The sequence below is a fragment of the Musa acuminata genome, chromosome BXJ3-3, assembly GCF_036884655.1.
Source record: "Musa acuminata AAA Group cultivar baxijiao chromosome BXJ3-3, Cavendish_Baxijiao_AAA, whole genome shotgun sequence".
In the NCBI taxonomy this organism is placed as follows: domain Eukaryota; kingdom Viridiplantae; phylum Streptophyta; class Magnoliopsida; order Zingiberales; family Musaceae; genus Musa; species Musa acuminata.
Genome location: NC_088351.1, coordinates 23,517,576 through 23,588,811, shown reverse-complemented (window position 1 = coordinate 23,588,811; position 71,236 = coordinate 23,517,576). Strand labels below are relative to the sequence as shown.

Genomic DNA, 71,236 nt, shown 5'->3' with positions numbered 1-71,236 from the left:
TTTCAGTTATCAAGAAGTAGCATTGGCAGATGTACTTCTAGACTTCTACCATCCACTAGAATGATTTTGTTGAAGCTAATGACAATATTCTGGGATAATCGGTGCATAATCATACACAGTACAGGCTATACAAATCAAAGAATTGGCTGCACCAGTAGTTATTCTAGAAAAGAGACAGAAACATGTTAAGGCCACTGCTGTCATTCAACAAAAAACAAATAATATGCTATGGCTACCAATGTCATATAAACTGAGATTCTCAGTGCTACAACTGCACTGGGATGATAAAGTGGATTACTAATCGCTATAGTATATACTTAACTGGGATTTACCATTATTTCAAATATAGATTAGAGCATATCTATAACTACAGAGATCTGGTCTGTTACCATCCATTCTCTTTTATGTACATCAATAATCTTTTTTATCCGCAGAATGATGCACTCCCAACCCTGTCATCATACTGAATGGTGCATTGTTGAAGGGAAATTGACTCTACTCCGAATAGTGATACAGCCCTCGACAGGGCTCAGTTGCAGGAAAAAACCATGTAACTGAAACCCCCTGTAGACAGATCAACCATCTGTTGTTTAATAGAATAAACCAAGGACTAGCAGTGAAATTGTATGTTCCAGCCAGTATTTACTGATCTAACAAGGATCAGTATTGGGCCATATATGTTGCTACTGATATTTACTTATTTATTTTTTATGATACTGACAGTAGAGGTCAGTATATTGATACTGTATATATCCAACCGATTTAAATTCTTGGAATAAGCAGTGCATGAGCACCTAAGGAGAACATCTTTCCTTTAGTCTTGAGCAATTAATTAAAGTATATGTCCACAAAAAGGATTCACAACTAGAAGTTTCCATCCATCAATGATATTTATGTGTACCATTTTCTCCCCACCATACACTACAGTCAATCTTATACACACCATGGTTTCCTCCAGTTCACTTCTATGGTTAACAAAAAATGCAAACAAAGGAACAATTGGACAGAAACTAGACTAATTTTTCTGATACAGATCTATTCTTGAAGGTTACTAAGACTAATACTCACACCAGATGTTCTCTTGATATTTTATCCTATCAATATTTCAATGTTCTAGAAAGCATGATTGTTGTACATGAAAAATAAAGAAATAATCAAAATTTTACTAAACAAAACAGCCAAAAGTTTCTCCAGTAAATCAAAAAACAAAACAAAAGCACAACAGGAAACAACTAACAATAATACACCTTCTCAATCAAATCCAGAACATCTTGGTTATCGACAAACTCTATGTAGCTCCAGTTAATCTCCTCCTTGGTATACTCCTCTTGCTCCATTTTGAAGACATGCTGCACATGGCATCATGTGTTAAATTATAATCAAGAAATATCCAGAATAATGTCAAAAGTTTTGGGAAAACCTGGTTGAAATGTTGTTGCAGCTTTTCATTTGTGAAGTTGATACAGAGTTGTTCAAAACTGTTTTTGAGTGCACGACACAATTAGAATCAAGGTTCGCCGTACCGTACCGTACCGGCGTTTCGACCCGGGCTCGGTACGGTATGGTACTAGTGTACCGAGTGGTACATCAGGGCGTACCGAGCGGTACACCCTGGTGTACCGAATAATTTTATACTTTTTCATACTGTAGCAGTGCTATAGCACTGTAGCAGTACCGAGCGGTCCGCATACCGGTATGCCGTCGAACCAGTACGTACAGCCCATACCAGGCGGTACCATTCGGTACTGCATACCATGCATCAGAAGTCCTGCCAAACCAATCAAAAGAAAAGTTTTGAATATCAACTATAAAATACAACCGTACACCACCTGTTGGCATGTAAAATTAGCAACATACCAACAACAAAGAAGCCTTAACTCGTAAAAGGAAAAAATTACCCATAAATAAGCTAACAAAAAATTACATAAATTATTTGTTTAATACGTTGATAAAGAGGTCATATTATGTAAACCATCTCATTCCATCTCTTTGACCATACAATTTATTTTAAGAAAAAAGGCTTAAATCAGAATACTAAGTCTAAATATTTAAAACGATATATGTATCAAGGTATGCAATTTCAAATAATACCATCCAGTACGGGTGGTACGTATCGGTCCATCAGTTTACCGGTACACGGATCGCCCATTACCGGACGGAACGAAATATATATATATATATATATATTATAAAAGGCGACATCGCATCGCCTTTTATAAGAATATTTATATATAAATATTTATAATCTTATATATATATATATACATAAACGAGGCGATGCGACGTCGCTTTTTATAAAAATATTTTATATATAAATTATATATATATATATATATATATATATATGAGGTGACGTCGCCTTGCATGAGAGAAGGAAAAGGCAACGTCGCCTTTTATAAAAATATATATATATAATCTTTTTATATATAAATATATATTTATTAATTTATATTTATATATATATATATATAAACGAGGCGACGTCACCCCCGCCTAGGAGAAAAGAGAGGCAACGTCACCGAATTTTATATATATGTATATATATATATATATATATATGTATATATTTATATATGTATATATGTATATATATATATACCGAACGATATACTGAATGGTATACCGCTCAATATACAGTTTCGCATCAAACCGAGCGAACGTCAAAACTCTAGTACGGTACGAAATTGCATACCTTGATATGTATATAGTTTCAAATTGACCATGTTATGTTCTCTACAGTCTAAAATATGCAAAGAGTAAGATTAAATGACTGTTTGGTTTTAATGACAAAAATTTTGGGAATTCAACCAAAATTCAGTTGAAATTTTTGAAATTTTATTCTTTACGCAACATATATTTCATATTTACTTTGGTTAATGAACCTTCTTGTTGATAAAATATTTAATTGATAGAATTCCTTCTTTCAAGATTCTTCAATAAAAAGAACTATACTGTAGGGATGAAATCTTCAATCAAATCCAAGACTTATCGCCTTCCTTTTTCCTAAAAATCTTTAATCAAACCTAAGATTTAACTCCTTCCTTTCTTTATTTGGCTTTCTTTTTTGTTCTTCTAGCTACAAGCAGTGTAATAGAATTTATCATATGACAACTTATGACATCTGCAAAAGACAACTTCAACTAATAAAGTTTATTCAAGAAAATTCAAAATGATCCTGCTTCAATATGGATGCTGTTTGTCCAATATCTGATCCATTTTTATCCCTCTCAATTCATCTCAGCTGTTCCCAACAGATATTTCAGCAGATACAAACAAATCCCTGTATATCCATTTGAATTATCTGAGTTGGTTGGCTAAGCCAAATTGACCTAATTATGATTCCAAATTCTCCTGTCAATCCCTGCTCTCCCAGTTATCTATCAATCTAAAACTCAAAGTACCTGAATATAAGATGGTATTACTGCCATTTTCTTTACCCTCTCCTATTCCCCTAGAGATTACCATTGTCCATCCAACACCACCCTATACCCACCCAGAACAAGTAATTGTGATGTGTCAAATCCAAGGAATTACTCAGAAACCTACGTCTGCATAGGCCTTGAAACCATAACTCCCCCCACAACAACACACACACACAAAAATCTAAAATTAAAAATAAAACCAAAAATTACACAAAAATGGAAAAAATCATTTATGAAACTATCAGCGTAGATATAAATCATGTTTAACTGTTGAAGAAAGACAAATTTCTAAAATGGATTAGTTAGGTAACAAAAGTCAATAGTTGGACTTCCATGGAAAAAAATCACAGCTTCTTTATCATTTAATAAGACTTTCAAAATAAGTGACAAGCATTATATATGCACCGGCAAGTATAAAAGACTAACCAAAATGTACATCAAGATGAACAATGGCAAGATTACCAACAAGGATTTTGTTAAGTGAATGAAATTAAACGGTAAATACTTTGAATACATACTGTTTTCCCATTAGTTGTATGTGCATGGACCTCATTACCATTGATCTTAAAAACCTCGCCATCAACCCAAGCCAGAACTGGATCTTCAACCCAGACATGAGAACCTACAATGATGTTATCTAGGCTAGCCTGCAATTGTATTATGGGTCAGACATGTCAATAAGAGCATATACAAATTCAATAAGAGCATCATATGGCATTCAATAACCAGAAAACACAGAATGAGCTGTTTAATTAGTCAAATTGTAACATAACAACCTCTTCAGATTCTAAATGTGAATTACGTAAAACATCAAATGAAAATTTTGCGGTGTTCTCAATAACTGAAGTATCTATCTCAGCAATTTTGTAAACGATTGCTAAAAATTAGTGAAGATCTTGAAAAATAATTGCTTCCTTTGCTCATGTCTGATAGATGGTCCCTGCAACCATATCAGAGCCAATGGCCTCCATCAAGCAGAGGATTGTGCTACACATGTGGAGCTTTTACCCATTAGCAGCTTCCAGCCTACATAGATTATATGAGAATGCAACCTCAGCAAGAGGCAATATGGGCAGGACCGTGTCATTAGGCAGAATATTGTGTGTTAATGTAGCTGAAGTTGGAAAAGCAATCATCTGAAGTTTGGCATGTTGGTGGCATATTAGGCCACAAAGACACAAATCAAATAGAGTAGTTTGAGAGAAAGAAACAGAAAATGCAAAGGCTGAAAAGAATGACTACAGCTAGTGGATGATGAGTCCTAGAGACAGAAAGGCCAGCGGTGGAAATCTAGGAGCAGAAGATGAGAATTCGATCAAGTTTTCAGTATCTAGTTGCATAAGACAGCAACCTAAGCATGCATCAATTTGAACACCTTGGGAATAAAAGAACTACAGAGAATGTCTGCAGCTAGTGGATGATGAATCCTATGAACAGATAGGTCAATAGTCAAGTTCTAGAAGCAGAAGGCAGCAACTCAAAATTCTTGTTCCAGTTTTCTTAACTTATTACTTCCTTAACTCACCACTTGGTCTGACTTACACTGCATATATTAGGAATCATTCTAAATCATGAAAGTTCTCTGGTTTTTTTTATATTTTATTTTACCTAATATATTAGCATCAATAAATAGCAGCAATGCAGGACATCATTTGAATTCACTACCTAATGCAATCTTTGCCAGATGCATATAAATTTATACAATAGCAACAAGCTCCATTGTGATTTATATGCTCAAACGGTCGACTAGTGTCTTTTGCTTCAGAACTCAAATGTTCATTATGGGTGTATCTATGCCCATAAGAGACTAATTGGTTCCAACCTGTATGGAAATCAAATCATGTTTATCTACATCGTTTTTGGCATCTTGAGGTCAACATAAATAGAATTAACTCAGCCAAATACTGCACAAGCAATGTGCGGTCCACATAATATGATTCTTGATATTAAATACATTCATAACAGCAGTATCAAAGAGGGAGGTGTTTAGACATTAGCTCCGTTGTGCAAATCTATTGCTAAGTGACTGGGAGTTAAAGCATACTTGGCATGGACATGGCAGTGAATGACGGCAGTTACTAATAGAGCATGCAACGTCCGTATCTCATGATATGTTGATTCAGATTTTGACAAAAAACACAAAATCAAAACAATTTCAATCATATTGTGGTTGTTAAGACAGATAAGTTTGAACAATTATAAGGTTCGTTGGTACTTGAGGTTCTAAACAGACACCAAGTTTGAAAATAGTCCTAACTTATGACATTCGCTGATAGAGTTTGTGAAAAAACTTTCAAATGTTATGTATGAACAGGTTTTGACACATTTGAATTTTACATTCATTTTCCAAGAGAAGTTAAAGGAGAGAAAGGGCATCATGTTTCTCGATGCACACCATCAACCAGTTAAGCCCATAAATTCAGGGGCACAATATGAAGCAACAAAGTGGATCAAAAGTCATTTTAAGCAAACGCTCTCTCTCCATTTGTCCTTTTATCAAGAATTCACAAATTTCCATCAGGGCATATCGAAGCCTGTAAAAAAAAATTGCAATTGATGAACGGTTTCCTACATGACCAGCCACGTGTCTGAATCATCGAGCTGGTAGAAACATAGAGCATCTAATGACAAAAAAAGAATTACTCTATCCTTTATAACTAATTTTAGCCGCAAATCCCCACAATTTCAAATTCCAGACCGCCTCCACAGATTTCTATGGCAATTACAGGTTTGCGCGATAATTGTAGCCTTAGGATCTTAGAGACGAACACGACAGAAAAAACGACATCCTGGCGTGGAAAAACCCAAAATCTTGATCCAAATAAGAACATAATCTAAGGTCTTTGCACCGAACGGATATAAGAAGTCGGTTCGACGACAGAACACGTATTCCAATCCGCTTGTATTCGGTAAGAAATGACAGTCCGAACTGATGGCCGTCCCACTGCAAAACAGAAGCCCTAGAATCACGGATGCCCTCTAATTGCGGGAGGAGTACACAAGAAACCGAACCCGAAACTGAAAACGAAGAAGAAGACGACCTTATGGGGATACCGTGACCGAACACAAAAGAAAAAGGATGTCCTATCTAGTGTTGACCAATCCATGAACAGATACCAAAACATGGAAGAGTAAAAGAGAAACTATTAATTCAAGAAAGCATCAAGAACGGACGGGGATACCGTACCATGGGTCATCCGCCCGGAGTCGGGCGATTCAGATGGAAATATCCTTGAGATACGATCGATTAGATCGGACGCGAGTAATGACGGGGAAGGAGGAGGTTCTGTGGGTCCTCGATGGAAATGAAGGCGATCGCTTCTCTCTTACCCCTCCTCTTCTTCTTCTTCTTCTTCTACTTCTTCTCTCTGTTTCTCTATCGATGTTGTTCGTTCGTGGGAAGAGGCCCAGGAGGCGTCGTGGTATGCACGCCAACAAAACAACAGCGCCGTTAAGTTGGGTGATGCGACGACTACCAAAACAAATACCCGCCATCTTGATTCCAATCTCCGACTCTGAGCATTTTCTTTTTTTCTTTTTCTTTTTTCCTTTTTCTTTTTTGTCTTGGTTGCCTTGCGTTTACGTCGCTTGAAAACGAGAGACGGCGGAGACGCGCTGGTGTTAGTCGCGCCCGGACAACAGTTTGTATTTTTTTTTCTTCTTCTTCTTCTTGTGTGAGAAGTCGCAAGTCGGAAGAAATTGTTGGGGGGGCCCATTGGTGTGGCAAGTCGCTTCCGCCAATCAAGAGGCAGGTAGGTGAACGAGCTTAGTCCAAGGGATGGGGGCACCGATCATGATAACTGTTAAAAAAATATAAATAAAAATATTACACGGTATTTTGAGAAAAGGAAAATTTTTGACGAAAAAATATTTAAATTTAGATGAAAATAAAAAACATGATAACTTTTGAAGGGTATTTTTGGAATTTTAAAATAAAAATCACCGATTAAAAAAATTATAAAAAGAGGTATCGTTAAAAAAAATAAAAAATAATAACAACCGCAATCGCTCTTTAATTTACTCATAACAAAATATCTTGTCTGTTGAATCTCGTATTTTGATGATGAAACTACTTGATATATGTTTATGATTTAATCTGCGTTTTGAGTGACGCAGGATGCTTCGATCAGGATGAGACAATTAAAGCAGGATAATCATGTTGTGCCGAAGGAACATGTCAGAAGATTGGACGTCGGGCCGGTGGATCGGTCGACGTATCGACAGAAGGCTTCGGGCCGTGAACTCGGGCATCGGGCCAAGAAGAGCGGGTATTGTGCCAAGGATATCGGAGTTGCGGAGTCAACTGGCCGATTGGGCAATAGGCTGCACGAGAGGACGATGCGCCGAAGAATCGGACGAAGCGTCGAGGGACCAATGACATGTCGGACAACTTGGTTAATTGCTTAGGATTAATTGTCTCGATCGAAGTTTTGATTTGTTGTGCAGGATTAACTACGATAAGAGTAAGACAAGCAGCAGGTGTTGCGCCGGAGTCAAGATCATGATCACGTTGGGAGTTCGAGAGTTCGACGGAAGTTCGGACGGTCGTCGGAGGTTCAGCGAGAACAGATCCGAGAAGTCCAGAAGCTTGCCAAGCGAAGCTCGTCGGAACTCGCCAAGTGGATCGTCGCAAAGTCCAGGAGTATGCCGGATGTCCGCAGAAGGATCACCGAGGGTTTATCGGATGATCGACGGAAGTTCGCCGGAAACTCGCCGGAAGAAGCGATTGACGCATCGGAGCATAGCTGCAGAAGTTGTCTTAGAGTTAATCGTAGTTAGCACGATGATTAAGCTTGAAAATGGGAGGTGATCCCATTAGCTTAATCTTGGGGCAATTGGGCCCCTGAAAAGATTCAAATTGGGCCGAATGGAGCGAACCATTCGGACCCTGATTGCACCAGGCGGTGCAACCGCCTAGGACAGGAGGTGCAACCGCCTGGGCTGCGGGACTGGGCGGTGCAACCGCCCCAGCCAGGCGGTGCAACCGCCCAGGCCATGTCTTCCAGCGGGACTGGGCGGTGCAACCGCCCCAGCCAAGAGGTGCAACCGCCCAGGGCTCAGTCTCCAAGCGAGACTGGGCGGTGCAACCTCCTCTGTCAAGAGGTAGCACCGCCAGAGCTCAAGTTTCGAGCTCTGCCAAGAGATGCATCGCCTGAGCTCGGTCTTCGAGCTCTAGCAGAGAGGTGCAACCTCTTTGGACAGGAGATGCATCGCCTGAGCTCGGTCTTCGAGCTCTGGCAGAGAGGTGTATCAGCCTGAGCTCAGTTTCGAGCTTTGCCAGGTGATGCAACCACCGAGCTCAGACTTCGAGCTCTGCCAGGCGATGCAACCACTGAGCTCAGTCTTCGAGCTCTGCCAGGCGGTGCCACCTCTCCAGTCAAGAGGTGCAACCGCCTGATCCCGGAATTCCGGGATTTGATCGTTTTGAGCTCCAAATTTGAATTGGGTTGGGGCCTATAAATACCCCACCCATTCAACACTGAATTGACAATAGATTCACACCGAATTCTTGATCTTTTCAGTGATTCTAAGAGCTCAAATTTGTGTAAAGTCCTAAAGTTCTCCTCCTTCTGTTCTTCAAGTCTTGAGTTGTAAAGAGAGGAGAGATAGGATCTGTAAAGGTTGTCTCCTGAGCCTGTCAAAAGGAGAGAAACTGTAAAAGGGCAGTTAGCCTTCGCCCATTGAAGGAAGGCAGCTAGTTGACGTCCTCGTCGAAGGAGGAAGCCAAAAGTGGAGTAGGTCAAGACTGACCGAACCACTCTAAATCTCTGGTTTGCTTTTACCTTGAGCACTTTATCATTACTGCAAACCTCCTACATTGCTACTGCCCTCTGCGCCTTTACGAACGAGTTTCTAAGCTCTGATCTTTCATAATCTGCATTCAAACGTAAATCGTGTTTTCGTACGATCTTCACACTGCAGTTTACGCTTACATTCGGATTCCATTTATAACTGCAAACTGCTTTCTACGTAAAACGCTTTTCAAGGTTCAAAACTGCTTTTAGACGCAAAATTACATTTAGACGTAAAATTACGTTTAGACGTAAAACTGCGTTTAGACGCAAAACTGCGTTTAGACGTAAAACTGCGTTTAGACGTAAAACTGCGTTTAGACGCAAAACTGCGTTTAGACGTAAAACTGCGTTTAGACGTAAAACTGCGTTTAGACGTAAAACTGCGTTTGGACGTAAAACTGAGTTTGGACGCAAACTGCGCTTAGACGCAAACTGTGTTTAGACGCAAACTGCGCTTAGACGCAAAACTGCGCTTAGACGCAAACTGCACTGTGATTCTGCTTTTATATCGAAATAGTTTTTTTATCGGACGAACGCAGCTTTCGTTTTTAAATTGCTGTAAGATATCCGCTGCACTAATTCACCCCCCCCCCTCTTAGTGCTCTCGATCCTAACAATTGGTATCAGAGCGGGGTATTTCTCATTTCGGATTTACACCCGAGAGAAATGACTTTTCAAGAGGGCTGTTCGGTCTTTCGTCCACCGTTCTTTAACGGATTGGACTACACTTATTGGAAAACTCGAATGAGAGTTTTCTTAATTTCTCTAAATCTGGATTTATGGAATATCATTGAAAACGGTTTTCAACTTCCCTCCAAACCGATGAACGAATGGTCGGTTTTGGAGAAGAAGAATTTTTCTTTAAACGCAAAGGCTATGAATGCCTTATTTTGCGCATTGGACAAAAATGAGTTCAATCGGATTTCTACGTGCGAAACGGCTTTCGATATTTGGCGCACTCTTGAAATCACGCACGAGGGAACTAGTAGAGTCAAAGACTCGAAAGTTAATATTTTACTGCTTGATTTCGAGCTTTTTCATATGAAACCAAGCGAAACCGTTGTTGACATGTACACCCGTTTTACGGATGTCGTCAATGGTTTAAAATCACTTGGTAAAAGCTTTTCGGATTTTGAACTCGTTAACAAAGTTTTGCGCTCACTTTCTAAAACTTGGGATTCAAAAGTAACTGCTATTCAAGAATCGAAAAACTTGAACCATTTTCCACTTGAAGAACTAATTGGTTCATTGATCACATATGAAATGACGTGCAATGCACGTGAAGAACTTGAGAACCACCTTCCAAAGAACAGGAAGGATTTGGAACTCTGGACAAATGAATGCCACTTGAGCGATGACTCAAGTGATGAGGACAATGATGAACAAACCAACCTTCCAAAGAACAGGAAGGATTTGGGACATAGAACATTTGAAGACCACTCGAGCATAAGCTCAAGTGATGGTGAACTTAAAATGAAACGAAAATTAAAAAGCAAAAAGAATGGAACTACTTGCTTTAAACGCAAGAAGAAGAACAAAAATTGGGATGAATCGAGCTCATCTGAAGACGAGAAAGTCAACAAAAGCGAGGCGACAAAATACGCCTTACCAGCCTACGATGTTGAGGTAATTAAAATGCCTTTGGTTTATTTTGAAATTACTTGATGCTTTCATGATATATTTTCTTTTTTAGTTTAGAATTAATTTTCTTGAAAATTACATGTTTAAAAATAAAAATACAGAAATTATGATCATGCTGATAATTTCGAAAATAATATTATGATAAACAAACAAAATGATTTTGATCATGGTTAAGAAGTAATAATGTGTATCATGTTTGATTAACATTGTTGAATGAAATCACGTTTGATTTAAAGTAATGCATAAAGATGTAATATGAAATGGTTATTAACAATTTTATGCATGTGATTTTAAGTTATCCATGATCATGAGCTTGTTTGATCCTCTTGACTTAATTTCAAGATCTATAGCAAAAATCATGTTTGAATATATGAAAGTGTTAATTTCATTTTCGGATTCAGTTAACAATTGGTATCCTAACAATCGGATTTTCTCATACACTTATGAAAAATATTTTTCTAAAATGGATTTGATGAAATGATTCATGCTTATAAACTCCATCTTGAAATATGAATGATAGTGTTTTTGCTTGCAAAGATTTGTTTCACATTCATATCTCCTATGATTCGTGTGCAGAAAAAGAATTTATAAATCATAACACAATGTGATTTCTTATGCAAAAATAAAGTGCTTTTGTGATTCTTTGCTAAAGAGAATAATTATTAAAATCATGATCTTGATAACATGAAGCTCTTTATAAATCAAGATCGTTCATTATGCTCCCTACATTTATCAAAAAGGAGTTCTTCAAATGAAATGCAATTCAATGAAGTGTCATATTGATATCTTGAAACTTGGAATATTTTAAAATGTGATCTTGATAAGAATGTTTCAAGTTGCTCTTTGTACTATATCTTTTCGAATGAATCATGAGCCTTGATATCATATATTTCATAATATAAGATTTCTTTGCCTTATGTCTTGAACTTTCATGCTTATCTTAATTTGGCATATAAAGATTAAGGCATGCTTAGGTGAAAAAGAATCTCTTAAAAAATGCTTTTCCCATCTGATCGAGATTAATGATTTCATGATATTTTGTGAATCTCGAAATTAATTTTAATGACTTGATTATGAATTTCAAGTTAATGATTTGATTTGAATAAGTTTTATCTAAATCATAATCTTCATCTTGCAAAATTGAAGTCACAAATAATATCTTGTGGTATTCATGAATTGATACTCACAATATGAAAGCATTGATATTCATGACTTGAATTGGATTGAAACATTGTATGCTTAAATTAATCATTCTCCTATGTTTCAAAAATTCCTTAAATGCCTTATGTGATGATTGAAAACTAACTTGCTTTATGATGAATCACGAATCATGACTTGATCTATGATGTAAATGCCTTGAAATGATTGAAATATTTAACACTTTTATGCTCTTCCCCCTACTTTCTTCTTGTTTTCAATGATAAAATGGGGAGAAGTTTTGATCATGCATGGTAGGATATAATTTGACAAAATTGATACCATCATGATATGAAACATTAATGTAATTATGAATGGTGATATGATATCATGCATGTAATACTTCAACTTATGGTAATGATGCATGCAATGATAAAATATTCATGATGAAAAATTGTCTTGACATTCATAACTTGATTATTCATCATTTGTCATGATTTTGAAATCGTTGTAAAAGGAAAAGAGAACTACAAAACTGTATTCTCTCTTTCTTTTTTACAATGACAAAGGGGGAGATAGCTAGCTTGTACAAGTCAAGAAGATGCAAAAACTTGATTGCTAGCTTGCCTATTTTAAGAAGCAAAGATTGCTAACTTGCTTATTTCAAGAAGAAAAATTGTCTTCTTGAACATCACTATCTTGAATATCTCAAGAAGCAAAACTTGCAATTTGCACATTGCAATAGGAAGCAAGAATCATGAGCTTACACAAGAAATTTATCTTGCATTTGCTTTCGAAATTTTTGCTAGCTTATATATTGTGAAACTTGTATATCATAAAAATTGCTAGCTTGTTGGTCTAAAGAGAAGCAAAAAGTTGCTATCTCAAAAGAAGCAAATGTGCTATCTTGCCTATCTCAAGAGGCAAAAATGCTAACTTGCGCATCTAGCAAAGTGAGCAAAATTTTCAAGAAGCAAGAGTTGCCTTCTTGAACATCTCTAATTTGCTAGCTTGCATGATATAGAACTTGCTATCTTGAACATTACCAAAAGTGCTATCTTATATGTTATAAAACTTGAATATCTAAAACTTGATAGCATGAATGTTCTAAGCATTATATAACACTTGCTAAATCTTCTAGCTCCAAGATTGCATGATGATAAAACTTGATATTATGATTTTCATGCAAAGAGTTGAACCAATATCACACACAAACACTTGATTGTGATACTTCTCCTTTTTGTTGATGACAAAGGGGGAGAAGTATGTTGATGAAAGTATGTTGATGACATGACATGTGATGCATAAGTTTATGCATATGTTCATGTTGACGTGTTGCAAGTATTCATGATGAATATTGCAATGACTTGAATTCAGTTTGAATTCAAGGTTCTATCAATATGGCATATTGATAGGGGGAGTTTGTTTAAACTCCGGGAGTTAAGTTTAACTCCGTCATCAAGTGGTTGTCATCATCAAAAATGGGGAGATTGTTGAATCTCGTATTTTGATGATGAAACTACTTGATATATGTTTATGATTTAATCTGCGTTTTGAGTGACACAGGATGCTTCGATCAGGATGAGACAATTAAAGCAGGATAATCATGTTGTGCCGAAGGAACATGTCAGAAGATTGGACGTCGGGCCGGTGGATCGGTCGACGTATCGACAGAAGGCTTCGGGCCGTGAACTCGGGCATCGGGCCAAGAAGAGCGGGTATTGTGCCAAGGATATCGGAGTTGCGGAGTCAACTGGCCGATTGGGCAATAGGCTGCACGAGAGGACGATGCGCCGAAGAATCGGACGAAGCGTCGAGGGACCAATGACATGTCGGACAACTTGGTTAATTGCTTAGGATTAATTGTCTCGATCGAAGTTTTGATTTGTTGTGCAGGATTAACTACGATAAGAGTAAGACAAGCAGCAGGTGTTGCGCCGGAGTCAAGATCATGATCACGTTGGGAGTTCGAGAGTTCGACGGAAGTTCGGACGGTCGTCGGAGGTTCAGCGAGAACAGATCCGAGAAGTCCAGAAGCTTGCCAAGCAAAGCTCGTCGGAACTCGCCAAGTGGATCGTCGCAAAGTCCAGGAGTATGCCGGATGTCCGCAGAAGGATCACCGAGGGTTTATCGGATGATCGACGGAAGTTCGCCGGAAACTCGCCGGAAGAAGCGATTGACGCATCGGAGCATAGCTGCAGAAGTTGTCTTAGAGTTAATCGTAGTTAGCACGATGATTAAGCTTGAAAATGGGAGGTGATCCCATTAGCTTAATCTTGGGGCAATTGGGCCCCTGAAAAGATTCAAATTGGGCCGAATGGAGCGAACCATTCGGACCCTGATTGCACCAGGCGGTGCAACCGCCTAGGACAGGAGGTGCAACCGCCTGGGCTGCGGGACTGGGCGGTGCAACCGCCCCAGCCAGGCGGTGCAACCGCCCAGGCCATGTCTTCCAGCGGGACTGGGCGGTGCAACTGCCCCAGCCAAGAGGTGCAACCGCCCAGGGCTCAGTCTCCAAGCGAGACTGGGCGGTGCAACCTCCTCTGTCAAGAGGTAGCACCGCCAGAGCTCAAGTTTCGAGCTCTGCCAAGAGATGCATCGCCTGAGCTCGGTCTTCGAGCTCTGGCAGAGAGGTGCAACCTCTTTGGACAGGAGATGCATCGCCTGAGCTCGGTCTTCGAGCTCTGGCAGAGAGGTGCAACCACCTCTGGCAGAGAGGTGCATCAGCCTGAGCTCAGTTTCGAGCTCTGCCAGGTGATGCAACCACCGAGCTCAGACTTCGAGCTCTGCCAGGCGATGCAACCACTGAGCTCAGTCTTCGAGCTCTGGCAGAGAGGTGCAATCGCCTGAGCTCAGTCTTCGAGCTCTGCCAGGCGGTGCCACCTCTCTAGTCAAGAGGTGCAACCGCCTGATCCCGGAATTCCGGGATTTGATCGTTTTAAGCTCCAAATTTGAATTGGGTTGGGGCCTATAAATACCCCACCCATTCAACACTGAATTGACAATAGATTCACACCGAATTCTTGATCTTTTCAGTGATTCTAAGAGCTCAAATTTGTGTAAAGTCCTAAAGTTCTCCTCCTTCTGTTCTTCAAGTCTTGAGTTGTAAAGAGAGGAGAGATAGGATCTGTAAAGGTTGTCTCCTGAGCCTGTCAAAAGGAGAGAAACTGTAAAAGGGCAGTTAGCCTTCGCCCATTGAAGGAAGGCAGCTAGTTGACGTCGGTGACCTCGTCGAAGGAGGAAGCCAAAAGTGGAGTAGGTCAAGACTGACCGAACCACTCTAAATCTCTGGTTTGCTTTTACCTTGAGCACTTTATCATTACTGCAAACCTCCTACATTGCTACTGCCCTTTGCGCCTTTACGAACGAGTTTCTAAGCTCTGATCTTTCAGAATCTGCATTCAAACGTAAATCGTGTTTTCGTACGATCTTCACACTGCAGTTTACGCTTACATTCGGATTCCATTTATAACTGCAAACTGCTTTCTACGTAAAACGCTTTTCAAGGTTCAAAACTGCTTTTAGACGCAAAACTACATTTAGACGTAAAATTACGTTTAGACGTAAAACTGCGTTTAGACGCAAAACTGCGTTTAGACGTAAAACTGCGTTTAGACATAAAACTGCGTTTAGACGCAAAACTGCGTTTAGACGTAAAACTGCGTTTAGACGTAAAACTGCGTTTGGACGTAAAACTGAGTTTGGACGCAAACTGCGCTTAGACGCAAACTGTGCTTAGACGCAAACTGTGTTTAGACGCAAACTGCGCTTAGACGCAAAACTGCGCTTAGACGCAAACTGCACTGTGATTCTGCTTTTATATCGAAATAGTTTTTTTATCGGACGAACGCAGCTTTCGTTTTTAAATTGCTGTAAGATTTCCGCTGCACTAATTCACCCCCCCCTCTTAGTGCTCTCGATCCTAACATTGTCATCATAAAGATCTTTTAGCAAAATCTCTTCCATCTCATTTTATTATTTGTTAAATAGGCTAATTAATTTTAGATATTTTTAAAATATTTATTTTCAGATTTTTCCTCTCTATCTCTTATCTTCTTACCGCGAGCGATGCAATGGTTGGCAAAAAGAAAAATAAAAATTACTGATAGAAAAAGCCACCAAAATAAGGGGAATAAAATAATCTAAAATTACATGACTACAAGTCAACCCCTTGAGCAGTCCAGGGTTTGTCGAAGCCACCTGTGACGCCGTCGCTGGCGGATCCGATGGGGTCGAACAAGACGAGCAGAGGCGGCGGGGCGACCGCATCTCCTTGTGCCCGTCTCCGGGACGCCTACCACGACTGCTTCAACAGGTGCATCTCATTCCCCCCCTCCTCGTGTCCTCCTCAAGGGGCGGGACTCGGAGACGGAGAGATCCTCGTCGCGTCTACTCCTTTTTCTTTCGCCTCTTTCTTGCCGTCGTCGTCACTGACGCGAAAAGGCTTCCATCTTTCATCTGGAGGGGGGATCGCAGGTGGTATTCGGAGAAGTTCTCCAAGGGCCAGTGGGACAAAGAAGAGTGCGTCGCCGAGTGGGACAAATACAGAGCCTGCCTCGCGGTATCTTCTCCTCCCTTCCTTCCCCATTGATCCGAGTGCGACAAATTTATTCGTTGGCTTGATTATGATATGCGTTTCGCTCATTCTTGTTATATATGATGGCATGACTATTTTGTTCTAAGCAATGCTAGATTCCTGCATTGAGATGAATATAGGTAGATCATATGTCTTAGCAAAAGTTATTGATCACTCGGCCAGGCAGAAGACAGCCAGAAAAAGGTATTGTGAAGAACCTAATGTTCGTTTTTATGCTAGTGTCGAATGCATTATGTAGTATCAGAAAGCAAGTTCACTTATCATTAGACGTAGTAAAGATGGGGATGTGATCAGTAAAACAAGAACAATAATTCAGAGGAGGTAGTGAAGCGAGTAATCGTAGTTGCTAAGGTAAAAAAGGCATTAGATGGAATGAGTGCCTGTCTTCAAACAAGAAAAATAAAGTACACTCAAACTACTAGGAAAGATGGGGATGTGATCAGTAAAACAAGAACAAGAATTCAGAGGAGGTAGTGAAGCGAGTAATCGTAGTTACTAAGGTAAAAAAGGCATTAGATGGAATGAGTGCCTGTCTTCAAACAAGAAAAATAAAGTACACTCAAACTACTAGGAAAAAGAGCTTGCTAAATATACAAATTATGTTCACTGCCACCGAGCGAAACACACGTAAAATGAATGATCTTTTGGTATCCAGTTTTTTTGAAGGATGGAAATCATCAAGATGCACTCTCGGTGTACAATCCACAAGAATCACATGCTCAGCTTTTTTCTTTTTTTCGGTTCTTTCCTACATCTAATTTTCGAGCATGATGCCATCAGAAAACATGACTGACTTCTAGACTTGGCTTTGTGCCAGCTACCTATAGCAACACTGGCTAGTCAATACTGAGAAACAAGTAAACAACAACATCACATCAATAATCCTGATATTTACATAGAAACTTTTAGACAAGTTTGCAGGATCCAAGTCATTTCTTGTTCCGAGTGGTGCTTCTTGTTCAATTTCTGTTGTGATTTTTTTCCTGGCATGGACTTTTCTGTCCAAAAATCTTGAAACAAAAGAAAGAGCCACTGCCAATGAGTTTTCAAGCCTTATGGAATGTTGATACGTCTTCTCTTTATGAAATGTCAAAGTTGATACATTTGCACTTTATGGAATGCCACTGTATCTGAACCATTATGCATCTGATTCCTTTTAATCTTTTAATGATGTTAGCCTTTTAACGTAGAGTATCATCATTGTCATGTGCAGCAACATTTGGAAGACAAACATCTGAGGCGTATACTCTTGGAGGCAGAAGCTTCTTCATATTTTGTTAAAAATGATGCAAGCTCCCCTGCAGATAGAGATGGCACCACCCACCAGTGACTATATATTCATGAGGTGCTTCTTGTTCTCCAAGTTTGCACTCATTATTTGTGATATTGCATCATTTGGTCACAATGAGAAGATGTGTTGATTATGATAGTGTCGTAACCGTAGCATGCAAGTGGGTGGAGGTGTATTTTAGGCTTTGTTCAGATTTGTCAGCAACAAATTTTGATTTACTAGGATCGGGAAGATGAAACCGACTCCGTAGTTAATTAGCCGGGTACTTCTGTTTCTTCTTCTGTTCCTTGCTTTCTTCTTCTGTTGACGGCAGAAGGAAAATCGAAGAGTGAAAGTTTCACTGGAAGACGGAGAGATATCGTCAAAAGGATTGAGGTAGGCATCCCACCCTCATTTGATTTTGATTGGTATCAACTGATCTAGCTCATGTTTCATGCCCAAAATTAGATGATTGATCTAACCCATGATTGTCGTTCGAGTTAAGTTCTATAGATTGATCTAGTCTCTGTTTCTTGTTCGGATTAAATTCTTAATCTGGTCCTTGTTTTTCCTATTTTATTTGGTCTCTAATATCCTATTTATTTGATATCTAATGTTATTCAATGAGGAATATTTTGTTTATGAAATTTGTACCTGTTGCCACATCAGCGATCTACATCACCTGCCATCTCAGTGTTGACTGCTGTCATGTCAGCCTATGCATGTGTCAACTCAGCATGACTGCTGACACAGCAGACTGCATTGCAGTCCACATGTCTGCCCCATCAACCTGCCATATCAACATTGTTGCCACCTCGGCCCAGGTGCCACGTCAGCAATGCCCGATCACACAGTAGACTGTATTGCAGACCATAGTATGCTAGCACTGTCACTTGCCACGTCGATGCTGACTCACTACGTCATCACAGGCTGTGTAAAGTCAGTAGTGATGGCTGACTTAGGAGACTGCATTGCAGTCCTGCCCATATCATCTGCCACGTCACACAACAGTCATGTCAATGATGACCCTACTGCCATGTCACCCATACTTGTACAGTCGGGTTGCCTGCTGACACAACAGTATGCTGTCAAGCTGAGTCTACCGTAACATGCCATGGTAGCATTATTTGCCGACACATAAGCACTGACCATTGTCATGTCAGCACTGTTCATTGACACGTGAGCACTGTTCAGTGTCATATCAGCGCTGGTCACTGCTTCATCAGTGCTGACTGCTACCATGTCGGCACTATCCATCGCCATATCAGCAATATGTGGAGCCATGTCTGCTGTAAATGCTGACACAGCATGATGCATTGTGGCCCAACAGGATCTGCCACATAGGCATGGCTATGACCAATCTGGACTGGTCCAACCTAGTCACCTAGCCAAATCAGTGCAATTTGGTTAGATCAGCTTGATCCTAGATGACTCATGATTGATTTAATCTGTCCTCTAGTGGGTCGAACCAAGTCATGTATCCTGATTGAATCCAATCATCATGTGGTTGAACCTGACCACTTACTGATTGAACCCAAATCATATCCCTAGAATGAACGCAATCATCATGTGGTCAAACCTGACCACATTATGGGCGAGCCCAATCTATACACCCAATTTTGATTTGGGGAGGCTGAATTCTGAATAAGCCCAAGTAGTGGGCTGGTTATGTGGCCCAACCCACAGGGTAGCACTGCGGGCTGTTAGTGGGCTGAACCCAGAACAGGCCCTTGAACACTAATTTAATTGGAAATAAGATAATTAATAAATATGTAAATACTTTAGAATAGTGTAGAAAATAGTAAAAAATTACAAAAAAAAAACCCAAAGATGCAGAAAACTCCCTGAAAATGTTAAATGATAAAAATGTGATCATTGGGTTACTTTGAGTTCCATAGTTACCTATAATTAATGATTTAGACCTGCTAAAACCTATACTTGCAAATTGTAACTATTTGTCATATTATATCCCTTTGACTCTCTTTGACTTTGATTGACTTGGATGCTGAATATGTCAAATTTCCCTTTGACTCATCTTTTATGTTGTGTATGTACATGCATATGGACGTATGATTTGATGTGACTTGGTCATATTGATTGATGTGTGATATTGATTAGAGATACACTAGTTTTTCTACTAAGAGTAGTAGACCTAATAGGATGATTCTCTAGGTGCCTATAGCACCTAAGAGATGAGTGGACCGTCGGATGTGATAGTTGTTCGGTCTTCCGCTAGGGAAAGAGGAGATGTGTCGTCACCGTGACAGGTGAGGCACCACTCCATCAATTGTGGGGAGTGCGATATGATTCCTCTTTATTAACAGTTGGGAGAACTGAATCATCCCGAGAGATTTGGGCATCTCATTTGCCGATGATGAAATGTGCATGATGTTTGTTGTATTTACATATATGATCCTTGTGTGGATTGTACATTGTATTCTTTCATGTTGTAACCATCATTTGTGAAGCTTTTTTATCATTTTATTATATCATCTGCTTGGATGCACCTTTTGCCTACTCAGGATTACCGTACTCAGCATTGTTATTGAATATTATTGTTATAAAATTTTTCAGAAGCCCAGGACAAATAGTGAGCAAGCACAGGAATTGCAAAACATGTCATATGAGTATAAGTATTGCTGAGCAATCAACTCCTAACTTATTTCCTTCTTATTAGGTTTTCATATTTAATTAAATAATATCGAACAATTTATGTAATAAGTTGGATCATCGTTGGATTATTATTGCTATTATAACTTTTAGTTATATGGCATGTGATGATATCATATGATGTTGTCGGTCCTTGATATTTGTGCTAGAGTGTACTTGGCACGAGGCGCGACAGAGAGAGCCAGGCCTGTCACCTGCAAGCCTCTTAATTAACTAAATCCATCATTTGGTCACCTGCTGTCTATGTGGTGAAAATGTGTTTTCGTGGTCGCACAACTGCAAAATGATTTAAGTCTATTTTAAGTTGGTAGATGATTCACTTAAACTACAAGCTCGATGTAGTTTTGGAGAACTGATAGCGGAACCATACCATCAACTTTTTTCCTTCAAAAGATTGATTAGAAAAAACAAAAATAGGGTTCTTAGTTATTTATGTTGCCATAACTCAGTTTTTGAAGCAGTCATGGTGGATTAGTTTCTTTCCCAGCAAATAAAATGTTGGGACAATGAGTTACTGTGTTTGAGGATGGGCCCTTTCACTGCTTTTATAACACTGCACATGCTCTGAGTTATTCTTGTGAGTTGAGAAATTTATTTGATCCTAGCAAAAAGGTTTGAGTGATTTTATTTGGTCCAGGTCTATGGGTACAACCATATGGTCCTCGGGACGGCCTGTATTCCTAGTACAGAAGAGCTTGCTTGCTTGCTTGCTAGCTAAATCTTTCCAGTGGCAAAACTATGGAGGTCCGGAGAACTTCAAATGGCAACTGAAGAAATCAGAGGAAGTCAAAATGCAGGCAGATGATGGTTCTTGCAATTGTACTAATTAATGGAGTGTATGGCTAAAACTTCCAAGTTTTCTCCAGGCTGCTAAGATTCTTGAGTTCTGGATTTTCATTAGCAAGTAATAGTAAGAAAATCAACACACGACCATATTCCCAATATATATATATATATATATATATATATATATATATAGTTTGGACATCATCATGTCTTATGCTTCGTCTTGTTGTTGTCGTTGTTGTGAAAGCCTTTTAGACCATATATTCTTCTTTTAATTGTTGGTTGTTACTCAAGTCAGCATGCTGTAGTAGTACTACAACTATACACTAGCCATCGTGTAGCTACTTCTTTTTGTATCTTTCAATTGGTGATGGGTATCTTTCAATCTTATTATTGCGTCTATGTCCTTCGACCAGACATATCGAGTCGGGTCGGATTTGTTGTGTTCGAAGCGTACGTACGTACAAGTTAGGCTGTAAAGGATGATGTTTTTCGTTTTGTTGTTACATCAAAACATGTATGTTATGCTCTCATTACTTTTGTACAACAAAACCTATCCATCCGACGGGCTGTAAAAGGGTGGGTGTCACAGTTAATATGTATGGTTCGATACAAGGAAACCATACGAGGTTAACTTTCACGTGACCGTCACGTGGGGCACAAGCACTAGATATTCTATTTCCCCCAACTATATATATTCTACTCTACTCTACAACTCCTCAGTCTCTATATATATTCTACTCTACAACTCCTCCTCAAGTCTCTCTCTACAGGAACACGAAGACCACCGGCTAAAGATGAAATAAGAGGAGGAAAAAACACCCCATAAATTAACATTTTTTTTCTGTAACAAATTCTATTACTTTTTTTTTTTTTTTACTGAAATTCTACATTTAGTTTGAAGTTTTTATGACTTACTGGGAGATTAAGTAGGTCAGTAATATGGCTTTATTAACACCTACACAAAACATACCTCTAGAATCTACGAGGAATAACATCCTTGCATCATATGAATGAATGAAAGAAAGAAAGAAAAAAGAATACCTAATGAAACAATTAAAAGCATTGTCTATATGAAAAGTTCAAGAAAATAACTTCTTGTGAGACGAAAGCAAGAACCAAATACTACATAAGAAATTTACATTTGCAATCATAACCATAATAATGATCATAAAGTTTTAATGATAATGCAATTTACACGCATGTTTGCAGCAAAATGTCAGGGAAACAAAAAAAAAATTGTAATCCACGAATTACAACAGTTCATTCAAGCATACGACTACTGCTTTAAACTAAGACTTCACGGGTAAAGCCTTCGAATCAAAAGAATGCACCGACGTTTTGACAGGGTACCTTTTCGCAACACGAATCAGGAGACACAGAAAAGCTCCGATGGCTCAAACAGATACTTCCATCATTAAAAAGGTCTTCATCTGTATGTCCGAATGTTCTAAATACATAGAGGTTAAAACTGAATTACTGATTCTCAATTCCACATCCCTTGAAGAGAAGATAGAAAGATTGTCATGATGCAAGCCTATTGTTCTAGTAACTTCCAAATTTCAAGACTGCACAAAAGCTCTTACATTTACAATGTTAAGCTGCAACTACTGAATTCTGAATGTTATTTGGAGGTCATCTTCGACTGAAAATGATCCTATTGCCATAAAGAAGATGATTACCATGGGATCTCTCAAGATTCGGGCCTTTCATCCCTGTCAGAGTTATGATCATTTTTTTCATTTGTATCCTCCTGGTCCTCATTTTCCTGGATGAAAAAATATAAAAAATAAAATAAAATTTGATTAATCATGGATGCTGATAAGGGTTATGCAGTCATCAAACTTGCAAACATCTCTACATTGGGAATACAGCAGAAGAAATATGGTTTCGTTGATTATCGTTTTGCTTCCAAATTTTTTGTGTACGAGTCTGAAAAAGAGCTTACCTAATTTGTCAATATAAGCACCATGATAAATTTTAGCTTTATGTGTAGCTATTTGCCACTACACCTGATACAACATTTGTATAACTTGTTTTTTAATTTATGTATATACAACTTGTTATAAAATTTCCAGCATTTCTCGTTAGCCTCGATGAACCTTTTCCTAGATGTTAGCATTAGACTACCATAATCAACAAGATAATAAGCAAGTTGCAGATGCAATTTGTTGATACATAACAACATTATCTCATCCCTCGAGAAAGTTAGCCAACACCAAACTAAATAATTTTCACTATAAGCCAACTCCTACAAGCCAAAAGCTTATACTGAATTCGGTGCACCAGCTGGTAAAATCTTGTTGCTCCATTAACAAGTAATTCACACATATTATGTCTTATCTTTGAAGCACTTTCATATAGCTTCCATTTGCTGCTACTTGACCCATATCTTGGTTCCTTGCCTACACTACATGGAGCATATGAAACCAGGTGATTGCAAGGATATGCTGCATCATCCAACTGGTAGTGAATATCAGATTCTGTATGATAATTATAATTAAGTAATTATCTACTCTTAGTGATAATTACTTAATTATAATTAGTTCTCAGAGTTGGGAGTTCCATTTCATACATGGATCCATTTTAATAAATGACCAATATACTTGTAATAACAAGTATCAATTTATCCATTTATTCCAATGCCATATTTCAGTGATTGCTCACAGTTTCTATGGTTAGAATCAAACAATGATTATCATACCATATTAATGAGACAGCATGTGCTGCAATATGCAGGCTGTCATGCTTATGTCAAGTTTGAAAGTGCCCAGGCACAATGCTGGTACCCCATTAATAAAGTTTATGCACACCGGCAAGGGCAGATGACTAATGCCAGAATACTTGTGCCACGCCAGCCAGCATGACCAACTCTTTAGATCTCTATATATACCATGCCAGAGAAAGTGAATTTCAAGCTTAAGAATACCAATGACGATTAAAACTAGAGACAAGAACACAAAGAATTAAAAGAGGAAAAAAGGATTAAGAATACAAATGAATAAAAAATCATTTTATTGCTCAGAAACTAAACTTCAGATGTAATTTCAGTGGCGCATCATCTAGTTATACCAATTCAACGCTACAAACAAAAAAGTTGCATGTATGTCTTGTTGCTTGCAGAGAGCCCTCAGATGCATGATTCAGCCATACATCATTCAAACAAATTTTTAAAAAAATCCAAAAAAAAAAAAATGAAAGCTACTTTTCAAAGACCATACCAATCCTGATTTGTTGAAGATCTAACATGCGGTAGTCCACACTACTATGTTAAACAAGCTCTGTGATAGCTATAATAAGCCAAAATATCCTTTTAACTTTTAAATTAATGGCACATGCTCCCAAGTGTTCTACAAGACTAGTTCCGAGTTCCAACATAGGCAAAAAGTTGCTTCTTAAAGATAAAAAATTTGACAGAAGGATTATCATAAAGTATTGTAACATACAAATTAAACATCAGTTTTGGTGAACATCCAGTAAAGGAATCAAATTTGAAGTTTAATTTTGTAACTTTTTATGAGTTAATAGTGACTTCTGGACCATCAAAGGAAGCCAGCAAAAAGTTGCCAAAATTAGAGATAGCCACTAGTCTGTGGTTGACACCATCATCATAATTACTGATCCTAAATTTTAGATTGAATTAGTACTAACATGAGACTGCTTTATACGATGTTGTTGACAAACCACAATAATGCATCAGAAATTTTGCATTTCCTGATTCTCAAATGGATGAAACCTTGATTTAAAGATCTCAATGGCATACAAAAATAAACATCAATACATCAATCAGTTTATGCTTGCAGATTTATTCATAGAAACAGGAAAACTGACAACATAACAATAAGTCTACAATAGCAAAATCAAGTTTAATCGTGGCATAGCAAATTACTTGGTTGGCATGAAATATGTAGGAATCATATCATAATGGTCAAAGAAAGTTGAAAGTTCCAATATTTCAATTATTATTTCACTTTGATCCATTCAGAATAAAGAATGATGAGAGACTACAGAACACAAGACTAGTGAAAATCGATCACATCAAATCAACAGTCAATAGGTCTTGGTTATTCCAAGAAAATGTGATTATTTTTTGAGCCCAATCATACCGCAAGCTGGAAACATTGGGAGAAGAACAGTACCTCCTCGAGATCCATATCAGTCGGTCGTTCCTGAAACTGAACACCTGGAACATGTTGGAGCTTTGAAAGATATTCTAGTAGTTTTACCTTTATGTCATCCAACGACTTGCGTGAATTCTTGTTTTCCATGTTACTTGTTGCAACATGGATATTATAGTCTGGGGCAAAATACCCAATGTATTCATGATCAGGCACCTTATCCTCCACTTCAACACCAAGGGCAACTCCTGTCTGCTCCAAAGTTGAAAAACTAAATGTGATTAGAAATTAGTCAGAAGAATTCATCAAGTTGCGAAGACACTGCATGTTACATTCACAGAATTTTTTTTTAACACTTTCAAAAGTAAAAGAGGTCAAACATTAGCTAACCAGACCTTTCTAAATAGTTTTAACAAGGGCGATGCAGACAGGCAACGGCACAACGAGTGAAGGTTATGCTCATTAAATCAGAAAACGTAACAATATCCAAAAGAAGAAGTATTCATCAAATGTCAAGCATGACATGAAACTAATGACAGAATTAACTAAAGCATCGACATTCTCAGCAACAAGCATACCATGACAAGAAATTTAAAACATGACTGCTTCAGATGCAAACAACAAACCGATCCACTTTAGGGACACATGGAAGATAGCTATCAGAATTATAAAAGTCTGACGAAAGGCTGCACAAGGCACCTGGTAAAAGCTATGATTGATGAATATGCAAGGAAACTAAGTAGTTAAATGGCACAAGATACGTCCTTTATACCTCGTAGCACCAGCAGCGAGCAACATTACGTATTGTATATCCACCACCACCAAGCAGCATCAGTGGCACATTAAAAGATCTCATATATCTTACACACTCTCCATGGCCTCTGACAGAAAGGTTGAAACAACCCAACCTGTCTCCAGATAAGGAGTCAGCACCACACTGAAGTACCACAGCATCGGGCCTGAAAACTTCCATGACCTTTGCCATGATAGGTTTGAAAAGATAATGGTAGCTTTCATCATCAATTCCATCATCCAAAGGGACATTTAATGCATAATATTTTCCTTTACCATATCCAATATCACGTATATCCCCAGTCCCAGGAAAATAATCACCAAATTTATGGAATGAGACCGTCATTACTCTATCTGTTGTGTAAAAGGCCTCCTCTACCCCATCTCCATGGTGAATATCAATGTCTACATAGAGAACACGCTGCAACCAGATAAGAAATGAACATGTCACTGAAGAAGAGTGGAATAAAAGAAGACGGAGTACACTAAGATAGAACTCGAAATGAACATGAGCAACTGCAGCTTGTCAATCAAATGCACCATATCAAACCATCAATAAACTCATCCCAGATCATATTGATCCAAATATATAACAATGGTGAACTGGGTTTTGTGATTACTGATTATTTTGTGAGGCTCCTTCCTCAGTAACTGTTATGTAATCTGCACTACTCAAAAAGAGCTGGGATTTCACAAACATTTAATTTATTTAAGATGAATAAACTCGTCTTGGATCATATCGATCCAAATATATGTTAACGGTGAACTGGGTTTTGTGTTACTGATTATTTTGTTAGACTCCTTGGTAACTGCTAAGTAAGCAGCACCATTCACAAAGGACTGGGGATTTAACAAACACATTTTATGTAAGATGAAGCTGGTTATGGTGTCTAAAAGGCCAGAAGGATTTCACGATGTACTTGTCTGTCATTTGGTCAAACGTGTGCAATTGCAGCTCCAGGATTGGTACGAGTTAAATCTGGCAAAAATTCCTAAGCAGCAATTCGAGAATATAAGTGCATATATCTCTTCAAACACTTGTGTTGTACGAGAACCCTAATCTCAAGAGCAAACAAAGCAATTCAAGAAAATCTTCTCAAGTCAATAGCGCGATTTAGGGAAGGTAATAATGTCAAAAAATATCAGAACTGAATCTAGATGCAAAAACAGAGGAACCTCTCAAAGGATTGCTGATTGAAACAAGGAAAGCAACATCACCTCGATCTAATCCCAAGATCAAAGGAAGAAAAATCTTTGCATGATACGAGAATGTGAAAAAAAACCCAGTCAAGCCAGAAGCAGTAAGTCCCTTGGGGGTCATTGTTCTTAGTAGACGGTATGTCGATGAAGCCATCGTTACGGTCATATTTTGTTGACAACATCTATTTGCTCAAAGGAAAATAGAGAAGATATTGGATTGAGGCAGCACAAAAAGGTGCGATCATTCAAAGGTAAGAAGAAAACCAGTAAATAGAAAAAGGAAGGTGAGGAAAAGGAAAAGGTGCTCGACGGATGGATCGAGAGCGAGGAGAGAAGCAGGGGCTCACGTCGTGGTGCTCAAGGAGAGTGAGGATGGCGAGGACGATATCGTTAACATAGCAGAAGCCGGAAGCCTCGCAGCGCTTGGCGTGGTGGAGGCCACCGGACCAGTTGATGGCGATGTCGGCGTGGCCGCGGTTGAGCTCCTTGGCGGCGCCTACGGAGGCGCCAGCGTAGACCTGGCAGAACTCGTACAGGCGGTCGAAGACCGGGCAGTCATCGCAGACGTTGAAGCGGCGGAGGGCGCCGGGGTCGCTCAGGGCCTCAGGGTTGGCGGAGCGGAGGAAGGCGACGTAGTCGTCGGCGTGGAAGCGACGGAGGATGCGGTCGTCAGCAGGGGAGGGGCGGAGGACCCGCATGCCCCCGAGGAGGCCGTAGCGCTCGAGGAGGGCATGGGTCATCCGGATCCGGTGGGGCTTCATCGGGTGACCCTGCCCGTAGTAGTAGTTGCCCACCTCCGAGTCGTAGAAGTAGCACACCCTCCGCTTCGTCGCGGCCGCCCCCGCGACCGAGGGCAGCGAGTTGCCACCGCCGTCCATGTGCCCGCTGGCCAGCTTCGATGCTTCGGACCCCCACCCGCTAGAAGAGGAGGGGGGAGAAGGGCCGGGTTTCAGTTAGTATCCTCGTGGAGGAGACGGGAGAATGACAGGGGCGGAGGCGAGTCGAGGAGAGAGAGAGAGAGAGGGAGCGACAGAGAGAAGGAGACACGTCTGTTTATTTATAGAGAATGGAGGGTTTTAGTTTAATTTTCCTTCATAAACAATTAGCAATTGGATGTTCGGAGGGTGGGAATGGGGGTTCGGTAAAAGGCTTCGTCTTGGGAAAACCAAAACCTGTGGTTTCCCAAACGGCGTATTCTGAAACTAATAACAATATAAAATATAAAGGGTAATAAAATGAGAACTTATTAGTCTTGCAGTGTCTGTCAGTATTCCTAAGCACATCGGAGGGAGTTCATAGTTTCAAATACGACGGAATAATTCTCAATAAAAGAGGCAAAAAAAAAAGAAATATATATCATTGCCATCTACGGTGCCAATACAGTTTTAAGTTGCACACGAGTGGATTGGCTCTCGCACGTGTGGATTGGCTCGCACGTCAAAAAAATTGACGATGCCAAAAAGGGTGTCAAGTAAACACGCGCGGCTGTGAATGTTGCAGTCGCGGAATCAGATACATTGAAAGGACGTTCGGATTTGGGCCCTTTTTCCACACGCTAATGATCGAGACCAATCTTCCTCCACTCACCACGCGGGCTTGGCCCGCACTACAATCTCAATTGCCCGTTTTGCTTCTAACAGGTTTGTGTTGTTTCCCACCGCGGCATGATTGACACGAGCGAGATAAACCCTATTCTCTTACGAAAATTTATAATTACAAAAATAAGCACCACTTTTCCCGAAACACAACCCAATCTGATTTCTATCGCATTTTCTTTCAAGCCATGATTCTTTAATAAAACCCAAAACTTAGCTTTAACTTTTTTTAGATATATTAGACCATCAAAATCTATAATAATGTAATGCAACAAGTAATTAAAATTATAGAATCAGGGAATCGCATCCACGCCGCTATTATACTCCTACTCTTCCGCATGGCACTCGCCGTAATGCTACTGAGGTTAGACAAACTGATAACCAAAAACTTTCTGAGATCCGGCAACGTGACGTGGTGGGACCCTTTGTCATCTTTTGCGGGGGTTGGTACCGAACAGTAAGGCGATGTGGGCTCGGCCCCGTGCCACCCCAATCCGTTAATCCTCGTCTATGGGCTCTTTTCCATTGCAAATAGGTGGTGGTGGCTTCGTGTGCAATCGGAGTTGGTCCTCATCATGTTTGCTCAATTTACAACATCAATTACCGACTCATCATGTACAATATCATTGTGGTCAAGTGTTGAAGATGGAGTGATCATCTGTGAGCTACACTAAGGAGACGGAGGATAACATTAAAGAACACAATGCAATAATTGTTAGGTTTTTGTGATCTTTTTATAATTCGATAAGATATATAATATAATTAATTAGGTTTCGTTGAAATATTTTAGCCAATAGAATAGAAGTCCACTTACGACGATTCCTCGGGAGATAATCTTAATGGGAGGAAATCTCCTGACATCTTATCGTAGACCCTCTGCTCTTGCCTATAAAAAGACAGGACCTCTAGAGGGTTGAGAGAGCGTTGACACATGCTACAAACATACCTCTCCGTTGAGGGATCTACTCAACTCTTTCCCCAAAAACACTCTCCTCCAAAATCCATCAATCTTAGTGGGTCTTATGAAATGATAGGAAGAGAGGAGAAAGGATCTACTCATTGCATATTCCGTGGTGATATTGGATTAAAGACGATGCTTGTAACGATCTTGGATTAAAGATGGTGTTTGGATCAAAGACGGTGCTTAGCAGCTCAAACGGGATCTATAAACAGATGGCATCGAAAGGTACGTATTGTAATAATTAGATCTATGCATTTGATTCTGATCCTAGCATAAAAGTTATTTTCACATTTTTGATATGGCATAATTATAGATTTTATGCTTACATTTGGTATCAGAGCTCGGTTTTTGAGATCAAATGCATTATATCTATAAATTTGTTTACGATGCATAAATTATCTTCATCTTCCAAGAATTGCTAAGTAGCAATGATCACCGTCGACCTCGCTGCGAATCTACGACTATGTCGGGTAGCGTGCGCATCATAGAACCTGTCCTGTACACGGGCATCACAAAACCCGTCCATGCGATAGCCAATTGTGTAGGTTGAAAATGTCGTAGGCAGCTATGCACAGGCGACGGCCGCACACAGGCAGAGAACCCCGGCGACGGCCATGCGTGCGAGAAGGCTACACCAATGTGGCGACCGTGCGCGAGCAGTGGTAGCCCCGTGACTGTAGCGCCGTGGCGACAATGGTCGCGTGCAAGCTAGAATTGTCACCGACAGCCATGTACAGGCAACAGCCCGCACAGGCGGCCGCACCGCAGGCACCAGCGGCAACACCGCACACGCCGGCGACGACGAAGGTAAATTAGGGTTTTTGGCATAATTATGGTTTTGCCCTCGAGGCTAGAGTTTTATAAAATTATAGTTTTGCCCTTTGTAAATTTCATAATTTTAGTTTATATGCTGTCAATATATTTACGGTTTTACCTTCGGGTTTAATATCTATCAATTACAGTTCTGCCATTTGCATATTTTCAATTTATATCCTTTCAAATATTTACGGTTTTATTAAAATTAAGAAATTTAGTTTATATTCTTAATTAAAAAATTGATAAATATGATTTATTATAATTATGATTAATTTTAATCATGATTATATTTTTGATTATTTGATTGGATTTAATTTTGTTAAAAAAAATATAAATTATGGTTCACTTTATAGTTTTCTCATATGAATTATTGATTATACATGTGATAAATAAAATTAAAATCTAATTATTATTTTTAAAATTTTATTTACTTATTCACATGTATATATATATATAATTATAAAATAATGTATACCTTTCACATGAATGCATGATTTATATGAATTATTGATTATATATGTAGTAAATAAAATATAAAAAAAATCTAATTATTATTTAAAAAAAATTATTTACTTATTCACATGTATATATATGAAATTATGAAATAATGTTTACCTTTCACATGAAGGCATGATTTATATGTTATCATGATTATCATATGAGTTTTCTTACTGATTAATATTCAATAATTATTATTGCTATTTATTATTGAATTACTTAGCATTAATGTTCAATAATTATTATTATTATTTATTATTAAATTGCTTAGCATTAATTTTTAATAATTATTATTGTTATTTATTATTGAATTGCTTAGCATTAATGTTTAATAATTATTATTATTATTTATTATTGAATTTCTTTGCATTAATATTCAATAATTATTATTGTTATTTATTATTGAACTACTTAGCATTAATATTTAATAATTATTATGGTTATTTTATTATTGAATTGTTTAACAAAAATTAAAGAAATTGATTAATATTATTTGTAATTTATTTCCTTAAGTTTTATCTGACTAGTAGCTGCCAAAGTGGCCTAGAATGATAGACTTTTTGTGATATGAATTATAATAAAAGTTTTATCATTTATAGGATATTTGATATTTTATTTTATATTATTACATTAGTCTTATAGCCACCAAAGTGATCTGGACTAATGACTTATAAAATAATATTAAGGAATTAGTCCTAAATAATATTAAGAAAATAATATTCATAATGACATATATAATTAGAAGATTTAGATAATCGCAAAGGAGAATCTAATTCAAATAATTATGTGATGGGGTAGGATGATATTATTTTTGGATATCCTTGTAGTTTATGGTTGTATACCCAAAGGTAACAACACTATTCCACAAGAATGGTATCAGTCATCCATAAATATTCTTGAGTGAATACTAGATATGTCAATATTCCACTCAAAGGTGTAATATAGATGATATCAATAGTTCATCAATTTTTGACAAACTCAAAGCATTAATGTTGTTCTATATTTTTTACAGTAGCACTTCCGCATATACATTCTTATGCATCTAGTGTCCCTGTACTATTTGGATCAAATTATTCAGAATGGTTAGAGCATGTGCAATTCACACTCGGTGTATTAGATCTTGATTTAGTATTACTTGTTGAAAAGCCTACAAACTTGACTAATGAAAGTATTGTAAAACAAGTTAATGAAATGAAGGCTTGGGAAAGATCTGATAGGCTTAGTTTAATGTTCATAAGAATGACAATTGCAAATAACATAAAGACTTCATTATCGATTGTAACTAGCGCAAAGGAATATTTAAAAGTTATTGAAGATAGATTTAAATATGCTGATAAGTCATTGGCTGGCACATTAATGAAAGAACTGATTACGGTTCACTATGATGGTACTCGAGGAATTCAGGATCACATCCTCAATATGACTGACAAAGCTGCAAAACTTAAAACATTAGGCATGAATGTTGATGATTCTTTCCTCATGTAATTTATTCTCAATTCTCTTCCTTCTCGCCCATTCAAGATTCACTATAATACAAATAAGGATAAGTGGGACTTGAATAAGTTGACTAGCATGTGTATTCAGGAAGAATTGAGATTAAGATAAGAAAGTTCATATAATGTCATGGCTGCTACTCAAGGAGCTGGTAATAAGAAAAAAAAATTGAAGCATTATCAATCAAAGAAAGCCTTTATTGTAAAGTGCTTCTTTTGTGGCAAGAAAGGACATGTGAAGAAGGATTGCATTAAACGTAAGACTTGGTTCGAAAAGAAAGGTATTAACAGAAGTTCCTTCTAACACTTGGTAGATTGATTCTGGTACTTCAACTCATGTTATAAATAACATGCAGAGATTTATTTCAATTCGGAAACCAAAAGAACATGAAAGATTCATCATTATGAGAAATCGTCTTAAAGCGAAAGTGATATCAATGGGAACTTATCGTCTACACTTAGAGACGGGTCACTTGATGGATCTTGTTGACACATGTTATGTCTCTACAATTTTTAAAAATTTGGTTTCTCTTTCTAGAATTGATGAGTTAGGATATTATTTTTCTTTTGGTAGTGGAAAACTCAGTATATTATATGATTCAATAAAAGTTGGTTCTGGAATTCTATATGATGGTTTGTATAGAATTAATTTGGATCTTGAGTTTGCGGAGACATTAATGACCTTGTAATCAAGTGTTGGATTGAAACGTAGTTTCTGTTGGGAAATCATTGGGGGGCGACATCATATGCGCAGCGGAAGAACAAGAAAACAAAATCTCCGATTCCCAAAGAGATGTTCGTCGTCGTGCAAAGATTGGTACGCAAAAATCCACGAAACATGAAACTGCGTATAGATTGTGTTACCTAGGGAGATCGTATATCCCTGTTTCCTTGCAGATCCTTAGGAGAGGGTGAAGGAGGTCAAGCGTCCTCCTCTCTAGCGGTGATCCACACAGCAGGGTTACGACAACGCTCCTCAAAACTCCAGGCCTACTCTGAGGTGGAGAAGGAGAGGAGAATAGGAAAGGCAAGCAAAGACTCTAGCCTATGAGGCTGTGAATCCCTCCTATTTATAGAGATCCCGTGTCAAACCCTAATGGGTCCTTCCCTAGTGGGTATTGGATCTGCATCCAATAAGACAAGGGCTCCGTCGGATATCTCATATCCGAACCTCTACTCATCGTAATGCCTACCATATGTGTGTGACCCTCTAGGCCCAATATCGAGCTGGCCGTGAGTCATACCTGTCAGAACTCCTTCTAACTCAGTGAATTATTATCTCTGTAATAATTCACTCGACTCATCGACTACGGACGTACTAGGCCACTACGCCGTAGTCCCCAGACGATACAGGGGAATCCAATCCATTGGACCTGTCTGTCCTCAGTTACCATGTACCCATAGTCCCTCATCCATCTAATATCCCAGAGACCGTATATCGAGCATGGTGTTGTCAGACCCATACGGTTTCTACTCGAGTCTCGCTCTAATCGGATTCTCCCGGAGAACTCTTTCTCTCTCAACCCGAATGACCCTGGCCAGGGATTTGACTGAGCAAAAACACATGGGATATTCCTCTCATGACGCCGAGAGTGGATGATCCTCTATCGACACTCAATAGCCCTCGTAAGGTCGACTACCACTCCCAATGACCAGCTGTACTAGATCTGGGGACAGCCAAACCTATAAGTCTGGTATCAAAGAGTGGAGCACTCATACAGGACATCCTTGGTGTCTCAAGTCTAAGGACCAGATACACCACTAGGACTACGGAATCGCTATCTGACAATAAGGCATCATTAACCATCCAACATTCCGTAAGTGGATCAATCAGTGAACTCATTCTCCAATGAGCACATGTACTGTATCCCTAGTGTCCCTACACGAGCAGCTATGAGACTAACTGCATCCATCATATGGACGGGTATACAGCACACTAGTCTATCCGGTTATCACGATGTCCCTCTCGAGTAACCTATGATCGGGATTATTTAGGATATGTGTTTAAAGATGAATCGATCTCATTATCGTGATCTCATCACGATCCGATTCCCATTGCACAAATCCAAGGACATCACAATATATATATATGCATTTATGCAATAGTTATAAAGTGATATACGCCAAAATATAATAAGTAAAAAAATTCTGCATCAAGTGACACGTGCCATCACTCACGTGATTGGCTTGCTGGGCACATATGACTAGCAGTTTCAATAATGAAAGATCTTCTATATTGTGGCATAGACGATTGGGGCATATCTCAAGGAAAGAATGAAGGATAATATTTTGGAATATTTAGACTTCACTGATTTTGATATTTGTATAGATTGTATTAAGGGAAAGCAAACTAAACATATAAACAAAAATACCATAAGAAGTAAAGAACTTATTGAGATTATTCATACTGATATCTACAGACCACTCCATATTCCTTGTTTTAGTGAAGAAAAATATTTCATCATATTTATAGATGATCTGTCTAGATATGACTATATTTATCTAATACATGAAAAGTCTCTAGCCGTTGATACTCTTGAAGTATACATAAATGAGATTGAGAGATAATTAGATAGAAAAGTTAAAATTATCAAATCTAACAGAGGTGGTGAATTTTATGGCTGATATGATGGATCTGGTCAGAATATTGGCCCTTTTATTAGATTCCTAGAACAACGAAGTATTTATACTCAATATGTATTACCAAGTGTGCCACAGTACAATTGTGTTGCTGAAAGATGAAATCGTACTTTGATGGACATGGTTAGGAGTATGATGCATTATTCTTCTGTACTTGAGTCGATGTGGGGTGAAACTCTTAGGACAATTATGTACATCTTGAATAAGGTTCCTAGTAAATTAGTTTCATCAACTCCATTTGAGTTATGGACTGATAGAAAGCCCAATCTAAGACATTTACATATTTGGGGGTGTCCTGTAGAGATAAGAGTATTCAATCCATATGAAAAGAAATTGGATCCAAGAACTATTTCAGGATATTTTATTGGTTATCCAGAAAAATCCAAGGGATACATATTTTATTGCCCAAATCAAGAATAGTAGAATCCGGTAATGCAAAATTCCTAAAAAATGATGAAATCCGTGGGAGTGAAAAATCTCGAAAGATTAATTTTGATATCAAGGAGATTCAAGTTAATTCTCCCATATCATCCCGTATTCGAAAAATTATTGTTCCTCAAATCAATGAGAGTATTGATGAGGATGAACAATAAAATAACATCGAAGAACTCTCACATGATGTTGATATCACCGCTGATGATCTTGTAGAACAATCACAATTGGCAAATTTGAGAAGATCTCAAAGGAAAAGAAAACATACCATTTCTGATGATTATGTGGTATATCTACAAGAATCAGATTATGATATAGGAATAAAAAGAGACCCCTTATCGTTTTCATAAGCCATAGAAAGTAACAATTCTGAAAAATGGTATGATGCAATGAAAGAAGAGTTAAAATCAATGGTCCAGAATAGTCTTTGGGATCTCGTTGAATTGCCCAATGATTATAAAAGAGTCGGTTATAAATGAGTCTTTAAGACAAAATACGACTCAACGGGCAATATCGAACGATATAAAACCAGACTTGTGGCCAAAGGTTTTTCTCAGAAGGAATGCATCGACTATAATGAGACTTTTTCTCCGGTTTCAAAAAAGGACTCATTAAGAATCGTCATGACATTAGTAGCTCATTATGATCTTGAGTTGCATCAGATATACGTGAAAACAACATTTCTGAATGGGGATCTGGATGAGGAAATCTATATAGAACAACCTGAAGGATTCATTGAAAAGGAAAAAGAAAATTGGTCTTGTAAACTTAAGAAATCCATTTATGGCCTTAAATAAGCTTCCTGACAATGGTATATAAAATTTCATAATACCATTACTTTCTTCGGATTTAAGGAAAACACTATTGATCAGTGTATATACCTGAAGGTAAGTGGGAGCAAGTTTATTATATTGGTCTTATATGTGGATGATATTTTACTTGCTAGTAGTGATCTTGGTTTATTACACGAAACCAAGATATTTCTCGACAAGAACTTTAAGATGGTTGATACGAATGAGGCAGCCTATGTTATTGGCATTAAGATATTCAGGGATAGATCTCAAGGATTATTAGGATTGTCTCAGAAAGGATATATTGATCTTATCTTGGAGAGATTTAATATGCAGCTTTGCTCAGCCAATGATGTACCTATTACTAGAGATAAAAAATTCAGTCAAAACTAGTGCCCAAGAAATGACTTAGAAAAGAATCAAATGAAGAATATTCCTTATGGGTGCGCAGTTGGAAGTCTATTATATGCTCAAACCTGTACAAGATCAGATATTAGTTTTGCAGTTGCAATGTTGGGAAGATACCAAAACAACCCAGGAATGGAACATTGGAAAGCTGCAAAGAAAGTAATGAGATATCTGCAAAAGACGAAAGATTATATGCTCACATATAGGAGATCAAATCAGCTTGAAGTGATCGGATATTCAGATGCTAATTTTGTAAATTACCTCGATAGTAGGAAGTCCACTTCAGGATTTATATTTATGTTAGTTGGTAAGGTAATTTCTTGAAAAAGTATAAAGTAATCGCTTATTGCATCATCAACAATGGAAGCTGAATTTGTGGCATGCTTTGAGGCTACAAATCAAACTTTATGGCTGTAAAATTTCATCTCGAGATTTGGTGTTGTCGACTCAATTGTCAAGCCGCTGAAGATATTTTGTGATAACACTGCGGTAGTTTTCTTCTCTAAGAATGACAAGTACTATAGTGGTTCCAAACACATTGAGATAAAGTACTTGGTGATTAGAGAAAAAGTCCAGAAACAGCAAGTGTCAATTGAGAACTTGAGCACCACTATGATGATTATTGATCCATTGACAAAAGTCTTATAGTGTAAAATATTCAAAGAACATGTTCTTAGAATGAGGCTTATGAGCAAGTCATAAAGGATATGTTGATGTATGTTTATGTGGATGATATTATTGACATTCTTTTTTGCTTTTATCTGTTTCTGTTATTCTGTTTACATTTATATTTATGCATATTATGGTTGAATGTAATAATAGGATTATCTTAACAAGACAAATTATAAGGGTCATTATGGACTGTATTAGGAAAGACTAACAATGTTGTGGTACATAGAAGGGAGTATATCATTGATGAAATATAACTGCTATACCCACATTGATAATTGGACTTAATATAGTATTATTATGTTTATTGGACTTATTGGCTTATTTTAAAATATGACCATGTATAAAATACTTTTCAAATTTTCTTGGAATCCAATTAGGTAAAATTATTTTTAAATAAATTTTATTTTGTTTATTTTGATTTTGAATATATATTTTATATCTTATCAATTAATAGGTTAAGTGGGAGAATGTTAGGTTTTTGTGGCCCTTTTATAATTGGATAAGATATATAATATAACTAATTGGGTTCCGTTGAAATATTTTAGCCAACAGATATTGTATTTTAGTTTTTCTCCTATTCCACAATGATCTTGGATTAATAATTAGATCTATGCATTTGATTTCGATCATAATATAAAAGTTATTTTTATATTTTTAATATGACATAATTATAGATTTTATACTTACAATAATACCAATATCAACTTGATGCAGCTAATGACGAGGCAAAAAGGATATCACTCCATCCCTATATCTTCATCTTCTTCAACGAGAACCAGAATGCAGGGCATCCTTCAAGCTCAATTATAACCCTTTTTAAGCCCTACGACACCCCAACCTACCAAATCATAAATATCGACCTACCAACTTGTCATTTATTCTTGTAGAAAGAATTTATCCAATTAGAAAGATGACAGGATCTTATAGAATGGATGATAAAATCTCATGCAGTAACAACGGTGATAATAGGACAAAAGATAACCCAGAGGAGGAGGAGGAGGATGATAGGGCTTCTTGAGATGGCAACGCGATCGAATGATGATGAGGAAGGGGGATAGATGGTGGTGGGGGAGGGGAATGGTGGGGCCTTTTTGAGTGGAGGCGGCTCGGTAAGGAAATATAATAGAAACTCAAGTTTTTTCAGTTTGCTAAAAGTATTTATTATTTTTTTGTGTTTCCGTTTTAGCCGCCAAATACTGATGAGAACGAAGTTGGCGAGTTTGTTATTACCCTTAATAATGAATGAGCTACTAACGATTTTGATGGGTCTTTAGAACGAGTCGTAATGTTTTGCAAGATAGCAATCAACGTGGTGAGTAGCCAAAGATGTTCAGAGCCAGGCTGCACCACTATTGGGGAACCACATCAACAAGCACCTTAATGACATATATATATATATATATATATATATATATATATATATATATATATTAACGGCCTTTATATCCCTATACACGTATATATCATTATTGTTAGCTGCGTCTTCACGCACGAAAATGACACTTCACTTGGTACTGCCGTGCTGACCTGTCGTTGCAGCAAGTGACAAATCATTCTTCTCTTCTGCATCGCCCCCCTCCCCCAAAACGCCACACAGGAATGGAAGTGGGACCCACCCCACCAACGCGTCGACTGCGTGGCGAAGAGTCTGTCCGTCGGCAATACGTTAGGCTCAGCCGTCTTTGATCGACCACCAAACTGCTCTAATTATTCCCTTTCGGGCCAAGTGTTCGTTGGACCCAACTACAAAAACCAATAATTGTCCGACATGTCACCCGATAAGAAACTTCCTGCCTGAGTGGAAGTAGCATGGAAGTGTGCTTCCGTTTCTTTGCTGCCATACCCTTTTTTTTTTTTTTTTTTAATCTTTGTTAATTTTTTTGGCTCTCCTTAAATAAGAAAAAGAGTGTGTTTTGTTTTAACGTGAGGAATTACAAGCTATCCACCTAATCTTATCCGATCCAACGGTTCTTTTCAGTCTGCACCATGTCTCCCTCTTTTCCTTTTTTTTAAGTGTCCTTTTCGTTCCCCTCTTTGCTCTTGGGATGGTAGAGGAGCGAAGGTAGTAGAAAGAGAACTGAGGTGGGTGCTCCTGCTGCCCTCGTCGCAGGAGATTTCTCCGGTGAGTCCTCCCAGATCCGTCGGAGATTTTTGATCCCTTTCGATCCGCGTGCCTTTTGTTGTCGGACGGCTTGTGGCTTCTCGGTGAATGTTGCTCGGTTTATAGGCTGAATACTTTACCGCTGACATCGAGATTAGGGTTGGGTTTAAGTTCCTCTTCTTTTTATTTTCCTCGAAATAGCCTCCGTGCTTGCTGGCTTTCAATTGAATCTGGGTTTCCCTATATGGGAAGCTTCGTGGACGCAATGCGGCCAGTCTGAGTGCCGGGTAGAGATCTGCTTGGGTCACTTGATCGACTACTTATGCTCGACTCTTTGAGCTTTCTCGTGTTTCGAATTTTGTCGTCAGATCTCGCTAGTTTTTCCCGTTCCAAGTAAAATCGCCTATTGCCTCGGTGCATTTTGGAAATTTTCATCAATGATATCACTCTAGCGCACTGATCTGGGTTCATGCGCAGGGTGTCCGCGATCTAAGGTCAGGATCTTCGGTCTTGGACGATGGGGAAATCTCCTGGAAGGTGGATCAAAACACTTCTCTTTGGAAAGAAAACCAGATCCCAATCTACCAAAGGATGGGATGCTTCGGTACGCTTATATTAACCGCATTCATTTTGACTGTGTATGAATCGTTCTCTCTTTTGTTTCTTTTATATGAAGGTGTTTGAGGATGGCATGATGAGGATCTCTGAATAGTATATAATAGAAGAAAGAGAGAAAGAAAGTATAATTATCTTCATAGTTAACAGTGTAAAAGTCCTCCACTAAGAAGTGCCAGGACAATCTTGTGATTATGAACTTTGCATTTCTCATTGCCGATTCTTAACTACGATGGCTTATGCTTAGAACATAAATATCAATAAATCCAACAGTAATTTCCTTGTGCCCAGTGACTTGGGCATAAACCTTACCCAACTTTTTAAATTAACCAAGACCAGTCAATTGAGAACTGGCCACTGCATTATCAGAAAGACTAACCACACTGATCTTGCAGTAAACTGGCCCAATGGGGAATTGTCTCTCTTGTGTTATTGATTAATGATTTTGTCAGTATAATCTCTAATTGGTAAAAGATATTGCCATCTATACCTCTTAATTATCTCTGCCTATCTGGTAGTCGATGTTGGCAGCATCAGAAGCGCATTTCTCATCAGTCACACCATCTTGTTAAATTCATGGATATTACCAGCATGCCTAATACTTAGTTCTTTTGAAAGTTTAATGTTTGTGGTCCACCAGAAAGACCCCATAAATTATTTGTGCAGTTAATCTTCTTTTTCTGGTTGCTAATTGCCAATATCGAATGCTACTTTAAATGTATAATGCAACCTTGTAGAAAAAGTAGGTATGGTTCTTTTCGGAAAACCTCACTCTTATTTTTGCAATTAAAGCATATATGCTCATCATTTTGCTATAAGTTCTCCCTGGACTTTTCATAAATATAAAAAGGAACAAGAATCCAATGCCATGGCCAAAGAGAGAAGGGGCAAAAGAAAGATGTTAACATTGTTTTGTTATATATATCCGTTTTGTCTTATATTCATATTAAGTTTCATTTTTCACCAAGGCCTTGGCCTAGCGGATGTTTCCCTTCTTCATATTGAAGAGGTGCCTAAATATTATGCCTAGATTATTCTTTAAACCCACCATTCTCAGAAAAAGTAAGTAATTATTTTTGTTCTCAGTTTCCTTCTGTAATTGTATTGTGTAAAAGCTCATTTTTTAAAACAGGGGGTGTATCAAGCTTCGGCTTACTTCTCCTATTTTACTTTTCAAGTATAGAAACCTAAATGACATTCAATTTGTTACCTGCAGAAGGATGCTAATGAGAAAGGCTTCGATGGTGGAAAAGGAGAAACTATATTAGCTGTGCATTCCCCAGTGATCTCTGAACCAATATCAATAAGTGGAGTTATCTCAACATCAGATAAAGGAGAACCATCAAATATAGGTGGTAATGCACCGGTTATTTCACATGTTAGTCAAGGAGTCATGGGACTCAGCACACTGAGTGATGCAAATGCAAACAATGGCATAGAAGAGCAGGCAGCAATAAAGGCACAGGCAGCCTTCCGTGGTTATCTGGTAACCTTTTGTAACTTTTATATCTTAGTACATGTTTGCATTATTATTGGATAGACGCACCGTGATTTGTTCAGCACTGCTTGACACTACTATAAAAATAATTGCCAACAGAATCTTAGGGCTTTTACATTCCTTAATATAGATGACATTTCCCAAATGAATAGCCTACTTCATGATAGATGATTATAGCGTCTATTTGGTGCAGGCACGCAGGGCTTTTCGTGCATTGAAGGGTATTATTAGGTTGCAGGCGCTAATACGTGGGCATCTGGTGAGAAGACAAGCTGTTGCAACTCTACATGCTATGGAGGGAATTGTCAAGTTACAAGCGGTAGCTCGTGGAAGAAGAGTTAGACGTTCCATTAACAACCTTAAAGTCACTTCCAAATTTAGTCAGTTGAAGACTGCAGTAATCGCCATACCCATTGGCTGTTTTTTCACTGAGCATATCCTGGCTTTCTAATTATTCTTGCATTGTTATCTCCATTTAGCTAAAATTCCTTGTTTATCTTGGTTCTCTATGGATAGAAAATATACTGTTTTCGTAGTGAGTCAAACTAGAAGTTCTTTGCTGAATATGCAATGCATAAACTGCTGAAACAGATGCCAATTTTAATAATGAAGACAGAATCTGATTCTTTTTTCTGGTTTCTTATCATTTAGGAGGTACTAGTGCTCTAATGTGTGAGAATAAGGTATGAGTGTTAGATGCAAATCGAATCTGAGCATGTTCAAAAATTGATCTTGAATCTGGTAGTAAATGTTCTGAAATTCATATTAGAATCTGCCAGTGAGTCTTAGTTTAAACACAGATTCCAAGACAGATGTCCATGAGGTCTCACTAATTTTTAGAATTCTTGTTCTTGAAAATTTGCTCTAATCCATAATGGAACAATTTTATACTGAGATAACCATTGCTAGAATTACCAATATTCCTATTTGTTGAATCTTTTTCATAAGGTTGATATGTCCTTTCTTGTCTAAATTGTTGGTTATTATTATCCAAGTATGATGGTTCCAGCGTAAATTCGAAGTACAACTTTTAAATTATTGGTTATTATTATCCAACTTTGATGGTTTCTGTTTGAAATTGAACTTTTTCTGTGTTCTTTTATTTTTGCAAACTTGCAGTCTGTATTTGATGATCTTTGTATGAGATTCTCAGGCTACCAAAAGTACTTAATTCCTTAAAACATAGATATGGAATCTTGTTCTTCACATCATTTCCATATGTTCTTGTTCAGTAACTTCTCACTTGATATTAAGAATGCTTGCTCAACTTTTTTCAGGGTCCTATCACACAGGATGATTGGAATATGAAATATTCGTCAAATGCATTTATTGCAAAGGTATGTTTGTTCTTTCTAACTTCTCTAGAGCAATTTTTACCAATGGATCTTTGTTTGGCCCAGCCATAGCCTTCATCATATTAATTATGGATATGGCATTTTGACTACTCGTGTTTGTTGAGTAAGACACGTGACTGTTTTGTGCAAGGCCTCTGCCGCAATGTCCCATATACTAGGGTGGTGACTGATGCATTGGGCAAAACATACACCCATAAGGACTGTTCAGTTTAGTTTGCAAAATTCCTGTATGTACCGGTGCAGTTTCACCAGGATTATACATTTCTAGTAAAATCTCTTAGAAGTATCGTTGCTAATGTATAACGCGTAAGCCATGACTTTAGTTATTCTCTTAGAGTCTACCTATTTCTTGCTACTTATAACTCAAATGAGTATAACGGCATCCTGTACACATGAAGTACTATTAGCTATTTATAATTTGAACATAAATATATAGGAGATAACTACCTGGTTGTATATTTGGAATGGCAATATTTGCACAGCTATATTCATAGTATGTTAGCTAACATTGGATTCAGTTTCTTGTATTTCTGTTAGAAGTTCAGCTACCAAAATACTTCTGTGCTTATGTTTCTTTCATCTTCTCTAGCTTCTCGCATCATCACTGCTTGCAAAGCCTCTGCAAATTCAGTATGATAAAGGAGACCCCAATTCAGTCTTCAGTTGGTTAGGGAGATGGTCATCCACCAGTTTTTGGCAGCCAAATTCCAAGTCAAAAAAGGCTATTGTTCCAAAAGGACAGACAAAACGGGGCAACTGCATTATGGACACTGAATCTGGGAAAACAAGGCACAGCATTCGTACAAGTCCTGCTTCTAATGTTGGAGCTGGTCAAACAAATCCCAGCTATGAACCTGAGAAAACAAAACGGAACCTAAAGAAGGTGCCCACTTCTGCTGAATCAGTTCAGGAACATCCACAGTCTGAGCTTGAAAGGGTAAAACGCAACTTAAGAAAGATATCTACTGCAGTAAACGATACTTCTGAGCTACCAGATGTTGAAACTCAGAAATCAAATCTAAGTTCTAAAAAGGTGGATGCTGGTTTATCTGAGAATCTAGGCCATGGAAGTGAGGAATCCATTGAAAAACCAAAGAAAGATAATTCTCCAACTCCAACTTTGGAGACTTTTGTTGAAACTGCTCTAGAGACTGTCATAGCAGGACCAGTTGATTTGCTGCTTGATGACAAGTCTACAAATGAGTTACAATTGTTGCAGCAGATTGATAACGTAGAGAACCATGTAGCCATGGGTGGGGAGCTAAGCTTAAAGGAAGAACAATTCTGCCATGAAAACCAGAAAATCAGCAAGCGGAGGTCTTCCTTCTCTACCAAATCAGAGTATGCAGAAAACGGAATGTCAAATACTCCTGTGCTTCCAAGCTATATGGCAGCTACTGAATCTGCTAAGGCGAAACTGCGGGGACAGATATCACAGAGGTTTGTATCAGAGTCAATTGACAAAAATGGCTTTACCCGTCGTCATTCTCTGCCATCTGCCGATGGCAAGATGAGTTCGCCTAGGACAAAGCGACTAATCCAGACTGGTGGCAAGGGGGGAATCGGTAGAGATGTAAATGGTATGAAATTAAGCCCTTATCTTTTAGTTAGTGTATTGTTTAGAACTCATTAACTTGTCATTTCTTTTCAAAACAAGAAAAAGGAAAAAGAAGTCAAAGCGATAATGACTTGAATGATACGTAAATGGTATGATAAAATGGAATGATATGTAATAAGTCATGCGAAGAGGCCATGTGACTTGAATTAAAATTTGAAACTCTACTTTCAGCTTGAACAACGAAGTATAATCTAAAGTCAAAGTGAGAATAAATACCTGCAACTCCACATAGGACTCGATCATTTTTTATGGTCATGGCGACTATTTATACGATAGATCATCTTTCTTGAATTCATTTCTATCGTTGCGAATCTCATGAATTTTTTTGCTCTAGTTCATTAATTATAATTTTTTGCTCTATTTCATTTCATTTCATTGTTTTTGTAATATTTGATGAATGCAGAGAGGGCAATTCAGGTGGGGTGGAGGCGGTGATCATCTTGTGGGATTTCAAATAGACCAACGAGACATAAATTTGTAGCTTATGTAGATTTTCTTCTTTGAACTGTTCCATCGTGTTGTAAAAACCCTGGTGTGTTGTAAACCTGTGCACAGTCTGTTTGGATGCAGCCATGTCATTTGTTGTGTATATCCAACGTATGCCGGATTTGGTTTCTTCCAGCTCTGAACTTTGTTGTTGTATTAGACGTGTACATCATGTTTGTGTGATTGTTCATTTGATAGGAATAATCGCTCTATATGGTTGTCTAATGCATGAACTAAATGGGTCATTCGTTTGGTCTGATCAAGCTCGTCTGGTGACTTGTTAGACGGTCACAAATTGTTCAAGAGATGTTCCATATTTGCTAGCAGTCTTTGGGTCCTCAGGTAACATCCACCACCATCATTTTCTTATCATCAAACTTTGCAAGGATTTGGTACGAAAGTAATGTTAAATCAACTTGTGCGACACTTTTTTCTTTTATTCTTATTTGTTACCTTTATTGGTTTCTTATATCTGTGTCACCCCTCTGTTGTCAATAAATTTGTCTGCAACAACTAAACCTGGTGCTTCAGCCTGACCGACCCCCTTTCTTGGTTCGGGGTGGAGCTCCTTCCTCGTGGCAGCCAGGAGAGAGAAAGATGAACTACTGGCACCTAATCAATAATCACTCATTCAAGCAATATTTTGTTGTTTTGTCAACTAAGGGAAAACTCGATCAAATTCATAACTGTCTCAATGTAATATTTTCCTTTTTTTTTATTGTCTGAATATTCAGGCTAAACGATGATGGAACTGAAAAAGTAGAGCCATCACTGGAAGTCTGGGTGTACCTCCTCCGCTAACAGCCTCTGGATATCACCTTCTTCCAGGTACTCGCTCGATTTTGACGAACCACTCTTCCCCTGCAGCGCCGCCGCGACCTTCCCACCTCCCATCTCGGTACTCTCTGCATCGGTGGGATCTGATGAATTAGACCTTCCTCAATAAACTCGAGTATCGCAATCGACAAGTCAGATGCCTCCTTGCCTTCAAGAGCAGCTTGCAATCGTTTCCTCTTCGCGAGTGATGGCTTGAGGCCGAAGCAATTGTCGGTTCCCGCAGCGGATAATTGGGCCCGTCGGGTGCAATTAGGGATCGAGGAACGCCTCGACTTCTCTGGAGGCAGTTCCGTCACTAGCGCCGATTCGAGAGGAACAACACGTTGTTCTTGAAAAAGGGGGGAAAACAAAAAAAGAAAAGAAAAGAGGAGAAACCAGACGCGAGAGTTATATAGCAAAGAGATTCATTCACGAGTACCAACCTCCTCCTTTTGCATCGTCATCATCTGTCTCCTCGTGGGTTGGATCCAAGTATTTGGACCAATCCGTCCTCTTCTTCGCCGTGGAGAAGGGAGAACCGTGGGCGACGGCTTCCCGAGCGTCCGGCGCGGCGGACAAAGCGCGGGGGCCGTCCGATCGGGGTGGGACGGGATCGGAGCCGTGGGATCCGATGTCCGCCCGGGCCATGTTGAAGGCCTGGACGAAGCTGCGGAGGTCGCTGGCGACGTGGCCGCGCGCGTGGATCCGCCGCACCGACTGCCTCTGGTTGCAGACGGAGCACACCCAGTTGTTGCCGCTCTTCTTCTGCTGCTTCCCCTGCTCCGACCGGCGGCGGCACAGAACGATACAATGATCCGAACACAGGCACGTACAGAGAGAAGAGAGTGAAAAGAGGAGGAGGGCTCGTACTCTCCTACCTGCATCGTGGAGCACCGGCAGCATTGGACGGCGATGAAGAGCGTCGCCATGTGGGTTGCTGGGTAGGAGGGACGCCGTTGAATCCGCCAGAAGAAAGGCACGAAATTTGAATCCATTTTCAAATTTTGGCGCCCGCTAACTTAGTTTTACCCTTTAATTGACTCAGGGCATCAATTTTTTTATACTATTATTATTATTATTATTATTATTATTATTAAAATTAAAAAGAAAGGAAAGGAGGATTAGTTGGAATCAGTTTGCTCTAATTTATTATTTGACACAAATGACATAATAAAAGATCAAAGATGTATTTATTTATTTATTTTTAAAAAAAATTCTCCTGAGTTGTTGAGATAAATAAACCAAGTCCAAATTCATGCTCATTCATTTAAATTACTTTAATGTGGAAAATATTGATGCAATAATAGTGGGCGGATCCAAATTCATGCTTGTTCGTTCTGTGATGACCATAATAGTAGCACCCGCTTAACTTGATTATTATCTATCTGTATTTGCCAGGATGAAAAAGGTAAAAGAAATAATAATAATAATAATAATAATAATAATAATAATAATAATAATAATAATAATAATAATAATAATAATAATAAACGCTTGATCGATTGGTGCACCAACTAGCAAGCAAGAGAGGAGAAAGAGACAGGTCCAGTGTTGGGCTGAAGTTGGCAGCCACGTCCGTCACATGACCGATGGAACCAGAAGCTCGCTCGTGCGACGTCCACTACGAAACGCGAATGGTACTGGTAGTGGCACGGGAGGACATGGAAAGGAAGCTTTGTTTGGCAGGGCGTGCATGCGAAGACAAAGACGGGATCCTGCTTTAATCACAGCAAAATCCGGACGAGAAGTGGGAAGACTGGCCTTCCGCATTCTAAAACCGGGCCGTTCGCAGGAAAGCCCTGTCATTCCCACGGGTTCCGTATTGGCGCGTTCCCACGCCACAAAGGAGAACTGACTGGATTCACATCCTTCTCGTTTGAGGTTGGACAGGAGAAGTGGAAGGTGGAGGTGATGGGGGGTCACATGCTTTGCGTCGACGTGCCGGCATGGGGCCTCGGAGCCCATCGTCGGCCACGGGAATGGGCCGGCAGGTCCTTCGAGCCGAGTCGAGGCTGCATCATCCGAGCGGAGAAGACGACGCTCCAATCACATCTCACCCTCGTCCTCGGACGCGTGATTGATTGGAGTCGCGGCCAATCTCAAGCGAAACCAACAAAAGAGTTCTTTGTAGAGTAAATATTTCAGTTTTGTTTGTAGAGAGAGTAACCTTAACCTCCTAACAAGAAGGTGTGTAAAATGATCAAGATTTGTTTTCTAGAAAGATGGACAGAAGAGTTTATATTTGGTATGTATAATGTATAATGTATAATGTATATGATGAATATAATCAACTTATGGAGATGATGATGACTCAACACTTGAAAAAGGATTATCCTCTACCATTTGACTAAAATGATAGTTGGAAGCAGTCGACATCAGTGCGGATGGTTATATTGGCACTACAACAACATTTAATGCGGACTTTCAATTCGATGACGATCGAATATTTATTACTACACCTCACCGTTTTTTATTTATAAAATATAAAATATAATATAATATATATATATATATAATATAAATGTTTTTTTTAATTTAAATTCTCCGAATCTCCTACTAACTATTGATTTAAGCATCAAAAATAATATTTTTGGGACATATATATATATATATATATATATATATATATATATATATATATATATATATATATATATATATATATATATATATATATATATATATATATATATATATATATCTATCTCCAACATATTTCTTACAAATTCCTCCCCTTTCAATACTCATCCTTATGGGCAAGCTTGAAAATTAAAATTCCTCACGAATCATGCAATCATAATCCAATTTTAAAACATCTTTTGCCCGTTGTTCCTTTACGCACTCTCTCCATGGTGATGCACCGACCACATCTCAGCCTTGGCATATAACCTCTTTACGTTAAATCTACACCAATGAATGAATGAATGAATTGCCGTCGGCCGCCTCACCACCTTTCAACCCCTAATACTTCACCTACACCGTCCCATTCCGCTTCTGCACTCCGTCAAATTTTTCTCTGCCAGCATGTGCCACTGCTTCATCTCCCTACCATATATATACCAGCTAACAGTTGCACCCTCTCTCTCTCTCTCTGCCCCGTCCCTACTTACCAAACCCCATAATCCAATATTCAAGAGCGATGGGGAAGAACGGCCTTCAGAAATCTCTCCAAACCTATCTGTCCAAGCTCAACAAGGTTCCGTCTCATCTACACACTCCGAATTCCCCAAAACCGGCCGCCGCCAGTTGGCTGCTGTCGGCGTGCAAGTATCCCAGGACCCCTTCCTTCGCCATCGACCGCGACCTCCCCGACCACAGCGGCCGCGATCCCTCCGCCACCCTATCCGACGACGACTGCTTCCAATACGAGAAGTTCCACTCCCTCTGCTCGCGCGAGGACGCGGGTGACGACTTCACCTCCGAGTCGCCGAGGTACGACGAGGACCCGGCCCCCACCGCGTTCCGCCCGACGGAGCGCTTCTTCGTATCACCCGCCACGTCCAACTCCCTTCTCCGAGATCCTAGACCAAGCGCCGCCGCCTCGTCTTCCTCGCCGTCGTGCTCCTTCTCCTCCTGTACGTCGGATCCCAGGCCGGCGGTCCCGGGCGGCGGGGTGGCGGTAATGACGTACTCCAAGGATCCCTACGACGACTTCCGGCGGTCCATGCAGGACATGGTGGAGGCGCGGCACCTGGACCCCAACCGGGCGTCGGACTGGGATTTCATGGAGGAGCTCCTCTTCTGCTACCTGGAACTCAACGACCGAAACGTGCACAAGGACATCCTGAGGGCCTTCACTGATGTCATCGTCAGCGTCCGCCGGCGGGACATGGCGTTGCGTCGAAGAGCACCGGGGGGGTAACAAGGGGAGGGGGAATAGTAGATCAGGCGAGGGGATGGCGCCACGTTATTCTCCGGCAGTCGGTTGATGCACATGGGAATTAATACGTCAGAGAGAGGATGGCCTTAAACGGCGGCGTAGAAAATGGTGAAGCCATAAATTTCCGGCGGTAGATAGAATATGTTATCATCAACCGCGGGTTGCCTAAGCTTCAGACCGTGGAGGAGGGGGACATTGCAACGCAACTTACGTGAGGCTCACATGCAAAAGTAAGATGTATACCTTTTGTCCTGCGTTTATTATGGTCACAAAGGAGTTGGTGGGGGCGGCTTCTGGGATTTGATTTGAGAAGCGAGCTCGAGTCTTTCCGAGGAGGGGAGGGGAGGGGAAGGGGGGGTGGAGGTCACGTCATGCATGATGGTCATTAACTTGGTGTGCGGAGACATTTCGACGTTTCATCCCCGGAGGCATCCCTTTTGCAAATTGAAGATGCTCCACCCCAAAGGTTGATGGGAGATGGCCAAAGAGAGTAAAAGGGTGGGGGCGAGGAGAGAAAGGGGGAAAATGGGAGCTTTGAGTCGATCAACGGAAGCGAAATGATCGATGGAAGTTAAATGGAAGACGAACACCGAAAACAACCGGCGCGAGTAAGGGGCAAGCCAAGCCAAGCCGGGGACACGAACAGGGTAGGGTAGGGTGCATTTGCAATACTTAAGCCAAGCCAAGCCGGGGACACGAACAGGGTATTTGGTGTTTGGTGCAAAGAGTTAATTAAGTGTGTGTGTATTCTATTCATTCCGAGAAATATGAAAAGTTGAGGGCAAAACATAAATAAAATCAATCAATCCATATCATCGATGGTAGTCATATTGTGTTGTGTTGTGTTTGATGGGAGACCCCAGAAAAAAATTACAAATACCACTTGATATGGTATATTTTGGCAGCCTGAACACGTCACAGCCAACACAGCACGCCAAGTCAAAGCCCTACGCCACACATCCCGTCCCGGGAGCTTATACCAAGAAGATATGCCACATCTCTCGTCCCGGGAGCTCGGGGCGGTGTCGTTTGACACTGCTCTGCACATCCCGGAACGACGATCGATCAGAAGGGTCGTCCCATCTCTCGGGGGTCGGTGACGACGCCGAATCAACGCACCATCAACCCTCGCACCATAGTATAAAACCCTTGGTCGGGGCCGCAGAAAACAAAAGGGAAAAAGAAAAGCAATCCCTCTTGTTACTAACTTGCTCGTCGGAGGGGCCACAACTGGGAACCACCCGGCGGAGGCCATTTTTGTAGGAGGGCGACCACTTGTTGACGACGAGGGACTCGGCACGGGAGCGCCAGCCGCCCGGCAATGTGGAGTTGTTAATCGGCCCCAATCTCGACCAACGCCAACAGCACTCCTTCCCGAGGGCTCGGCCATCTCATCATCCAGATCACCCCGCAGTAGGCTCCCGACATCGACCCGCGGACCTAGCCGTGCTGACTCACCGGCCACGGCATATTTGTTTGCTAACATTTTGGCGCTAGAAGGAGGGCGATGTCGCTAGGGCATCTGGCTGGAGCTCTCCCCGAGGGAGAACCGCATGCCGACCTCCCTTCCGTCGAACCTGAAAGTCAGGTCCTCCCCGCTCCCAGAGATGGCAGAATTCCGACCTCAATGCTAGATCGCTACTAGCGCCTGTTCAATGACCCGGGGTTGTCGCCCCCCGGATTCATCACAGGACCCTTGACTGTGACACCCGAGGCGTTCCTCGGCCTGTCCAAGCAAGTGCAGGCCATGGCGGGCATGATGCAGACGCTCGCTCCGCTCATTCCTTAGATCGTGCGGCTAGCGACTCCCCCGACTGACTCGACCCGACGGAGGTCGAGTGAGGAGCAGGTCGGGACTGGAGAAGCTCGAGAGGAAGTGATGGACCAAAGAGGTCCGCCTGGATAGAACATACTCGCAACCTACCGAGTCACCCTACCCCACCTCAAGCCTGACACCATATCGTCCGATTCGGTGGATGACTCGCTTAGGGCCCAATTGGACGAGTTCCAGCGCGAGTTCCGAAAGTCACGGAGCGAGTCCAATGAAGACGGCTCAGGCGGGTCCCCTTTCACTCAGGAAGTACAAGACAAGCCAGTACCCCTCAACTTCAGGCTACCGGCATTAGAGACATACAACGGCGGCTCCGACCCCGCGAAGCACGTCTCTGCATTCCGAGCTTAGATGGCCCTCTATGGCACCTCCGATGCATTAATGTGCCGGGCATTCCCGACCACCTTGAGGGGACCGGCACGAGCGTGGTTCAACCGGCTACGTCAATCCTCGGTCTCATCCTTCAACTAGCTTGCCAGGGAGTTCAAACAGAACTTCCTCGCCAGCGTGCGACCTAGGCCTTCCATGGCCACCCTGCTCGTGTTATCCCAGCGCGAAGATGAGCCGCTTTCTCAGTTCATGGCATGTTTTGCCATTGAGATTCGAGGATTCTCGGACGCTCACCCCTCTCTAATCATGCAGGCGTTTCTGATGGATTTGAAGCCTTCGAGGTTCTTCTGGTCGCTAATCGAGAAGCCGTTGGTGATCGTCTACGAAATGCTCCAGCACGCCAACCAATATGTCGTCGCCGAAGCGTTGGTGGCGGGGAAGCATATGTAAGGCAAGAGGCCAAGGGTGGAACAATCCCGGGGAACAACCTCAGCAACCCTAGCGCCACCTCGCCGGGGGCCTGATCGATAAGAGCTACTCCCGAGGCCCCCGCCTCTTCCCCTGAAAACCTCCCGCATTGAGATCTTCCTCCAAATGAGGGACTGATCTGCAGAGGCCACCTCAGACGCTATCTCAGGGAACCCCGAGAAGCGACTTCGTGCCCCAAGGAACCCATCGAAAGACAAATCGACATTATCTTCGGGGGACCTGCGGTCGACAGCAACAGCTCCGCGATGAGAAAAGCCTACGCCCGCAGCACGGTCGAGAAATGTCCCCGGCTCGAGCTTGAGCTTGAAATCACCTTTGGGGTTGAAGAAGTCGAGCGCTCCCACCACGATGACGCGTTGGTGATCTCCATCCAGGTCGCCAACGCTTGAGTGAAAAGGGTGATGGTCGACATCGGGAGCTCCGCCGACGTTCTTTACTTCGACGCCTTCAAAAGGCTCAACTTGACTGAGGGAGACCTCACCCCCATGGCGTCAGCACTCACAGGATTCACGGGGGATTCTATATCCTCGCTCGGGGCTACGGCCCTCCCTGTCACCATTGGGGAGGAGCCAAGAGTGAAGACAACGATAACCACCTTTATGGTGGTCGATCTGCCCTCGACTTACAACATCATCCTCGGCTGACCGACGCTGAACAAGTTAAAGGCAGTGGTTTCCACTTACCACCGGGCCATCAAGTTTCCGACCTCGGTAGGGATCAGGGAGGCCCGAAGCGACCCGGGGGAGTCAAGGCAGTGCTATCTCGCGACGGTTACTCTCTTGGGAAAATTGCACCCCGCTCAGGTCCCCGACCCCCCATGAAGGACCCACAGCACCAATGCCGTTGGAGCCTCCCGAACGGCTCGCCGAGGTACCCCTGAAAAAGAGCCGACCTGACCAGACTGTCAAGGTCAGAACCACACTCCCCGAAGAGACTAGCTCCACCTCATTGACTTTCTAAGGAGGAACACCGATATGTTCGCATGGTCCCTCGAGGAGATGCTTGGGATCAGCCCGGAAGTGGCCCAGCACTGGCTCAACATCAACCCCGGAGCTAGGCCGGTGAGACAAAGGCCGAGGAAGTTTGCTCCTGATCGATTGAAGGCAATCGGTGATGAGGTCGCCCACCTTAAAAAGGCCAGATTTATTACCGAGGTCCAATACCCTCGGTGGCGGTCGAATGTAGTCCTCATTAAGAAATCTAATGGAAGCTGGAGGATGTGTGTTGATTACACCAATCTCAACTGGGCATGCCCCAAGGACTGCTATCCACTCCCCAGGGTGGATCAATTGGTCGACGCCACCGTGGGCCACAAGCTCCTTACATTCATGGATGCATTCTCCGGCTACAACCAAATCTGAATGACGACTTAGGATCAAGAGGACACAGCCTTCGTCACCCATAGAGGAGCGTACTATTACAAAGTAATGCCCTTCGGCCTGAAAAATGCTGGCGTGACCTACCAAAGGATGGTCGACAAACTTTTTAAACACTAGCTCGGGAGGAATATGGAAGTATACGTAGACGACATGATCGTAAAGAGCAAGGCTGTAAGTGCACACCTAACTGACCTGGCGGAGACATTCCAAACGCTCCGGCGATTCAACATGCATCTAAATCTTGCGAAGTGCATCTTCAGAGTCAACTCGGGGAGGTTTCTTGGCTTTATCATTCACCAAAGGGGGATAGACGCCAACCCGAAAAAGGTGCGGGCCATAGCCAAGATGCATTCCCCCCGCTCGGTCAAGGAGGTACAACGACTTGCTGGGAGGATGACAATGCTCAGCAGGTTTGTGTCGCGATCAGGCGACAAGTGCCTCCCCTTTTTTCGGGCTCTGCGACAGGCTGACAACCTTACGTAGACCTCGGAGTGTGAGGAGGCATTCCAAAAGCTAAAGGCGTGCCTCACCCGCTTGCCCCAACTCGCCTCGCCCAAACTGGGCGAAACCCTTAGTCTCTACTTGGCGGCCTCACCACAAGCAGTCGGCTCGGTGTTAGTTCGGGAGGTGCTGCCTACTCAGCAACCCATATATTACGTCAGCCATATCCTCGTCGGGCCCGAGGCGCGGTACCCCCCGATCGAGAGGCTAGTGCTCGCCCTCATAAAGATGGCCCGAAAGTTGCGGCCCTACTTCCAAGCCCACACGATCAAAGTGATCACCGACCAACCGCTGCAACAGATCCTTTCTAACTTCGATGCGGCAGGTCGCATGCTGCGATGGTCGATCGATCTCAACGAATTCGACATTCAGTACTCCCCTAGGGCCGCCATCAAAGCTCAAGTACCAGCTGATTTTGTTTTCGAGCTAACCCTTGAAGACGTTGACGTGGGGCAGGACAACAACCAGAACACATGGACCCTGCACGTGGACAGCTCGTCCACTACCGGAGTGACCGGTATCAGACTTATCCTCAAGGACCCGTTAGGAGAAACATACGAGAGGTCGCTCCAATTACAGTTTCGAGCTACCAACAATGAGGCCGAGTACGAGGCGTTACTCCACAACCTACGCCTCACTCTGGAGATGCATGTTAACGACCTTGAGGTTTTCAGCGACTCCCAATTGGTGACGGGACACGTCAGTGAGAGCTACGAAGCCCGCGACCCAACGATGACACTATATCTCATGGTGGCGAAGCAACTCGCACACCGCTTCAACCGTTTCTCAATCGATAGAATACCTCGGGCATAGAACGTGCGGGCCGACGCACTAGCCAGGTCGGCCTCCGCCCGCGACCCGACGTCGATCCCAGCGATTGAGTCCATAACGGCACCGATGGTGGTGACTCACAAGGTCGCCGAAACAGGTCTACTTCTACTACTCAACTGGATGGAGGAAATCCTCCACTTCAAGATGGACAGAAGGGAGCCCGACGACCCGGCGGTCGCGAGACGGTTGAGGCGAACCCATGCCTGGTACTGCGTCGTCGGTGGGAGGCTGTACCGAAGGGCCTTCTCTCAACCTCTCTTACACTGCCTCACTGTCACGGACAAACTTCGAAACAGGATGTTTGATGTAATGCTTATGTATGTCCGTGTCTTTTGGCATATTCATGCCTTGTACAGCATGTAGAGGGGCGGCTGAAGGCTTGATCGTCCCATTTTAGTTGGGTTGGTGGCCTTTTTAGGCTTGTAAATAAAGGTTGTGTCATGTGGACACGTGCGAGAGATTTTTGGTCTGTAATGGACCATTTTACCCTTTGTTGTGCCACTGTTCAGAGCTTGTAAAGTCTGTTTGTAATTTGCATTGTCTATGAAGTGTTTTTCAGAGATGTTTGCTTGTGGATCCCGATTGAGGCGTTCTCTCTAGCCCGTTCTCTCTTTTGTTGGTCCTAAGGGACAATGTGAGACTTCGGGGAGGCTGACCTTTGCGGACGGACACGCAAGGGTGCCGCACGACTTAGGCAAAACCAGTTAAGTCCGTGACAGATGGTATTAGAGCGGGACAAGCACTCATAGAAACACTTAGCATGCAAACGTGGGGGACCTAGTGGGGTTGCGTTGAGGGCAGTCAGCACACGTGCGACCGTTTGGGGGAAAACGGGCATGGAGATGTAGGGAAAAGGAGTCGCTCAGAGGAGCGGGCATCCGAGATTGGCATTCAGAGGAATGGCCAACCCTTCGCGCAAGAGGCACCACGAGAACAGGCAAGCTTGGAAGAATGTGGAGCGCACAAAGGTTGGGATGGCTGAGTTTGAGTTACGGCTCAACGTTGACAACTATACTTGATGGTGCTCAAGGCAAGCGAGGCGCTTGGTAAAGGATGAGACCATCTAAGGTGGAATGAGTTGCTCAACGACCAAAAGAGTTATGCAAAGCTCACAGAGGTGAGGGGAATTGCTAACTCGAAGAATTTGGTACTCATGCATGGGCTTGTATGCGGATGATGAAATGTTCGTGGCCATCCCAAGGCGACCGAAACTCGGTGCCATGGAGCATTGAAACTTTCTCTTCGGCATGTGAAGGATACGTCCGTAGGAGGCTGAAATGTGCAACGAGTTCAGCATGTTGCTAGGCCTTGAGGGGTGTAGTGGGGACTGTATTGATGGAGAGTCACAATCTAGCCAGTGCGTTTGCAGGAGGCAAAACAATGCACAGTTTGTTCAGCAGATCGGAGTAGTCCAAGGGGATGGTGATCTCCAAAACGAAGAGAGATGTTGCTCCAATGGGATAGTTATCCAGGAGGGATAAGTCCCGGCTCTCCAGAGGGAGAATCATGTGAGACAGACCTCACATGTTGAGGAGGAGTACCTCAACAAACAACAACTCCACGAAGCTCGATGGACTGAGCAAGCGGCGAGGAGTCGTCGCATGATCTCGCTTGAGAGAATGCATTGGTGGATGCATTGCGAGATCAAGTGGGGGAGCGACCCAAAGCAACTTAAATGAAGGCACACTTGGAGTCGATATGGAGATCGGACTCAAGGGAGGGCTGACCCGTGAAATGGTGGGCGCGAGGGCCACCATCGACTCAATGCAAAAACGAGGAGCGGAGCAACTTGGGTGTAACTTGGCGAAGTACCCAAGCCGTATGAAGGGAGCCAGCATAGAAGTTGGAACATGGAGCAGAGGCACAGTGCTTTTCTTAGACAGAGGTCAAGGACATGAACTCTTGCAGAGGCAAGAGTAGGATCATGTTGTTCCATGGGTCCTTCTTTCTAATGGAATGGACTCATCTTGCATGGTGCCAAAGACGAAGGGTGCTTCTGGGCACATGTACCTTATCTCGGAGGAGCATTTGATGGAGGAACTAAGGCGACTCAATTTGCGAAGGTGAAGTTGGGTTCAGAAGACCTTAGCACGGGGCAAGAGGACGTAGAGGCGGGTACTCTCGAAGAATATGCCACAGTGTTGCCATTCAAGTTGCCATGAAGGAAGCAGTGCACAGTGGAGATTGTGCTGGTAGGGGCAGAGGCCCAGGATCCAGACAATGGTGCACAAATTACAGTGAAGTCGGTGGACTTCGGGAGCTACTAGGCGACGGACTGTCCTAGAGCGGTGCTTCATCTAGGTGTGACCCAAGAGTGGGTGGATGAATGTCATTTGCCAAAGGAGCAAACAAAATCGAAGGTGGAGGAGACCCTGCGATGTATTGGCAGAGGCCACACATGGAGGGTTCACAATTCGAGTTTATTCCACAATGATCAGAATGCAATGGAGATGTCACCAGGAGGCGACATGGTGCAGCGGATCGTGGTGGAACAGTTCGTGGCAATGCGATACACACGACTTAGTCCCGGGAGGGACTGGATCATATGGAGGTATGATCGGGAGCTACTGGGAGCTCCACTTCGGTGAACAACACGACAACAAAAAGGGTTATGGATTCAAGGAGTGAAGGCCATGGTACAGTAGAGGCGGGTCTTCCGTGCATGCATCGAATTTTGCATCGGATGAAAACCTTGGTCATCAGCATATGGGGGCTGGGTTCCACCAAGGGAAAAGTTCGAATGCAAGTACCAGTGAGTTCCATGAGAGGAACTTGATCATGCAGAGGTATGATCGAAGCAGCTGGAGAGTTGGACTGCTCCAAAGCTCATATTCGCTTAAGGGAGCCCGGCAAGTCAGAGGACAAGGCCGAGTAAGCGAACGTTGCTACCAAGGAAGCTAAGGAGAACAGAATCGGTGCAAACCCTACAACGTGATGGTAGAGGCCATGTATGGGAGTTGCAGTCTGTCTTTCCATTAACCAAACGGACTGCTTGGAGAACACAAAGGTGTTGAAGCAGGGGGTCGAAAGGGGTAAGGAAGCGACGACGAGTCCAGAGGGACTTAGCTACCCAAAATCAAGCATCAGTTAGAATAGAGGTGGACTCAGAGGAGTGCCACGGAGACATATCTACTGATCGTGAAGAAAAGGGATGCAGATGTGAGGCGACGGATAGTAGGGCCATGGGCATGGCAGCGCCATGGTACCGCAGAGGCGGGACTTCCGTGAAAGTCATTGATCCCTTGCTCTCATGGAGGGAGAGGGCTTGGTCGTGAAAGGGGCCGAGGAGGTGGAGAATGCAGAGGCAATCTCCAAGTACCGAGACAAGGCTGAAGGGCAGAGGCCGAAGAACTTCGTAAGACCGGTGTCAATGTGCTTCTCATCAAGATAGCCGAAAGTGAAGGACTTCGGGTCATGCAAGAGTGCAGAACCAAGGAATAAAGCAGGCAGTATGTGGTGCTGTACCTTTGCTACTCAGTGGAGTAGGCGGCAGGGTTGATGGAGAAGACGGTACAATCCCAGAGGCGACCAAACCTATGAGAGAACTACTCCAAGTTGGGGTGAAAACTTCCTGCATTCCAAAAGTTCAATGGCAATGAGAAGGTGAATCATAGTAGCTAACTCAACGCAAGGAGTGCAAACACTTCATGTGCTTCAGAAGTGTGAGCAAAGAGCAGGTGAAGGCCAGTAACCAGCTCGATGCATGAAGTACAACCTCGAGGAGGCGGGCGAAGTCAAGTAACCTTTGCCTTCTCAACTCTTAAGAGAATGGGCGAAACCGAGTACCCCAATTCTCTTATCTATCCAACAGAGGAGCTCTGCATATATTCAAAGACCCTTCGAAGATAATGGAAGACAATAGTTGTCAAATCCTCACCAACGGTGATCAGTGCTACTGAGAGTAGATTGTCCGCTTCATTTCCCAACGAAATGCCAATCAAAAGCGGAAGTGATGCGAACCTACTTGGATGTGACAACTAAGTGAAAGAAGAGTCAATGAGCAAATTTTGTGGAGGAAGGACCCAAAACTTCAGAAGTTTGCGAGACGACGCTCATTAAAGCTCCAACAAGCATCCACCCAGTTCATGCAGCATGTGGAAATTAAGAGACTAGCGCAGTAAAGATGGTCTTTTCCTTCATCTGGGGGATCCGCAGGAATCAACAATGATCAACACAACTCAGCCAACCCCACACCAGAGTCAGAGTCATTGGTGAGTTGCAGCAGCATGGCAGATCAAAGGTTCGACTACTCAAAAACAACAGCGGAGAGCAACAAGGAGCCAAGAGGCGCATTGTAGCTGGAGCAGAAGATAGAAGACTCAGCAAAGGCGAGGAGTTGCAGTGTCGACAAAGGCTTCAACGAGGACGTCGAAGGAATAAGTGGGGGAGAATGTCACGGACAAACTTCGAAATAGGATGTTTGATGTAATGCTTATGTATGTCCGTGTCTTTTGGCATGTTCATGCCTTGTACAACATGTAGAGGGGCGGCCGAAGGCTTGATCGTCCCATTTTAGTTGGGTTGGTGGCCTTTTTAGGCTTGTAAATAAAGGTTGTGTCATGTGGACACGTGCGAGAGATTTTTGGTCTATAATGGACCATTTTACCCTTTGTTGTGCCACTGTTCAGAGCTTGTAAAGTCTGTTTGTAATTTGCATTGTCTATGAAGTGTTTTTCAGAGATGTTTGCTTGTGGATCCCGATTGAGGCGTTCTCTCTAGCCCGTTCTCTCTTTTGTTGGTCCTAAGGGACAATGGGAGACTTCGGGGAGGCTGACCTTTGCGGACGGACACGCAAGGGTGCCGCACGACTTAGGCAAAACCAGTTAAGTCCGTGACATCACGCCATCATAAGCTGAGATAGTCCTCGCCGAGCTCCATGAGGGAATTTGTGGGGAGCACATCGGGGGATGAACCTTGGCCTAAAGATGTTGAATCTCGGATTTTGATGATGAAACAAATTGATAATTGTTTATGTTTTAATCTGCATTTTGAGTGACGCGGGATGCTTCGATCAGGATGAGACAATTAAAGCAGGAAAAATCATGTTATGCTAGGGGAAAACATGTCAGAAGATTGGACGTCGGGCCGAAGGAACGGTCGACATATCGACAGAAGGCTTCGGGCCGTGGATTCGGGCATCGGGCCAAGAAGAGAGGATATTACGCCAAGGATATTGGAGTTGCGGAGTCAACTGGCCGATTGGGCAATAGACCGCAAGAGAGGACGATGTGCCAAAGAATCAGACGAAGTGTCGAGGGACCAATGACACGCCAGACAACTTGATTATTGCATAGTATTAATTGTCTATATCAAAGTATGTTTTATATGTGCAGGATTAACTACGATAGCAAGGCATGAAGCAAAATGAAGTCCCAGAGTCAAGGACACGACTTCGTTGGGAGTTCGAGAGTTCGTTGGAAGTCCGGACGTTCGTCGGAAGTTCTGACGGAACCAGCCGAGAAGTCTCGGAGCTTGCCAGAGAAACTTGTCGGAACTTGCCAAGAAGATCGTCGTGAAGTGCAGGAGCTTGCCGGGAGTCCGCTGGAAAATTGCCGAGAGATCGTCAGAAGTTCGTCGGAAGAATATACATATGGACTTGTTTAGCTTAGCAAATGTCTTAGGATTTCATAGTTAGCACGTAATTGGGCTTGGATTTGGGCCAACCCAATTAGGGGCCAGCTAAGCCCATGTAAGGACTGTGTTGGGCCCAATGAGAGGCCCAAACAGTACCCTAAGAAGTCTCACTATCATGGCACAGTCTTCGAGACTGTGTCAGGCGATGGTACCGCTAGTCTAGGCGGTTGTACCGCCCCTGGTAGGGTGCTAGGTGGTGGTACTGCCCAGCACTGCCCCCCAGGCGGAAGTACCGCCCAGGGCAGTATCAATGTCAAACTGACACTGGGTGGTGGTACTACCCAATGTAAGCAATGGTACCGCCCGTGCCTAGGGAACCCGGGATGGGAAAGTTTTAGGCTCCAAGTTTGAATCAACTTGAAGCATATAAATACCCCTTTCACCCCTGGTTAAAGAACACAAGCACAGAGAGTTCAAAAGTAGAAAAACGCTACTGCAATCTCTTTAGAAATTCCCTCCTCCACTCTAAGTTTAGAAACCTGTAATAGGAGTGTGAGTGCTTGTAAAGGTTATCTCCTAAACCGGTGAAAAGGAGAAGAGGGGTGTAAAAGGTGATTGACCTTCGCCTATTGAAGGAAGGCCTCTAGTGGATGCCAGTGACCTCGTCGGAGGAGGAAGCCGAAAGTGGATGTAGGTCACATTGACCGAACCACTCTAAAACTATTGTGTTCTCTAGTTTGCATTTTATTCTTGCCATTTACATACTGCAAACTACTTTACTTAGTCACTACGCTTCCATACGTTTCCAAGTTATTAAGCTTCTGAAATCGATTTTCGTCGAAATTCGTTTTTAGCATACGAAAGTTTTTAAACCGATGTTATTTTACCACTGCACTAATTCACCCCCCCTTTTAGTGCCGACTCTTGATCCTAACAATTATTATCAGAGCCTCGTTATTTCTCAATTGGTTTAACACCCAAGAGAAATGGCTCTTTTCGGCTTTCAAGAGGGTCACTCTCTTATTCGTCCTCCATTTTTCAATGGGACGGACTACACTTATTGGAAAACTCGAATGAAAGTTTTCTTGCTTTCATTGAATCTCGATTTATGGCACATAGTCAAAAATAGATTTGAAATGTCTTCTCTTCCAATGAACAATTGGAATGATTTGGAGAAGAAGACGTTTTCTCTAAATGCAAAGGCTTTGGATGTCTTATTTTGCGCTTGAGACAATAACAAATTTAATCGGGTTTCTATGTGCGAAACAACCTTCAATATTTGGCATATTCTTGAAACCACACACGAAGGCACGAATAGAGTTACAGATTCTAAGATTAACCTTTTAATGCACAATTTTGAACTTTTTCATATGAAACCAAGCGAAACCGTTGTTGACATGTACACCCGTTTTATGGATGTCGTCAATGGTTTAAAAGCTCTTGGTAAAAGCTTTTCGAATTTTGAACTCGTTAACAAGATTTTGAGATCTCTTTCTAAAAATTAGAATTCGAAAGTAACGACAATACAAGAATCAAAAGATTTGAACTATTTTCCAATTGAAAAACTAATTGGGTCTTTAGTGACCTACGAAATGACTAATGTGGCACTTGACAAACATGAGAATCACCTTCCAAAGAACAAGAAGGGTTTTGAACTTAGAACAATTGAAGACCACTCGAGCATACGCTCAAGTGATGATGAACTTGAACTACTCACGAAATTCAAAAAGTTAATGAAACAAAAATTAAAGAACAAAAATAAAAAAAACGCAAGAAGAAAAAAAAACTTTGGGATGAATCGAGCTCCTCCGAAGACGACGAAAAAATCAACAAAGGCGAGGTGGCAAACTATGCCTAAATGGCTTTCGACGATGAGGTAATCGAAACCCCCTTAATTTATTTCGAAATTACATGATGCTTTTCATGATGTATTTTTTTTATTTAGTTAAAAAAATTATTTTTTGAAAATTACATGTTTAAAAATGTAATGTAAAAATTGGGATCATGCTAGTAATTTCGAAAATGATAATAAAAATTACATGTTTAATAACAAAATGATTTTGTTTGAAAATACCTTATGCCCAATGAAACCATCTTTGATAAATATGCTTTATGTTTAATGATTTCTTTGGCTTGTATGTCTTATCATGATGAATGTTTTGAAAATAAATATTTATATATAAGGCTTGATGATTTTTTGATGAACCTTGTCTTTGGTTTTCAACATGATGTATGGTTTTGACATAAGAACAAAAATTTGGGCATGCTAATATAAAGTCAATCATATAAATTAAAACTAAAGAAGTTTAGATATCTTTAAGAATCAATTATGTTCAACGAAACCATGCTTGATGTCTTAATGAAAATGTAATGATGATTTGAAAGCCTGCTTAACGAATTTATATTTCGAACTTATGCACGATAATTTTTATAATCTTTTGAAAGTTCTTTTTGGTGTTAATGAATGATGCATGGATTTGAAAGAAAAGAACATGTATAAAATCAATCAATAAGTTGAAACAAAAGGAGGAAATCATTTTTCTTGAAAATTTCCTTGTTCTCTATCTTATTGATTCTTCACTAAGAGACCAATAAAATTATTTATACCATTTTGAATCTCTTGAAAGAAATATTGAGATTTTGATGATTTTGACGATTTGAATTTGAATAAGTTTTATTAAAATCATGATCTTGGTTTCTTGGAATTATTTGAGATTTATATGAATCAAAAATTTTCATGATCTCCTAAGAACTCTTTACGTTATTTATTTAAGAGGAGATTTGTTAAAATGAATCACGGTTTCTCTTGATTTCTTGAAATTATAACTTGAGTATTCTTTTTATAAATCAAGATTGTTTACTATGATTCTTTTCACTATTTGAGTTATCTAAAAAGAATCATAATATGTCTCTTAATATTCACAATTTGTCTTCATAATTTGTGCATCTCATCACCAATTTTTATTGTTAATTTTCATGTGATGATATGAAATCATGCAATACTCATGATATTATACAAATGAGAAGTTATGATCATGATAGGATATAATGACATTTAGATATCATCATGATTTAAAATACTATGATTTGTTGCTAAAATGATATATTATGAATGTTTTAGTATCATGTATGATATGCTCAAAATAATGATGAATATTTTAAAAATAAATATTTGTATCATGTTTGATGATTTTATATTTTAATAATGTGCATGATGAGGTGTAGTGATGATTGATTTATTTTTAATATCATGAATGAAAAATGAAATGTAAGGTTTTGAAATTTTGCATGTTTTAATTTGAAAATATAATGATGCATAAATAAGATTGATACTTACCTTTGTCATAATCTGAAAATTGATATAAGGGGTCTTCCCTTCTTTTTGACAATGACAAAGGGGGAGATAAAAGATGCTAGCTCGCACAATTCAAGAAGAAAGCAAAAATTGCACTTCTCAAATGAGAAGAAAGAACTTGCTTCTTGAACTCAAATTGTTAGCTTCTATGTTGTAAAATAATGTAACATCTTGTTAGCTTGTGTTTTTGCAAAGGAAGCAAAAATAATTGCACTTCTCAAAAGAGAAGAAATTGCTATCTTGAACATCACCAAGAATTGCTAGCTTGAAATCTCAAGAAGATGCAAAAATATGCCAACTTGCACATTTTTAAATTTGCTAGCTTGTATGTTGTACTACCTTGCATATCTACAACTTAATAGCTTGAATGTTCTAAGTATGATGTAATACTTGCTAAATTTTCTAACTACAAATTACATGATGATAAAACTTGATATTATGTTTTTTCATGCAATGATTTGAACTTGTATGTTTAAACACTTAATAGTGGTACTTCTCCTTTTTGTTAATGACAAAGGGGGAGAAGTATGTTGATGTTATACATGATTTTAATCATGAAATGTTTGCTTGGATTTTTGAATCCAAGAGTTATATGCCATATTAATAGGGGGAGTTTGTTTAAACTCCGGGAGTTAAGATTACCTCCATCATCGATTGGTTGTCATCATCAAAAAAGGGGAGATTGTTGAATCTCGAATTTTGATGATGAAACCAATTGATAATTGTTTATGTTTTAATCTACGTTTTGAGTGACGCGGGATGCTATGATCAGGATGAGACTGTTAGGATCAAGAGCACTAAAAGGGGGGGGGGGGTGAATTAGTGTAGCGGAAAACTTTCGACGATTAAAACTGCGTTCGTATGTTGAAATCCGATTCCGACGTAAAAGTCGTTTCATGCTGATAATAACTTTGAAAGCTTACGGAAATGTATTTAAAGTAAAGTAAGGAAGGCAGTTTGCAGTTAAGATAGAAATCAGAATGTAAGCGCAAACTGAAATATGATGTTCGTACGATAAAACCGATTTCCGTCTTAACGCCGATTCGGAAAATACTTAACTATGAAACACGTTCATAAATGAGCAGAAGACAGTAAGCTACTGAGGAGGTTTGCAGTAAAGATAAGATGCTCAAAGTAAATGCAAATCGAGATTTAGAGTGGTTTGGTCAATCTTGACCTACATCCACTTTTGGCTTCCTCCACCAACGAGGTCACCGACGTCCACTAGAGGTCTTCCTTCAATAAGCGAAGGCCAACCACCCTTTTACAGTTTTACTCCTTTTGACAGGCTTAGGAGACAACCCTTACAAACTTTTCTCTCCTCTCTTGAAAGATCAAAACTTGGAAAAAGAGGGAGGAGAACTTCTAGCCTTTAAACACTTTTGAGCTCTAAAATTCACAGAGTAAGATTGGATTTTCGGTGCCCTTTCATGCAAGAAAGGGTGGGGTATATATAGGCCCCAAACTAGTTTGAATTTGGAGCTCAAAAATGTCTTTTCCTGGATTTCCGGGGTCCTAGCGGTACCACCTCCTAACTAGGGCGATACCGCTTGGCAACTCGGAGACTGAGCCTCTAGGCGGTGCCACCGCCTGATAGGGGCGGTTGCACCGCCTAGTCTCGCTCGGAGACTGAGCCCTGGCGGTGCCATCGCCTGGCAGAGCTCGGAGACCGAGCTCAAGCGGTTCCACCGCTGTTAGGGGCGGTTCCACCACCCAATCTCGCTTGGAGACTGAGCCTAGGCGATGCCACCGTCTGCCTGGGGCGGTTGCACCACCCAGCTTTCCTAGGAGACCCTCTCTTGGGCGGTGCCACCGCCTAGCAGGAATTCTGGTCCGAATGGGTTGATCCATTCGACCCAATTTGGGTCTGTCAAGGGCCCAATTGCCCCCAAATTAAGTTAATGGAATCACCTCCAATTCTTAACTTAATCTACATGCTAACTACGACATTTCTTAAGACATTTACTACAACTTGCTCCGGTGCGTCAATCGCTTCTTCCGGCGAACTTCCGGCGAACATCCGACGAACCTTCGGCGATGCTCCGACAGACTTCCGGTAAACTCCTAGACTTGTGACGATCCACTTGGCGAGTTCCGACGAGCTTCTTTAGCAAGCTCCTGGACTTCTCGGATTTGTTCCCGTAGAACCTCTAACAACCGTCCGGACTTCCGTCGAACTCTCGAACTCCCAACGTACTCATAGTCTTGACTCCGGCGCAACTCCTGGGCATGTCTTACTTTCATCGTAGTTAATCCTGCACACTTATCTCAACATATGGATTAGATAACAAATGACAATTGACTTTATCATCAAAATTTGAGATTCAACAGAGACAATTAAAGCAGGAAAAATCATATTGTGCCGGGGGAAAACATGTTAGAAGATTGGACGTTGGACCGGAGGAACAGTCGACATATCGAAAGAAGGCTTCGGGCCGTGGATTCGGGCATCGGGCCAAGAAGAGAGGATATTGCGCCAAGGATAACGGAGTTCGGAGTCAACTGGCTGATTGGGCAATAGGCCACAAAGAGGACGATGCGCCAAAGAATCGGATGAAGCGTCGAGGGACCAATGACATGCCGGACAACTTGATTAATGCCAAAGAATCCTAACACAAGATTCTTCGACAGGGATACTACTAGCCAACCATGCGTCGGGACGCCCTGTCCTATGTACAGCAGTGCCCGCAATGCTAGAGGCACGCTCGACTACCACACCAGTTGGTGGTTCCCCTTACCCCGATGGACGCGGCCTGGCCCTTCACCCAATGGGGGCTTGATCTTCTCATACCTTTCCCTCTAGCGTCGGGACAGTGACACTTTCTTATAGTCGGCGTCGACTACTTCAGAAAGTGGGTCGAAGTGAACCTTGGCCGCCATTACCGAGAAGCAAGTCCAAAGCTTCACATGGAAGAACATAATCACCCAGTTAGGGATCCCGAAGGCTATCATCGTCGACAACGGAGCTCAATTCAACAATGCTAAGTTCAAGGCCTATTGCTAATCATACGGGATCTGTTAGGATCAAGAGCACTAAGAGGGGAGGGGGGGGGGGGGTGGTGAATTAGTGCAGCGGAAATCTTTCAACGATAAAACACGTTCGAACGATAAAAACGATTTTGGTGTGAAAGCCGATTCTAAGATTACTTTAACTTAAGATCTAGCGAGATGACGTTAAAGTCAATCTATGAAGGCAGTTTGCAGTTACGATGAAAACCAGAATATAAGTGCAAACTGAAATACGACGTTCGTACGAAGAAGCTGATTTACGTCTAAATGCTGATTCGTAAATCACTTGATTAGGCGAGATACCGTTTAAGCAAGGATATAAAGGCAGTTTGCAGTTATGATTGAAATCAAAACGTAAACGCAAACTGAAATATGATGATCGTACGAAAAAATAGATTTACGTCTAAACGCTGATTCGGAAAGTGCACAGCTTGAAACCCGATCGTATATGCGTAGAAAGCAGTAAGCTTTAGAGAAGGTTTGCAGCAAAGATAATATGCTCAAAGTAAATGCAAACCGAGATTTAGAGTGGTTCGGTCAATCTTGACCTACTCCACATTTGGCTTCCTCCACCGACGAGGTCACCGACGTCAACTAGAGGCCTTCCTTCAATAGGCGAAGGCCAACCACCCTTTTACAGTTTCACTCCTTTTGATGGGCTTAGGAGACAACCCTTACAGAATTTTCTCTCCTCTCTTTACAGCTCAGAACTTGGAAGAAAAGAGGAAGAACTTTTGGCCTTTACAACAATTTTGAACTCTAAAAATCACAGAACAAGATCAAGATTTCGGTGTGGGTTCTGTGCTCTTTCAGTGCTGAATGGGTGGGGTATTTATAGGCCCCAACCCAGTTCAAATTTGGAGCTTAAAACTGTCAATTCCTGAAATTTCGGGATCAGGCGGTTGCACCACCTGACTGGAGCGGTTGCACCGCCTGGCAGAGCTCGAAGACTGAGCCTCTAGGCGGTGCCACCTCTGTCAGGGGCGGTTGCACCTCCTGCCAGAGCTCGAAGACCGAGCACAGGTGGTGCCACCGCCTGACTGAGGCGGTTGCACCTCCTGCCAGAGCTCGAAGACCGAGCTCAGGCGGTGCCACCTCTTGTCAGGGGAGGTTGCACCGCCCAGTCTCGCTCGGAGACTGAGCCCAAGCGGTGCCACCTCCTGGCTGGGGCGGTTGCATCGCCCAGTCTCGCTCGGAGACTTAGCCCAAGCGGTGCCACCTCCTGGCTGGGGCGGTTGCACCTCCCAGTAGAAATCAGGGTCCGAATGGGTTGATCCATTCGGCCCAATTTGGGTTTTTCAAGGGCCCAATTGCCCTAAGATTAAGTTAATGGGATCACCTCCCATTTCCAACTTAATCATTGTGCTAACTACGATATTCCCTAAGACATTTACTGCAACTTGCTCTGGTGCGTCAATCGCTTCTTCCAGCGAGCTTCCGGCGAACTTCCGTTGATCATCCGATGAACCCTCGGTGATGCTCCTGCGGACTTCCGGCAAACTCCTGGACTTGCGATGATCCAATTGACGAGTTCCGACGAGCTTCTTTGGCAAGAGCATGGACTTCTCGGATTTGTTCCCGCAGAACCTCCGACGATTGTCCGAACTTTCGTCGAACTCTCGAACTCCCAACGTGATCATTGTCTTGACTCCGGCGCAACTCCTGCTGCATATCTTACTTTCATCGTAGTTAATCTTGCACACACAAAACTTCGATCGAGACAATTAATCCTAAGCAATAAACCAAGTTGTCCGGCATGTCATTGGTCCCTCGACGCTTCTTCCGATTCTTTGGCGCATCGTCCTTTCCTGCAGCCTATTGCCCAATCGGTCAGTTGACTCCGCAACTCCAATATCCTTGGCACAATACCCGCTCTTCTTGGCCCGATGCCCGAGTCCATGGCCCGAAGCCTTCTGTCGATACGTCGACCGATCCACCGGCCCGACGTCCAATCTTCTGACATGTTCCTCCGGCACAACATGATTTTCCTACTTTATTTGTCTCATCCTGATCGAAGCATCCCGCGTCACTCAAAACGCAGATTAAATCATAAACATATATCAAGTAGTTTCATCATCAAAATACAAGATTCAACAATCTCCCCCTTTTTGATGATGACAACCACTTGATGACGGAGTTAAACTTCACTCCTAGAGTTTAAACAAACTCCCCCTATCAATATGCCATATTGATAGAACCTTGAATTCAAACTGAATTCAAGTCATTGCAATATTCATCATGAATACTTGCAACACGTCATCATGAACTTATGCATAAACTTATGCATAACATCATTAACATCATACTTCTCCCCCTTTGTCATCAACAAAAAGGAGAAGTCCAACCATTCTTGTGTTTGGAATATGAGTTCAACTCATTGCATGAAAAACATAATATCCATTTTTACCATCATGCAAGTTTGCTATTATCAAATGGTATGATATCAACATGTAAGATTGCAATGTAAGCTTTTGATATCTTAACGCAAACATTTCAAGTGTTTATCAATTGTAGCATTTCATCACATGACAAGATATCAATAAGTAAAGTTGGGATGCTAGTTCTTGATATATTATTATAATGCAACCATGGCATAGAGCAAATTTGACAATCATAGCATCAATTCATATATTTCTCCCCCTTTATTGTCAACAAAAAGAAGAACGATATAAGCAAATTTTAAATATAAGTGCGATGCCATAAGCAGGTTCATGTCATTTTTCAACAAAGAGTGATAAGATACCAAATATTCAAACATCTCAAGGAAAACATGACATGGAGATAGCTTTGAAAACTTCTTCTATTTTATTTGCTATTTTCTTTTTACATGAAGGAGGAAAGCTATTTCTGAGCTTACTCGAATGAAGTTAAAATTGATAAGATATTAAAGCACGCTTCATTTTTACAAGTATCAAGATATGTATGTGAATCAAATCCTTATACGTAAAAATGACTTCCTTTTTCAAGAAGGAATTTATAAGCAGAAATCATTTCATCAAATCCATTTCTCAAAACAAAATATTGTTCACATAATAAGTGTATGAAAGATGTATTTGCTAGTTGATTCCATATGTCAAAAATCAATGATATGAATTAAACTTGATATGATATATGCTTATTAAGTCTGAAAGTGGATAATTCAAAAATCCAATTGTTAGGATACCAATAGTTAAGAGAATCCGAAAATGAAATTAACACTTTCATGCATTCGGACAAGGCTGTGCTATTAATTTTCAAATACAATCATGAGAACAAAACATGCTTATTATCATGAAAATTTTTTGTATCCAAAGCACATAATTTCCAACCTGTTATTAGGGCATGTAATTGTGTAAAATCATAATGGCAATCGAGTGATTTGATCATTCAATCAAGAAAGTCCGAAAATTAATTTTAACAAGTTCAATCATTCTGACATATTTTTGCCATAGTTTTTCAAACACAATCATGAAGATAAGATATGCTCATCATCATGGTAGTACGATAGTAAGTTTACAATATACAAGCTAGCAAAAACTTTTCAACATTTTAAGACACGCAAGCTAGCAATTTTCTCTTTGAGATATGCACATTAGCAACTCTTTCTCCCCCTATGTCATTGGCAAAAAGAAGGGAAGACCCTTTACATTAATTTCTAAATCATGACAAAGGTAGGTTTCAATCTTATTTGTGAATCATTATATTTTCAAATTCGAATCATTATATTTTCAAATTCGAACAATTTCAAAAACCTTATATTTCATTCATGCATGATACTGAATAAATCAATCAATATTATGAGCATATTATACATGATACTTAAATTTTTAACTATTTATCAATATTTTGATCATG

General features: G+C 41.0%; 5 protein-coding genes across 11 annotated transcripts; 3 read left to right on the top strand and 2 right to left on the bottom strand.

The window, feature by feature from the left end:
- Positions 1 to 16,170: 16,170 nt before the first annotated feature.
- Positions 16,171 to 21,706, top strand: LOC103972925 (uncharacterized protein At4g33100). Of its 2 annotated transcripts, none has more exons than XR_670808.3 (4): positions 16,171 to 16,310; positions 16,472 to 16,556; positions 17,806 to 18,258; positions 21,170 to 21,706. XR_670808.3 is itself a non-coding variant. In XM_009387328.3 (4 exons), the coding sequence occupies exons 1-3, from the start codon at positions 16,222 to 16,224 to the stop codon at positions 17,920 to 17,922; spliced, it is 291 nt and encodes a 96-aa protein (XP_009385603.2). In that variant the 5' UTR covers positions 16,171 to 16,221; the 3' UTR covers positions 17,923 to 17,937; positions 21,170 to 21,706. The 2 variants fall into 2 exon arrangements, 1 of the variants encoding a protein (XP_009385603.2); XM_009387328.3 differs by having other exon boundaries at positions 17,806 to 17,937.
- Positions 21,707 to 22,706: 1,000 nt separating this feature from the next.
- On the bottom strand, positions 22,707 to 28,465 carry LOC135583091 (histone deacetylase 1-like). Of its 5 annotated transcripts, none has more exons than XR_010494920.1 (5): positions 27,776 to 28,465; positions 26,209 to 26,649; positions 25,425 to 25,688; positions 22,905 to 23,086; positions 22,707 to 22,818 (listed from the first exon to the last, which is right to left on the bottom strand). XR_010494920.1 is itself a non-coding variant. In XM_065142284.1 (5 exons), exons 1-4 carry the CDS (start codon positions 28,304 to 28,306, stop codon positions 23,012 to 23,014), a joined length of 1,311 nt encoding a protein of 436 aa, XP_064998356.1. In that variant the 5' UTR covers positions 28,307 to 28,465; the 3' UTR covers positions 22,707 to 22,768; positions 23,001 to 23,011. The 5 variants fall into 5 exon arrangements, 4 of the variants coding, with proteins under 4 accessions (XP_064998356.1, XP_064998358.1, XP_064998355.1 ...); XM_065142284.1 differs by having other exon boundaries at positions 22,707 to 22,768; positions 23,001 to 23,086; XM_065142286.1 differs by having other exon boundaries at positions 22,707 to 22,768; positions 23,001 to 23,086; positions 25,458 to 25,688.
- An 11,254-nt stretch (positions 28,466 to 39,719) lies between these two features.
- LOC103972927 (protein IQ-DOMAIN 31) lies at positions 39,720 to 45,619 on the top strand. Its single transcript, XM_009387331.3, has 7 exons — positions 39,720 to 39,856; positions 40,313 to 40,439; positions 41,667 to 41,936; positions 42,142 to 42,345; positions 43,226 to 43,285; positions 43,893 to 44,883; positions 45,325 to 45,619. The coding sequence occupies exons 2-7, from the start codon at positions 40,353 to 40,355 to the stop codon at positions 45,354 to 45,356; spliced, it is 1,644 nt and encodes a 547-aa protein (XP_009385606.2). The 5' UTR covers positions 39,720 to 39,856; positions 40,313 to 40,352; the 3' UTR covers positions 45,357 to 45,619.
- Positions 45,620 to 45,981: 362 nt separating this feature from the next.
- LOC135632910 (uncharacterized) lies at positions 45,982 to 47,261 on the bottom strand. 2 transcript variants are annotated; one of them, XM_065141772.1, is made up of 4 exons: positions 47,102 to 47,261; positions 46,667 to 47,000; positions 46,393 to 46,572; positions 45,989 to 46,312 (listed from the first exon to the last, which is right to left on the bottom strand). In XM_065141772.1, the coding sequence occupies exons 1-4, from the start codon at positions 47,216 to 47,218 to the stop codon at positions 46,176 to 46,178; spliced, it is 768 nt and encodes a 255-aa protein (XP_064997844.1). In that variant the 5' UTR covers positions 47,219 to 47,261; the 3' UTR covers positions 45,989 to 46,175. The 2 variants fall into 2 exon arrangements, with proteins under 2 accessions (XP_064997843.1, XP_064997844.1); XM_065141771.1 differs by having other exon boundaries at positions 45,982 to 46,572.
- Positions 47,262 to 49,292: 2,031 nt separating this feature from the next.
- Positions 49,293 to 50,896, top strand: LOC135633159 (transcription repressor OFP14-like). Its single transcript, XM_065142301.1, has one exon. It carries the CDS (start codon positions 49,363 to 49,365, stop codon positions 50,083 to 50,085), a length of 723 nt encoding a protein of 240 aa, XP_064998373.1. The 5' UTR covers positions 49,293 to 49,362; the 3' UTR covers positions 50,086 to 50,896.
- The last annotated feature ends 20,340 nt before the right edge of the window (positions 50,897 to 71,236 follow it).

What these genes read in the sequence shown, in the direction of transcription:
- LOC103972925 (XM_009387328.3), top strand. Translation starts at nt 16,222, where the DNA reads ATGGGGTCGAACAAGACGAGCAGAGGCGGCGGGGCGACCGCATCTCCT. An exon ending in TACCACGACTGCTTCAACAG is followed by an intron (nt 16,311 to 16,471) that starts GTGCATCTCATT and finishes GGGGGATCGCAG; the next exon opens with GTGGTATTCGGAGAAGTTCT. An exon ending in AATACAGAGCCTGCCTCGCG is followed by an intron (nt 16,557 to 17,805) that starts GTATCTTCTCCT and finishes TGTCATGTGCAG; the next exon opens with CAACATTTGGAAGACAAACA.
- LOC135583091 (XM_065142283.1), bottom strand. Translation starts at nt 28,306, where the DNA reads ATGGACGGCGGTGGCAACTCGCTGCCCTCGGTCGCGGGGGCGGCCGCG. An exon ending in CTCTCCTTGAGCACCACGAC is followed by an intron (nt 26,650 to 27,775) that starts GTGAGCCCCTGC and finishes ATCTGGTTGCAG; the next exon opens with CGTGTTCTCTATGTAGACAT. An exon ending in CTCGCTGCTGGTGCTACGAG is followed by an intron (nt 25,689 to 26,208) that starts GTATAAAGGACG and finishes ACTTTGGAGCAG; the next exon opens with ACAGGAGTTGCCCTTGGTGT.
- LOC103972927 (XM_009387331.3), top strand. Translation starts at nt 40,353, where the DNA reads ATGGGGAAATCTCCTGGAAGGTGGATCAAAACACTTCTCTTTGGAAAG. An exon ending in CAGCCTTCCGTGGTTATCTG is followed by an intron (nt 41,937 to 42,141) that starts GTAACCTTTTGT and finishes TATTTGGTGCAG; the next exon opens with GCACGCAGGGCTTTTCGTGC. An exon ending in AATCGGTAGAGATGTAAATG is followed by an intron (nt 44,884 to 45,324) that starts GTATGAAATTAA and finishes TGATGAATGCAG; the next exon opens with AGAGGGCAATTCAGGTGGGG.
- LOC135632910 (XM_065141771.1), bottom strand. Translation starts at nt 47,218, where the DNA reads ATGGATTCAAATTTCGTGCCTTTCTTCTGGCGGATTCAACGGCGTCCC. An exon ending in GCCGGTGCTCCACGATGCAG is followed by an intron (nt 47,001 to 47,101) that starts GTAGGAGAGTAC and finishes CGGTCGGAGCAG; the next exon opens with GGGAAGCAGCAGAAGAAGAG. An exon ending in TGACGATGCAAAAGGAGGAG is followed by an intron (nt 46,573 to 46,666) that starts GTTGGTACTCGT and finishes CCCTTTTTCAAG; the next exon opens with AACAACGTGTTGTTCCTCTC.
- LOC135633159 (XM_065142301.1), top strand. Translation starts at nt 49,363, where the DNA reads ATGGGGAAGAACGGCCTTCAGAAATCTCTCCAAACCTATCTGTCCAAG.